Source organism: Lithobates pipiens, unplaced genomic scaffold (genome assembly GCF_037356315.1).
Source record: "Lithobates pipiens isolate NorthernLeopardFrog02 unplaced genomic scaffold, aLitPip1_a1.2 Scaffold_27, whole genome shotgun sequence".
Classification (NCBI taxonomy): domain Eukaryota; kingdom Metazoa; phylum Chordata; class Amphibia; order Anura; family Ranidae; genus Lithobates; species Lithobates pipiens.
The window spans coordinates 38861559-38933647 of NW_027507788.1; the positions used below are offsets into that span (position 1 = coordinate 38861559).

The 72089-nt window shown below is 44.5% G+C and overlaps 1 protein-coding gene across 1 annotated transcript; it reads left to right on the forward strand.

Annotated features, from left to right (window-relative positions):
- Positions 1-16009: 16009 nt before the first annotated feature.
- Positions 16010-59327, forward strand: REXO2 (RNA exonuclease 2). The gene is made up of 7 exons (XM_077456850.1): positions 16010-16297; positions 23560-23643; positions 26753-26830; positions 39137-39248; positions 39559-39667; positions 54922-54975; positions 58965-59327. The coding sequence occupies exons 1-7, from the start codon at positions 16157-16159 to the stop codon at positions 59074-59076; spliced, it is 690 nt and encodes a 229-aa protein (XP_077312976.1). The 5' UTR covers positions 16010-16156; the 3' UTR covers positions 59077-59327.
- Positions 59328-72089: the final 12762 nt, after the last annotated feature.

The following is a 72089-nucleotide window of genomic DNA, read 5'->3' on the forward strand; positions in this document are numbered from 1 at the left end:
CCAAGTAGCAATTTTCCCTCCCTGGTGTCATGTGACTCAGAAAGTCTCAGGTGTGAATGGGGAGCAGGTGTGTTAAATTTGGTGTTATTGCTCTCACTCTCTCATACTGGTCACCGGAAGTTCAACATGGCATCTCATGGCAAAGAACTGTCTGGGGATCTGAAAAAGCCCAGGGATATGCAATTAGTGGACCTCCAGCTGTTGCAGAACTACAAATCCCATGAGGCATAGCAAGACTCTGACAGCCAGGGGCAGAGGCATGATGGGACTTGTAGTTTTGAAACAACTGGAAGTCCGCTAATTGCATATCCCTGGCCTAGGCTATAAGAAGATTGCCAAGACCCTCAAACTGAGCTGCAGCGCGGTGGCCAAGACCATACAGCGGTTTAACAGAACAGGTTCCACTCAGAATAGGCCTCTCCATGGTCGACCAAAGAAGTTGAGTGCATATGCTCAGTGTCATATCCAGAGGTTGTCTTTGAGAGATAAATGTATGAGTGCTGCCAGCATTGCTGCAGAGGTTGAAGGGGTGGGGAGGTCAGCCTGTCAGTTCGCAGACCACTCACCACACACTGCATCAAATTAGTCTGCATGGCTGTCATCCCAGAAGGAAGCCTCTTCTGAAGATGATGCACAAGAAAGCCTGCAAACAGTTTGCTGAAGATTACTGAACCATGTCCTGTGGTCTGATGTGAGCAAGATAAACTTATTTGGTTCAGATGGTGTCAAGTGTGTGTGGCGGCAATCAGGTGAGGAGTACAAAGACAAGTGTGTCTTGCCTACAGTCAAGCATGGTGGTGGCAGTGTCATGGTCTGGGGCTGCATGAGTGCTGTCGGCACTGGGGAGCTACAGTTCATTGAGGGAACCATGAATGCCAACATGTACTGTGACATACTGAAGCCGAGCATGATCCCTCCCTTCAGAGACTGGGCCGCAGGGCAGTATTCCAACATAACGACCCCAAACACACCTCCAAGACTACCACTGCCTTGCTAAAGAAGCTGAGGGTAAAGGTGATGGACTGGCCAAGCATGTCTACAGACCTAAACCCTATTGAGCATCTGTGGGCCATTCTCAAACGTAAGGTGGAAGAGCACAAGCTCTCTAACATCCACCGGTTCCATGATGTCATCATGGAGGAGTAGAAGAAGACTCCAGTGGCAACCTGTGAAGCTCTGGTGAACTCCATGCCCAAGAGGGTTAAGGCAGTGCTGGAAAATAATGGTGGCCACATAAAATATTGACACTTTGAGCCCAATTTGGACATTATCACTTAGGGGGTGTACTCACTTTGGTTGCCAGCGGTTCAGACATTAATGGCTGTGTGTTGAGTTATTTTGAGGGGACAGCAAATTTACACTGTTATACAAGCTGCACACTCACTACTTTACATTGTAGACAAGTGTCATTTCTTCGGTGTTGTCACATGAAAATATATAATAAAATATTTACAAAAATGTGAGGGGTGTACTAATTTTTGTGAGATATTGTATGTTCTACATATGGGTTTTTGTAAATCAATTAAACAGTCCACTTGGAAGCTCAACATGTTTCAAACGTTTGTTGTCTTCTTCAGGAGCATGTGTGAGCACAATCTAGAAATATAATGTATAGTTATCGAACTGCCACAGATGTTAATCTGTAATCAGATTTCTATTTACAATACATACATATTACACTTATAGTTGAACAAACTCCTTTATGAACAATTCATATTGACATCCACTACAGAGTGTTGTCAATGTGAACCAATATTTCCATAAGGACAGAAGGGAAATCAAACATTCATAACACAAAGGATGCCAGAATAGCTTCCAAGCCACTAGTCTATGAAAAAAAATATTATTATACAATACTCTATCAGGAAAAAATATATTTACTGAAAAATATGTATATATAACTACCAATAGATATTAATCCATTAGATTAGAAGGACAAATAGGAAGCAACTAGTCTCTCTAATCAGTGTGTTCCTATATACAGTGAAACCTCGGATTGCGAGTAACATGGTTTATAAGCATTTTTCAATACAAGCAATTTTTTATTTAAATCCTGACTCGGATTGCAAGCATTGTCTTGCAAGAAGAGCAGGATTCAAGCCGCTGGGGTGTGCAGCACCACTTTGGCCAGAGGTGTGGGGGCGCCGGTAACGCTCAGAGACACTCGGAAACACTCCGTTCCCAGCGCCCCCACACCTCTGGCCACATGTGGTACTGCATACTATAGTGCTTCTGCACCTCTGGCCACATGCAGTACTGCATACATTAGTGCCTCTGCACCTCTGGCCACATGTGGTACTGCATACATTAGTGCCCCTGCACCTCTGGCCACATGCAGTACTGCATACATTGGTGCCCCTGCACCTCTGGCCAGATGTGGTACTGCATACATCGGCGCCCCTGCACCTCTGGCCACATGTGGTACTGCATACATTAGTGCCCCTGCACCTCTGGCCACATGCAGTACTGCATACATTGGCGTCCCAGCACCTCTGGCCACATGTGGTACTGCATACATTAGTGCCCCTGCACCTCTGGCCACATGCAGTACTGCATACATTGGCGTCCCAGCACCTCTGGCCACATGTGGTACTGCATACATTAGTGCCCCTGCACCTCTGGCCACATGCGGTACTGCATACATTGGCGCCCCCACACCTCTGGCCACAACCAGTACTGCATACACCAGCAGTCACAGTGGAACTAATTATCTAAGTTTCCATTGATTCCTATGGGGATATACGAGTGCTTTGGATTACAAGCATTCTTCTGGAACAGTTCTGCAGGAGAAGCCGCGCTTATGGATTGGTCCACGATCAGCAGGAATATATGTGTTTATTTATATACCCCCAGAAATTATTTTTCTCCTTGCTACTTTTTATTATTGTTTATTCAATTAGGTTATATCAATTCTAGGAATTTTTTATTTTTTATTTTTTAATTTTATAGTTGGTTTTAAGAGGTTGCTGCCTCCCTGGGGTACACGGGCTGTATTTGACAACCTGTGTTGAAAAATAGATAATTATTGTGGGCTACTGGCGCTACCTCAGACTAATACTGTTCACAATATTAAATTTAAACCTATTTCGATCACCGTTTACTGTCCCTAGGGACTATGTGTATTACAATCGTGTATAGTGTTACATCAACTACAGTGTTGTAACTAAAAAATTCCTCATACCTTTAACCAAAAAAGATAATGATTTCACACCACTTTGTAACAACTATCGTAAGCGAACTAATCCGTCAATCCGTCACTTGTTACAAAAAGCCAAATCAAACCCAAGTGACATAAAAATTAATCTGTGACACTAGATACTCCCATATGTGGGACATATGACAACTTACCCCTAATTTACATAAACAACCCTTGTGCTAATTATACAATAACCCCAAAACTTGAAAAAATGCAATTTTACACGTGTAAAAAACTATTTCACCCGTGTAAAAATTCTTTATACAAATTCATCCGATATTTAAGATATAAGCCAAAAAGATTATGAATGCCAGAGAAATATGCAAAAAAAAATGTGAAAAAAAAAAAAAAATTATTATGAAAACAATGATATGAAAAAAATATATGTGAGGTAACAGATTGGTGACAAATTATAAAATTATATAAAAAAATATAAATAAAGGCCAAAAATTTTTTTTTTAAGAGCAAAATATACGTATAGTCCACAATAATTCTTCTATCATATATCCACAAATATGCAATTGTTCTGTTCCAAAAACCGGAAGGTGACTTTCGTGATTATGACTGTTTATTGGTGACTTCCGTGCTCATTCCCCCTCAAGGGTCCCCACTCACCGAATCCACGCACCCCCTAGGGCAGGGGTGTCCAAACTTTTTTCAAAGAGGGCCGGATTTCATGAAGTGAACATGCATGAGGGCCGACCATTTTGCCTGACTTTTTTTGAACCGTTAAAATGAAATGCAAATTAAATTTTTAACCAAAGTTTATTGCAAACGGCATACTTTTCATTTCGTCACATGGATGACAAATCTACACAGGTGTTAAATCACTCTGCCTTTCATATATGACACCCCCAGATCCGTCCGCATATCGCAGTGCGATCTGCACACTCACACAGGAATCGGATCGCATGGTGTGAACACCCATGCGATCCGATTCTGCTGCGGACCAAAAAAAGGGTCCCGTGCGAGTTTGCTGCGGGAGCGATGCGAATTCAGCCATACTATCTGTATGGCTGAACTCGCATCGCTACGGAGATCGGATGTGATTTGCACTGCAGTGCGGTGCGAATCACATCCGGATCTCCCCCCGCAGCAGTGTGAACCCAGCCTTATTCTCTCTCTCTCTCTCTTTAATTCTCTCTCGCTTTAATTCTCTCTCTCTTTAATTCTCTCTCTCTTTAATTCTCTCTCTCTTTATTTCTCTCTCTCTTTATTTCTCTCTCTCTTTATTTCTCTCTCTCTTTATCTCTCTCTTTAATTCTCTTTATTTCTCTCTAATTCTCTTTAATTCTCTTTATTCCTCTCTCTCTTTAATATTCTCTCTCTTTAATATTCTCCCTCTTTAATATTCTCCCTCTTTAATATTCTCTCTGTTTAATATTCTCCCTCTTTAATTCTCTTTAATTCTCTTTATCGGTAATTATCTTTACCTTTTTTCTCCTCTGTTCTGGCTTTCAGGCAGCTGACAGCGCGCGGCGCCGCAAACAATCCGCGCCGCCAATCACAGGCACTGAGAGATCTGCAGCTGCTGCAGGGACAGCTCAGTGTCTGCTATTGGCGGCGTGTGCTGTCAGCTTCCCGGAGGCCTTGGACCGCCCCCAGCATCTGACCGTCAGTGGGAGGCGGGGATGAGAGGCGGGGTGAGAGGCACTAGCAGCCAATCACTGCCACCAATCCCCGCCGGAATCACAGGCTCCGGACCTGCCGCACACGCCTCAGCTTGTTAGAGAGGCGCTTGGGGTGTGCGGAGCCAGGCGGGCCATAATGCAGGAGAGGCTGGGGGCAAGGTGGGGGCCATACAAAACCGGACCGCGGGCCGCAAATGGCCCGCAGGCCGGACTTTGGACATGACTGCCCTAGGGGGTTACTCGCATGTAATCCGTATTCCACTCTATTGAGGCTTTCACCGTTCCACTGTATCTTCAAAGAAGGTTCTCCACAGAGTTTTTAGGAAGATGAAAAAGGCTCCTTATATCCGGTGGTAGTTCCTCAAAGGAAAAAGAACCCCCTCATGGTGTAGTATTTATGATTTGCTGAACACTTATAATTAGGGGAATGAGAACAAGCTGAAACTCTTCTAAAAAAGGATTTTTTTGTATATAGTGGGAGACTGATGACCACTTAAAAAACTTAAAAAAACTTTATTGCAAAAAATTATAAATTTTTTGTAAAAAACCTTTCGCGCACCAAAAGGTTTCTGCACAACCGTTATACAAAAAGACTTTTTTGCAACATTATAAATCTACAAAAACTTACAAAAAATGCACGAAAATTCCATATCACAGTTGTGCGATAAAAATAAAAACAAACAATACAATAAAAGTAAAAATAAAAATAAAAATGGTTTTCTATATGAGTGCAAAATACTGTAGTTTTAAGTCAGTCCGTGTAAGTCCTATTTCCCCAAACTCGCACCCCCTATCTGGGGTGAGGAGCTAAATCCACTCCTAAGGGGTACTTGCCTTCCCAGGGGAACCACTTCCCAGGCCTATTTAGGCGGCTTATACGCTGACAATCAAAGTATTTGCCTTGGTAAATCTTTGGCGTCCTTGCGCAGGAAACGCCAAACTAAAAAAGAAGTAACAAACACGCCGGTTCACCAGCGCAACAGTGCTATCCCCCTGAGCGAGCGGCGTGCGCTCCAGCTGCGCTCCAGCGGGTCAGGCGCACCGGAAGTGACGTAGTGTGCGTAATGACGCTCATTACGCACACTACGTCACTTCCGGTGCGCCTGACCCGCTGGAGCGCAGCTGGAGCGCACGCCGCTCGCTCAGGGGGATAGCACTGTTGCGCTGGTGAACCGGCGTGTTTGTTACTTCTTTTTTAGTTTGGCGTTTCCTGCGCAAGGACGCCAAAGATTTACCAAGGCAAATACTTTGATTGTCAGCGTATAAGCCGCCTAAATAGGCCTGGGAAGTGGTTCCCCTGGGAAGGCAAGTACCCCTTAGGAGTGGATTTAGCTCCTCACCCCAGATAGGGGGTGCGAGTTTGGGGAAATAGGACTTACACGGACTGACTTAAAACTACAGTATTTTGCACTCATATAGAAAACCTTTTTTATTTTTATTTTTATTTTTACTTTTATTGTATTGTTTATTTTTATTTTTATCGCACAACTGTGATATGGAATTTTCGTGCATTTTTTGTACGTTTTTGTAGATTTATAATGTTGCAAAAAAGTCTTTTTGTATAACGGTTGTGCAGAAACCTTTTGGTGCGCGAAAGGTTTTTTACAAAAAATTAATAATTTTTTGCAATAAAGTTTTTTTAAGTTTTTTAAGTGGTCATCAGTCTCCCACTATGTACAAAAAAATCTTTTTTAGAAGAGTTTCATCTTGTTCTCATTCCCCTAATTATAAGTGTTCAGCAAATCATAAATACTACACCATGAGGGGGTTCTTTTTCCTTTGAGGAACTACCACCGGATATAAGGAGCCTTTTTCATCTTCCTAAAAACTCTGTGGAGAACCTTCTTTGAAGATACAGTGGAACGGTGAAAGCCTCAATAGAGTGGAATACGGATTACATGCGAGTAACCCCCTAGGGGGTGCGTGGATTCGGTGAGTAGGGACCCTTGAGGGGGAATGAGCACGGAAGTCACCAATAAACAGTCATAATCACGAAAGTCACCTTCCGGTTTTTGGAACAGAACAATTGCATATTTGTGGATATATGATAGAAGAATTATTGTGGACTATACGTATATTTTGCTCTTAAAAAAAATTTTTTTGCCCTTTATTTATATTTCTTTATATAATTTTATAATTTGTCACCAATCTGTTTCCTCACATATATTTTTTTATATATATTTTTTTCATATCATTGTTTTCATAATAATTTTTTTTTTTTTTTTTCACATTTTTTTCACATTTTTTTTTGCATATTTCTCTGGCATTCATAATCTTTTTGGCTTATATCTTAAATATCGGATGAATTTGTATAAAGAATTTTTACACGGGTGAAATTGTTTTTTACACGTGTAAAATTGCATTTTTTCAAGTTTTGGGGTTATTGTATTATTAGCACAAGGGTTGTTTATGTAAATTAGGGGTAAGTTGTCATATGTCCCACATATGGGAGTATCTAGTGTCACAGATTAATTTTTATGTCACTTGGGTTTGATTTGGCTTTTTGTAACAAGTGACGGATTGACGGATTAGTTCGCTTACGATAGTTGTTACAAAGTGGTGTGAAATCATTATCTTTTTTGGTTAAAGGTATGAGGAATTTTTTAGTTACAACACTGTAGTTGATGTAACACTATACACGATTGTAATACACATAGTCCCTAGGGACAGTAAACGGTGATCGAAATAGGTTTAAATTTAATATTGTGAACAGTATTAGTCTGAGGTAGCGCCAGTAGCCCACAATAATTATCTATTCTTCTGGAACAGATTATGCTCGTAACCCAAGGTGCTACTGTATTACCAATGGCTTCCAAAGGTAAAGTCTAAATAGGACATATAATAGGGAGGGATCAAAGATGGAGGTCAGCTTAGGTCAATACATTTCCAATGCCAAAAAAGTCTGAAGAACTCACCAGCCATTATAAAACAGTCCTATGTCCCTATTGCTGCCATCAGTTTCAAAATGTCCTTAATTATTTCTTAAAATGGCACATGGGAGCGGGTACCTGTCAGAGCTACAGTAGGTACCAGCTCCCCCCTCACAAAAAATAACTAAAGCCAACACGTTTTTTTTTTTTTTGAAGATTAACAGGTATCAAAAAGTTGTAATTTGCATAGAAGAGGTGACTTAAGGGATTGATTGACCCCTGCAGCTGTGTGTCAGGAGCTGGGAAGAGGGGGCAGAGGCGTGGCTTGTCTGGTGCTTTGTACTTCAGTGGATGCACACAGTCCGGAGTGGGCATGGGCAAGCAGGAGCTTCTGCTTTGTAGTCTGCTATGCAAAGGATTCTAGCATTCTATTCCAAACACACGTGTTCCTGTAGAAGTGGCTGTGTATGTAAAGGGGTGCTGCAGTCATGGGCGTCCGCAGCAGGGGGCAAGGGGGGTCAAGTGCCCCCCCTGGAATCCCCAAGGTGTTGCCGCCGCCGCCATGCTGCTTTTTTGTTTCTGAGTCCGCTGGCGGCTGCATCCTCCGCTCTCTCCTCTGGATCACAGCGCTGCCTCTGTGTTCGGCGGCCTCTCTGTAACACAGTCCCGCCCCCCCAGACCAGCTCGTATGATAGTAGAGAGAATCACGTTCCGCCTATCACATGAGCCGGTCTGGAGGGGCGGGACTGTGTTACAGAGCGGCCGCCGAACACAGCCATCCAGCGCTGTGATCCAAAGGAGTAGATGCCCATCCGTGCCACAGTGCCTGGATAGGAGGATCGAGGGGGGGGGGGGTTGCAGTGCTCTCCTCCACCACTGCACTCTCCTGCCCCCCCCCCCCAGTGCTCTCCTCCACCACCGCACTCTCCTGCCCCCCCCAGTGCTCTCTTCCACCACCGCACTCTCCTGCCCCCCCAGTGCTCTCCTCCACCACCGCACTCTCCTGCCCCCCCCAGTGCTCTCTTCCACCACCGCACTCTCCTGCCCCCCCAGTGCTCTCCTCCACCACCGCACTCTCCTGCCCCCCCAGTGCTCTCCTCCACCACCGCACTCTCCTGCCCCCCCAGTGCTCTCCTCCACCACCGCACTCTCCTGCCCCCCCAGTGCTCTCCTCCACCACCGCACTCTCCTGCCCCCCCCAGTGCTCTCTTCCACCACCGCACTCTCCTGCCCCCCCAGTGCTCTCCTCCACCACCGCACTCTCCTGCCCCCCCAGTGCTCTCCTCCACCACCGCACTCTCCTGCCCCCCCAGTGCTCTCCTCCACCACCGCACTCTCCTGCCCCCCCCAGTGCTCTCCTCCACCACCGCACTCTCCTGCCCCCCCCCAGTGCTCTCCTCCACCACCGCACTCTCCTGCCCCCCCCCCAGTGCTCTCCTCCACCACCGCACTCTCCTGCCCCCCCCCCCAGTGCTCTCCTCCACCACCGCACTCTCCTGCCCCCCAGTGCTCTCCTCCACCACTGCGCTCTCCTGCCACCCCCCCAGTGGTCTCCTCCACCACCACACTCTCCTGCCACCCCCTCCAGTGCTCTCCTCCACCACCACACTCTCCTGTCCCCCCCAGTGCTCTCCTCCACCGCCGCACTCTCCTGCCCCCCCCAGTGGTCTCCTCCACCACCACACTCTCCTGGCACCCCCTCGAGTGCTCTCCTCCACCACCACACTCTCCTGCCCCCCCCCCACAGTGCTCTCCTCCACCACCACCACACTCTCCTGCCCCCCCCCCAGTTTTCTCCTCCCCTGTTCTTGCTGCTCCCCAGCTCTCCCCATCCTTCTCTAGCCATCATCCCAGTGCTCTCCCCCCCAGTGCTCTCCCCCCTGTTCCCCCTAGTGCTCTCCACTCCACCCAGTGCTCCCCCCCCACAGTGCTCTCCACTCCCCCCAGTCCTCTCCCCTCCGTGCTCTCCCCCCTGTTCCCCCCCCCCCCCAGTGCTCTCCTCTCTCCCCCTGTTCTTTCCCCCCCAGTGCTCTCCCCTCAGTGCTCTCCACTCGCCCCAGTGCTCTCCCCCCTGTTCTTTCTCCCCCCCAGTGCTCTTCAGCTCTCCCCATCACTCTCCAGCCCCCACCCCAGTGCTCTCCAGCCCCCCATTCTCCCCACCCCTGTTCTTTCTGCCCCCCTGGTGCTCTTCAGTCCCCCCAGTGCTCTCTACCCTCCATGCTCTCCACCCTTGTTCTTTTTGGCTCCCCCCAGCACTCTCCACTCCCCACCCCTGTACTCTCCACTCCCCCTGCATTTTGCCCCCACCCATGTGCTCTCCACCCCCCATAGTGCTCTCCAGTCCCCCGTGCTTTCCACCCCTGTTCTTTCTGGCCCCCACTGGTGCTCTCAAGCTCCCCCCATTGCTCTCCAGTCCCCCCTGCTCTTTGTACCTCCCCCAGTACTCTCCACCCCTGTTTTTCTACCCCCCAGTGCTCTTCACCACCCCACACTCTTAGCGCCCCCAGTGCTCTCAGCCTACCGTGCTCTCTACCCCTGTTCTTATTGGCCCCCCCAGCACTCTCCACTCCCCACCCCTGTGATCTCCACTCCCTATCGCTCTTTGCCCCCACCCATGTGTTCTCCAACCCTGCCAGTACTCTTTGCTCCCCCTTCTCTCCAACTCCCAGTCAGTGCTCTCCACTTCCCCAGGACCAGAGGGCAGGCTGACTGGGGCTGACTGACGGCTGAAGGTGCAGGTGGCCAGGGACCACTCCATCTCACAGCAGACAGATCCTCTGGAAGGAGCACCGCCCCCATCCAAAACGAGAACAGACCCTGCCTGCTGCTGGCCGTCATGGATATCCTGCTGGTATGCAAGGTACTGTACTGAGCATCAACAACACATCTTCCCACAGACAGGGACTGCAGACTGGGATATGGGGCACAGGAGGGGCTGCAATGATGGGCACAGTGAGACTGTATTCACGGCACAGTAAAGCTGCATTTGATGGGCACAGTGAGGCTGCATTTGATGGGCACAGTGAGGCTGAATTTGATGGGCACAGTGAGGCTGCATTTGGTGGGCACAGTGAGGCTCAATTTGATGGGCACTGGTGAGGCTGCATTGAGCTCTTTCATCAAGTCTGCAGTCTCTGTCCACCTCCTGTAGCATGTCTGCAGTCTCTGAGGGAGTCTGGAGAGGAGTCAAGAGTGGGAGCACCGCTGGGATGGGGGTCATGGGAGAAGTCAGACTTGTGTGGACAGGAGACTATAGGATAAAACCAGAGCCACCAAGCTGGAGCCGACTGACTGAGCCCTGCACAGTGCACCTGAGAGGAGGTCAGTGAAAGCACCATCAGGCCAGTCGGGGGGGGGGGGGTGTCACTGATGTAAGGGGGGAGTGAATACGATAATGTAAGGGGCACTGATATAAAGGGTCTCCTCCTTATATTAGTAACCCACCCCCCTTACCTTAGAGTATTCTTTCTGCAGAAGGTGGCTCCCCCCCACGTTCTGAGTTTCTGGGGTCCCCCTTGATGATTGATCACTTACCACTATTAACTGGGATTTGAATATATATATATATATATATATATATATATATATATATATATATATATATATATATATATATATATATATAAAGCCCTATGTGATTTCATATCTATATCTAATACTCTCTTCATCAAATGTGCTTTAAAATGTCTGGTTTTTCCCTTTCATGAACAAGAAAATAATGACGTTATGCTGTTGGGCTGGTATAATAATGCTGTGAGGCTGGTATGAATTTTTTTCCAGGGCTGGTATTTGAAAGCATGGGCGTCCGCAAAGTTACTCAGGTGGCTGCGTACCATGCCCATATAGCCTAGAGAATGTACATCTTTTTACATTGCAATACATCTGTTGTTGCCATATTTTTATCTTGATGAAAACAGTCTATACAGTGACAGTATGAGATCAAAATATGGCCACAACAGATGTATTGCCATGTAAAAAGATGTACATTCTCTAGGCTATATGGGCATGGAATACAGCCGCCAGAGTAACTTCCAATACAAAGTGAAGATGAATTATCTGTTATATAACACAAATGTATTACCAGTGGAAAGATTTTCATGAGATTGCCAAAAAGGGGCGGAGCATGAGTGGCCTTGAAATTATGCCCCCCCTTGGAAAAAGTTCTGCGGACGCCCATGGCTGCAGTGACTATTGGCTGGAACAGAAGACAATCACAGTGAATGTCACCGGCACACCAGAGATCTCCAAACCGGGTCCAGAGCTTTGATCAGCGATCAAATCGTTACCGAAGAAGTATTGATTCGGAACATCGCAGGACCCCTTTATAAATGTCTGATGAAGGGGTCCTAAGAGGCACTGAAATGTCACTTCTGTGGTAACAATGTGATCGATGATTAAAGCACTCTCTCTTTTTTTGTGTTTTTTTTTTTTATATCATTTAATAACTTCGGATATTTAACCACTTAAGGACCGCCGTATTGCCAATGTACGTCAACAGGGGGTCCGATCGGACCCCCTCCCGTTGGATACGATGGTCCGGTTCGCTCCAGGAGCGCTCCGTGATGAGGGGATGGCCGTTGGTTTTCGTCCACCCCCTCTGGATCGCTCCTGGCCAATGAGAAGCTTCCTCCCACTGTGTATTGTTTACACAGGAAGGAGGAAGTGATGTCATTCTCCTCGGGGCGGTCTTTTTGACCGGACTACGAGGAGAAGACTAATAGTAAGTGTGCACCAACACTACACTGACATGTAGGTACACACAGGCACACAAACCCCCCCCGATCCCCCCCCCCGATCGCCCCCCGATCCCCCCCCTCCCCCCCCAGTCACAGTGTCACTGATTGCATTGATCATTTCTTTACTGATCAATGCATTCAGTGTCAGTTGTGACAGTAAAAACTGTCAGGACAGTTAGTGTTAGGTCCAGGGTAGCCCCCTATCACCCCCCAATAAAGATTTAACCCCCTGATTGCCCCTAGAGTTAACCCTTTCACCCCCTTTTGCCAGTGTCACTAAGCGATCATTTTTCTGATCGCTGCATGTGTCGCTAGGTAGCTAGTTATTTTTTTAGGTTCACCGCCAGGTTTTTATATCGCTAGGTACCCCGATATACTACCCAATAATGGTTTTAACCCCCTGATTTCCGCTAGTTAACCCTTTCACCCCTTTTGCCAGTGTCACTAAGCGATCGTTTTTCTGATCGCTGCATTAGTGTCGCTACAGTCGCTAGGTAGCTAGTTATTTTTTTAGGTTCACCGCCAGGTTTTTATAGCGCTAGGTTCCCCCGATATACTACCCAATAATGGTTTTAACCCCCTGATTGCCGCTAGTTAACCCTTTCACCCCCTTTTGCCAGTGTCACTAAGCGATCATTTTTCTGATCGCTGCATCAGTGTCGCTAGTGTCGCTAGGTAGCTAGTTATTTTTTTAGGTTCACCGCCAGGTTTTTATAGCGCTAGGTACCCCGATATACTACCCAATAATGGTTTTAACCCCCTGATTGCTACTAGTTAATCCTTTCACCCCCTTTCACCAGCGATCACAGTATAAGTGTCACTGGTGACGCTGGTTAGCCAGTTAGTTATTTAGGTTCCCCGTCAGGTTTTTATATAGCGCCAGGGACCCCCATATACTACCTAATAAAAATTTGAACCCCCTGATTGCCCCTAGTTAACCCTTTCACCACTGATCACCGTATAAGTGTTACGGGTGACTCTGGTTAGTTTGTTTTTTATAGCATCAGGGCACCCACCATTTATTACCCAATAAACCCGGCGGGTGATATCAATTAGGTTTTAGGGTCAGGGTCTGCGTCGCCCCAGGCAGCGCTAGGTTAGTGCCAGTACCGCTAACACCCACACGCAAAGCATACACCTCCCGTAGTGGTATAGAATCTGAACAGATCAATATCTGATCTGATCAGATCTATACTAGCGTCCCCAGCAGTTTAGGGTTACAAAAAAACGCATTGTTAGCGGGATCAGCCCAGATACCTGCTAGCACCTGCGTTTTGCCCCTCTGCCCAGCCCACCCAAGTGCAGTATCGATCGATCACTGTCACTTACAAAACACTAAACACATAACTGCAGCGATCGCAGAGTCAGGCCTGATCCCTGCCATCGCTAACAGGTTTTTTGGTAGCATTTTATATTTAAATCCGGAAGGCAGTGCTTGGTTTTCGGGGTCCCGTACGTGGCTAGGCTCCCAAAAAGTCCCCCACATGTGGTATCCCCGTACTCAGGAGAAGCAGCAGAATTTATTTTGGGGTGTAATTTGACTTCTGCCCATAGCATGTGTGAGCAATATATAATTTAGTGACAACTTTGTGCAAAAAAAAAAAAAGTTTGTAATATTCCCGCAACTTTTGGCAAAATATAAAATATTCCATGGACTCAACATGCCTCTCAGTAAATAGCTTGGGGTGTCTACTTTACAAAATGGGGTCATTTGGGGGGGTTTTGTGCTATTTTGGCATTTTATGGCCTTCGAAACTGTGATAGGTAGTGAGGAGTTAAATCAAAAATTTGCACCCTTAGAAATCCTGAAGGTGGTGATTGGTTTTCGGGGTGCCGTGCGCGACTAGACTCCCAAAAAGTCCCACACATGTGGTATCCCCGTACTCAGGAGAAGCAGCAGAATGTATTTTGGGGTGTCATTTCACATATGCCCATAGCATGTGTGAGCAATATATCATTTAGTGACAACTTTGTGCAAAAAAAAAAAAAGTTTGTAATATTCCCGCAACTTGTGGCAAAATATAAAATATTCCATGGACTCAACATGCCTCTCAGTAAATAGCTTGGGGTGTCTTCTTTCCAAAATGGGGTCATTTTGGGGGGTTTTGTGCTATTTTGGCATTTTATGGCCTTCGAAACTGTGATAGGTAGTGAGGAGTTAAATCAAAAATTTGCACCCTTAGAAATCCTGAAGGTGGTGATTGGTTTTCGGGGTGCCGTGCGCGACTAGACTCCCAAAAAGTCCCACACATGTGGTATCCCCATACTCGGGAGAAGTAGCGGAATATATTTTGGGGTGAACTTCCACATATAACCATGGCATGTGTGAGCAATATATAATTTAGTGACAACTTTTTGTAAAAAAATTTTTTTTTTTTTTTTTGGTCATTATTCAATCCCTTAGGACAAAAAAAATAAATATTCAATGGGCTCAACATACCCATCAGCAATTTCCTTGGGGTGTCTACTTTCCAAAATTGGGTCATTTGGGGGGGATTTGTACTGCCCTGCCATTTTAGCACCTCAAGAAATGAGATCGGCAGTCATAAATTAAAAGCTGTGTAAATTCCAGAAAATGTACTCTAGTTTGTAGACGCTATAACTTTTGCGCAAACCAAAAAATATACGCTTATTGACATTTTTTTTACTAAAGACATGTGGCTGAATAAATTTTGCCCTCAATGTATGACTAAAATTTAGTTTATTCGATTTTTCTTATAACAAAAAGAAGAAAATATCTTTTTTTTTCAAAATTTTCGCTCTTTTTCCATTTATATCGCAAAAAAAAAAAATCGCAGAGGCAATCAAATACCATCAAAAGAAAGCTCTATTTGTGGGAAGAAAAGGACGCAAATTTCGTTTGGGTGCAATATTGCATGACCGCGCAATTACCAGTTAAAGCAGCGCAGTGCGAAATTGGAAAAAGACCTCTGGTCCTTAAGGTGTTTATTGGTCCGGAGCTGAAGTGGTTAATGAACTTATTTGATGTTATCTGTTTGTATGTATGAGTATAAAAATAAATATTTGATAAAAAAAAAATCTCTGGCCCCGGTTTGGAGATCGGCGGAGTGCTGGTGACAGTCCTTTCTTATGTAAAGAAGACCCCCAGCACCAGAGAGGTGGGGGAGGGGAGGGGGTCTCAGTGATTTTATAATAAAACAAATGCTGAATTTAACATAAGACATATCTTCATTGTCAGCAATTACTAATCCCACTGCACTGTACAGAGGACAATGGCTGCATATGTATTGGTGAAACGTTTTGTTATAAAGAAAGCGATGACGTTACACTGGGTGGGATATATATTGTATATAGTATTAGGAGACAAGATCACCATTCTCCCCTCCTCCATCACCCGCTCCCCTAAACCCGAGGAGAATCAGCACGGAGCGCGCCCTCTCCCGGTCACTCTATATACGACACACTGCGCGCACATCCATCTGTCCAACACAGCACTACACCTCCCTCCCAGCCACTGCCCGCATTCCAGTACTCCACCCTCCCACATCACGGCCACGCCCACCCAACCCTTGTCACGTGCCTGTTAGCCAGTCGGGTGTCTCCTCTAAGCGGAGGGGGCGTGGTGACGTGTGTGTGAGTTAGCGCTGCGTGGGTAAGGTGGGCCGGAGGAGACATTTCTAGTCCAGGGAAACGTGCGCATTGCCGGCTCCTGGGATGCTGGAGGCGGCAATGTGCTGAGAGGAGCGGCTTCCCGGGCTGGTGATGCTCGTGGCGCTCTGTGGTCGGAGGACGCTGGGCAGAGTTCATGGCTGGATGAGCGCGGCTTCCCATTACCAGGGTGTCAGAGTGCGCAGGACCGCGTCACACAGCATGGAGCAGCGCCTGGTGTGGGTGGACCTGGAGGTGAGCGGGGACCGCTGTCAGTCTGTGAGGAGTAAAGCTGAGCGCCGCCTCTGGGGGATCTCATATACTTCTATGGATCCAACCTGGACCGGGCTAGGTGTGTGTGAGCCGTGCTTGGGGGCGGCTATGAAAGAGGACAGCGGACTATATTAATCCCCCCCCAACTACTACACTGATCACCCCCCCCCCAACTACTACACTGATCATCCCCCCCCCACCTACTACACTGATCACCCCCCCCCCAACTACTACACTGATCACCCCCCCCCCAACTACTACACTGATCACACCCACCCCCCCAACTACTACACTGATCACCCCCCCCCCCAACTACTACACTGATCATCCCCCCCCCCCCCCACCTACTACACTGATCACCCCCCCCCCAACTACTACACTGATCATCCCCCCCCCCCACCTACTACACTGATCACACCCCCCAACTACTACACTGATCACACCCCCCAACTACTACACTGATCACACCCCCCAACTACTACACTGATCACACCCCCCAACTACTACACTGATCACACCCACCCCCCCAACTACTACACTGATCATCCCCCCCCCCACCTACTACACTGATCATCCCCCCCCCCACCTACTACACTGATCACACCCCCCAACTACTACACTGATCACACCCCCCCCAACTACTACACTGATCACACCCACCCCCCCAACTACTACACTGATCACCCCCCCCCCAACTACTACACTGATCATCCCCCCCCCCCCACCTACTACACTGATCACACCCCCCCCAACTACTACACTGATCACACCCCCCAACTACTACACTGATCACACCCACCCCCCCAACTACTACACTGATCACACCCACCCCCCAACTACTACACTGATCACACCCACCCCCCAACTACTACACTGATCACACCCACCCCCCAACTACTACACTGATCACACCCACCCCCCCAACTACTACACTGATCACACCCACCCCCCCCCCAACTACTACACTGATCACACCCCCCAACTACTACACTGATCACACCCCCCAACTACTACACTGATCACACCCCCCCCCAACTACTACACTGATCACCCCCCCCCCAACTACTACACTGATCACACCCACCCCCCCAACTACTACACTGATCACCCCCCCCCCCCCAACTACTACACTGATCACCCCCCCCCAACTACTACACTGATCACACCCACCCCCCCCCAACTACTACACTGATCATCCCCCCCCCCCAACTACTACACTGATCATCCCCCCCCCCCACCTACTACACTGATCATCCCCCCCCCCCACCTACTACACTGATCATCCCCCCCCCCACCTACTACACTGATCATCCCCCCCCCCCACCTACTACACTGATCATCCCCCCCCCCCCACCTACTACACTGATCATCCCCCCCCCCCCCACCTACTACACTGATCATCCCCCCCCCCCACCTACTACACTGATCATCCCCCCCCCCCCCACCTACTACACTGATCATCCCCCCCCCCCCCCCCCTACTACACTGATCATCCTGTTTACCATTATCATTGAAAGTAAAAGAAAAGCCAACGTTTTGTGTTGCCCCCAGAAAAGTAATAGAGAGGTAATCTTACAATGGGGACACGCCAGGATTTCCTTACTCTGGAGAGAATTCCTCTCACATACTATTGTAGCTCTAGGATAGAAAGTGAAGGCAAATCTCCCCAATGGGACACAGATGGCAACAAAAAACCTGACGGGTTATAACTGGGGATCAACCAATTATTGGAACGGCTGATATTGGCTTTTTTTTTTTTTTTTTAAGTATCGGTTACAAACCAAGAGCCCTTTCACACTGCCAGTGAGCTGCGTTGGCGGTAAACTGCTGCTAGTTTTAGTGGCGCTTTTCAGCCTCTAGTGGGTGTCTTTTAACCCCCACTAGTGGCCAAGGAAAGGGTTAAATGCACCAGAAAAACGCTGATGCTGAAGTGCTTTGCAGGCGCTTTGGCAACGGTGCCCATTCTTTTCAATGGGTGGGGCAGTGGAGGAGTGGTGTGTACTAAACCGCTCCAAAGATGCTGCTTACAGGACCTTTTCTAACGTCCTGCAAGGCACCTCTCCAGTGTGACCGCACTCCGGCTTTTACACTGAGGCTGCAGGGGAGGCGCTTTACAGGTGCTATTTTTAAGCCCTTTTAACGCCTGAAAAATGCCTTCAGTGTGAAAGGGGTCTTTACTGATGTCACCGATATTGCTCCAAGGAGTTGCCTTGCAGCTGCAGGCATCACCCTAGTACCATCCTTTAGAGTGGACGGTCGGCTTTTCTTGTAATAACAACTGATGCTCATCTGTCCGGGAGGGGACATCCCATTCCACCAGGAGGCCCGAGCGACCAGCCGACAAGTCCGCCGGCCCGGCCGAAGACCCCGAACAAAGCAGATCTGGTCTCGGATCTAGTACCCTGGAAGCAATGTCATGACATCATTTCCGGATTACTGGCCTCCTAAAGACGGCAGTTAAAAAAAAATATATATATATATTCAAAAATGCAGTTTTTTTTTTTTATAATACTTTTAAGTGCAGTGGAGGGGTCAAAGGACAGTGTAAAAATAAAGTTTAAAGCTACAGAATATGGGCACTTTATAACGGCCTGAAAGGCAGCTGAAAATAAGAATCGTAACGGCCATGAAAAAACTATATCGCGCTGAAGTTAAAACAGATTTCCCACTTTTTTTTTCTTGTTTCTTTTTTTTTTTTTTGACCACTGATCACTTAAACCCCCTTAACCGCTTAAGGACCGCCTCACGCCGATATGCGTCGGCAGAATGGCACAATCACGTACCTAATATGCTCCCTTTAAGTGCCCAGCCATGGGTCACGCGCGCGCCGGCGGCACACTCGCGACCCGGTCCTGAGCTCCGTAGCCGCGGGACCGGCAGACCCGATCGCCGCCAGTGTCCCGCAATCGGGTCACAGGGCTGAAGAACGAGAAGAGGCAAGTGTAAACAAATCTCTCCTCGAGCTTCCTACTGAGCCTGTCACTGATCGTCTGTTCCCTGTTATAGGGAAAGACGATAAGTGATGTCAGACGCCAAGCCACGCCGCCCCCCCCCAGTTAAAAAAAAAACAAACAAAAAAAACCACACACACTAAGGCTGCTTTCACACTGGGGCGGTATTCAGGCGTTACAGCGCTAAAAATAGCGCCTGTGTAACGCCTGAAAAAAACGGCCCCTTTAACTCCAGTGTGAAAGCCGGAGGGCTTTCACACTGGAGCGATGCGCAGGCAGGACGGTGAAAAAAGTCCTGCTAGCCGCATCTTTGCAGCGGTGAAGGAGCGGTGTATTCACCGCTCCTAAACCGCTCCTACCCATTGAAATCAATGGGACACCGCGGTAATACCGCCGGCAAAGCGCCGCTGCAGCGGCGCTTTGCGGGCGGGTTTAACCCCTTTTCAGCCGCTAGTGGGGGTTAAAACCACCCTGCTAGCGCTTGCACACCGCCGCTAAAACAACGGTAAAGCGCCGCTAAAAATAGCGGCACTTTACCGCCGACGCCGCTCCCGCTGCAGTGTGAAAGCAGCCTTAACCCCTACACTGCACACTAGTGGTTGACCCTTTCACTGCCAGTGACATTTTTACAGTAATCAGTGCATTTTTAATTGCACTGATTGCTGTATTAATGCCAATGGTCCCAAAAATGTGCCAAAATTGTCCGACGTGTCCGCCATAATGTTGCAGTCCCAATAAAAATTATATATATTTTCTTTTTTTTTATTACCAAAAATGTAGAAGAATATGTATCGGCCTAAACTGAGGAAAGAAAATTATTAAAAAATATTTATTCTAGCAAAAAGTAAAAAAATATAGAATTTTTTTTTAAAATTGTCACTCTATTTTTGTTTATAGTGCAAAAAAATAAAAACCACAGAGGTGATCAAATACCACCAAAAGAAAGCTCTATTTGTGGGGAAAAAAGGACATACATTTTGTTTGGGAGCCACCTCGCACGACCTCGCAATTGTCAGTTAAAGCGACGCAGTGCCGAATTGCAAAAAGGGGCATGGTCCTTTAGCTGGAAAATGGTCCAGGGCTTAAGTGGTTAATAACCAAACCAATTTTCAGTTTTCAGTTTCAGCTTTCGGTGCTCTCACGTTTTGAATGACAACTACTCAGTCACGCAACACTGTACCTATATGAAATTTTTGTACTTTTTTTCACACAAATAGAGCTTTCTTTTGGTGGTATTTAATCACTGCTGGGGTTTTTATTTTTTTGTGCTATAAAAGAAAAAAGACCGAAAATTCTGTTAAAAAAAAAAAGAATTTTTCTTCGTTTCAGTTATAAAATTTAGCAAATTAGTAATTTTTCTTCATAAATTTTGGCCAAAATTTATACTACTACATATCTTTGGTAAAAATAAGTACAAATTGGTGGATATTATTTGGTCTTTGTGAAAGTTATAGAGTCCACAAGCTATGGTGCCAATATCTGAAAATTGATCACACCTGAAGTACTGACGGCCTATCTCATTTCTTGAGACCCTAACAAGCCAGGAAAGTACAAATACCCCCCAAATGACCCCTTTTCGGAAAGAAGACATTCCAAGGTATTTAGCAAGATGGTGAGTTTTTTTGAAGTTGTCATATTTTTCCCACAATTCTTTGCAAAATCAAGATTTTTATTTTTTTTCCCTTTTTTTTTTTTTCCCCACAAACACACAGCATATGCATACCACAAATTACACCCCAAAACACATTCTGCTATTACTCCCGAGTACGGTGATACCACATGTGTGAGACTTTTACACAGCCTGGCCACATACAGAGGCCCAACATGCAGGGAGCGCCATCAGGCGTTCTGGAGCACCCAGGCCAATTCTGACATTTCTCTCCTACATGTAAAAATCATCATTTATTTGCTAGAAAATTACATAGAACCCCAAAACATTATTATGGTTTTTTTTTTATTTTTTTTTATTTTTTTTAGCAAAGACCCTAGAGAATACAATGGCGGTCATTGCAACTTTTTATCTCACATGGTATTTTTCAACCGTGTTTAGTGTGTGTGTGTTTTTTAACACAAAAAACGTCAAAAAAAAAAGTTAGCCCAATATTTTTGCATAATATGAAAGATGAAGTTACTCTGAGTAAATAGATACCTAACATGTCACCCTTCAAAATTGCGCACTCTCGTGGAATGGCGCCAAACTTTGCTACTTAAAAATCTCCATAGGCGACGCTTTAAATTTTTTTACTGGTTACATGTTTTGAGTTAGAGGAGGTCTAAGGCCAAAATTATTGCTCTCGCTCTAACGTTCACAGCGATACCTCACATGTTTGCTTTAAACATCGGTTTCATATGTGGGCGGGGCTTACGTATGCATTCGCTTCTGCATGTGAGCAAACACGGGGGCAGGGGGGCTTGAACAATAAAAAAATTATTTTACTTTGACACTTTTTTCCCCAAAAATAAATTTTTTGATCACTTTTATTCATATTACAAGGGATGTAAACATCCCTTGTAATAGGAATGTGGCATGACAGGTCCTCTTTACAGTCAATAAGATCTCACCTCTAGACTGGGAAGCCTAAAATAAAAAAAAATAAAAAAAAACTATTCTGGCTTCGATCATAGTGGTGAGTCGGTAGAAGCACCGGAGGGGGGGAGAATGTCCCCTCTTGCCTCCCGTAAGAGCGTTCAAGCAGCGGGAACAGCCGCTATGATCATTCTTATGGTGTAGGGAATCGCCGGCTGAAAAAGCTGATACCTGAATGATGCCTGTAGCTGCACCAATCATTCAGATATCCCCACACAAAGTCAAGGATGTCATATGGCGGGCGGGAAGTGGTTACACAGTTGTCCATTAATACAATATTTCTAACACATAGCATGTACATACCAAAAACAAGACCCAAAATAGATTCTCTTACTGAGTACGGCGATACCACATGTGTGAGACTTCCACAGCCTGGCCACATACAGAGGCCGGGTATCACCGAGTACTGCTGGGTATTGCGGGGTTCATTGTCAGTGAATAGCACTGTGGGCACTACAGACCTAGCCCACAGCGCTACTGCCGCCGATCTCTCCCCTCTCACTGTACTGGTCGGTACAGAGAGGGGAGGGAGGAACCGAGGTCATGTCATGACACCGGTTTGTTTACAAGTGATCGCTCTGTCATTTGACGGAGCGATCACGTGGTAAACGGCCACAATGAGTGGCCGTTTACTGTGATGCACAGGACCCGGCGGTCACGGATGTTCTCGAGTGCATGCCCCAGGGGGCGCGAGAGCGGAATTCTGGGAGGACGTCATAGTACGTCCTGCCAGATTTAAGCAAACGCCCTATAGCAGTCATTCAGCTATGGGCCCAGTTAAGTGGTTAAATGACCCCCCGTGGTGATCGTACCTAATGCCATTCATAATGGAATGTGTATGAAATGTAGCTATTATAAATCATCATCTTTTGAAATAAACTCAATTTGTAGTCCCCAGCAAGTGTGCTGCCATCCTAAGTGTGGGCATCTGAAGCCCACTTGTTCCTTCTTCCTGGATATGATGCTGCTGGCCCCCCAGCATACGACTCCCGTTCTTGCGCATATAGTTCAAAGCGCAGCGCAATGCTACGAGCAGCGTCATGATTTGAGTGTCAAGTACACCGGAAACGAAGGATTAAAGCGGAGTTCCACCTGGGGAAAAAAAAAAAATTAAGTCAGCAGCTACAAATACTGTAGCTGTTGACTTTTAATATATGGACACTTGCCTGTCCAGGGAGCTCGCAATGTCGGCACCCAAAGCTGATCTGCGGATCAACTCACGGGTGCTGCTGCCATTCCTGGTGAGCGAACCAGGCAGCGAAGACCTTTGGCTTTGCTCTTGGTTCCCTACTGCATGAGTCGCGCTGCGCGCTCTGAATGGTCCCTGCTGTCTTCTAGGACAATGTTTATGGTGTATGGCTAGTCAAGGCCTCCTCAGTGCAATATTGGTTTGTTACCTTTAGTTAGCCATTTATATGTGCTTGTTTTGGCTTTGAGAAGCAAGGTTAAACTACCATACATTTTCCTTTTATCGGGTGATTGCAAGATGGTCGACTACTACTTTTCAAGTATGGATTTGGAGAGGTGTCAAAACACTAATAAAGCAAAATCTTCTTTCTTGTTGTTGTTGTTGTTATTATTATTATATAGCATATTGCACCAACAATTTGATTAAAAGGACAACATTAATATGCTGTGTGTATGTATGTGTATATAATATATACCTACCCCCAATAGTTTTCTAACACATTTTACTTGTACTACAGATGACTGGATTGGATATCACAAAGGACCAAATAATTGAGATGGCTTGTATAATTACAGATTCTGAGCTCAATATCCTTGCTGAGGTATGTATTGGTGACCGCCAAAGTTGGCCTGGATTACAAAGGGGGGTGTAACCCTGACTTTATATTTTCTTTATATATGACGTTGGTGATTTTTGCAATTAATGACATGATCTATGAAAAAACGTTTTCTTATAGCTCCATAAAATCATAGACTTGTATGTACTGTCTGAATGCAGAGGATGACCTGCTCTTGGTAATACGTTTTCTGCAAAAAAAAAAAAATATAGCAACATAGTCATAGCTACTTGCCTTAGTCCCCTTTTTTTTTTCAGGCACTCTGTTGATGGATGAAAAATGGAAATCCATGCATCCATTTACAACCCCTTCTGTCACCATCCGTTAGTTTTTTTGTTTTTTTGGAATGGATCAAAGCCCTATTTTTTTTTTTTTTTTTTTTTTTTTTTCTTTCGTTTAAAAAAAAAAAAAAAAAAAACAGAACGGGTGAGAAACTGATGTAAACAAACTGTCCATTTTGCATTGGTACTGGATTAAAAAAATGTTTTTTACAGCTAATCTGTTTTTTTTTCTTTGTAAAAATCTGACTGAACTGATAAACCCACAACGCTCTTGTGAAAGGCCCCTTATACTTTTAATGTTCGTCAAGATCCCGTAGTTCAGTTCAACCCATACTCTTCTACACCGCATTGCCATTTTAAAATTTACATCATCAGGCCGGCCCAGTGTTGACATCTGCATCAGATCTTGCACATTCAGTTTAGGAGTTATGTTGGAACAGGAAGGGGCCGTCCCCAAACTGTTCCTACAAAGTTGTGAGCATGAAATTGTCCAAAATGTCTTGGTATGCTGACGCCTTAAGAGTTCCCTTCACTGGAACTAACTTTCCAACCCCTGAAAAACAATGCCACAGAAGTATTCATACTCATTTTGAAGAATTTCCACATTTTGTTATGTTACAACCAAAAAGTTTATATTTATTTTATTGGGATAGCAAAACGCTGTGTGGCAGAAAACGCCATCTCCACTGTGAAACAAGGTGGTGGCAGCATGTAGGGATGCTTTTCTTCAGGTACAGGGAAGCTGGTCACTCCATGGGCAAAATTGATGGAGCCAAATTTTAGAAGAAAACCTGTCAGACCACTTTCACACTTATGTGCTTTTTAGGCACTTTCACGCTAAAAACAGCGCCTAAAAAGCTCACGAAAACGTATTCCCATTAAAATCAATGAATGATTTCACACTGGGGCAATGTGCTGGCAGGGCGGTGCAAAACTCCCCTCTCCATTCAAATTAATGGAAAGCTCAAAAGCGCCTGAAAAGCTCTTCAAAAGCGCTCAGTGTTTTTACTGGCGGTTTAGAAGAGCCTCGGTGTGAAAGTGGGGGAAAGACTGGGGTGGAAGTTCACCTTCCAGCAGGAAAATGACCATAAACGTACAACCAGAGCTACAATGGAATGGTTTAGATCAAAGCATATTCATGTGTTAGAATGGACAAGTCAAAGTCCAGACCTAAATACAATTGAGAATCTGTGGAAAGACTTGAAAATTGCTGTTCAGTTGCCCTCCATCCAATCTGACAAAGATTAAGCTTTTTTTTTTTTTTTGCTATCTGAGCAATATTGAGCCATCTGAGTCAATACTTTGTAGAACCACCTTTTGCTGCAATTACAACTGCAAGTCTTTTTGGGGATGTCTCTTCTGAGACATCCCCCAAAAAAGACTTGAAGCTGTAATTGCAGAGAAAGGTGCTTCTACAAAGTATAGACTCAGGAGGGCTGAATACAAATGCACGTCACACTTTTCAGATATTAATTTGTAAAACATTTTGAAAACCGTTTATCATTTTCCTTCCACTTCACAATTATGCAAAAGAATATGTGTGGGAGGCAATTGTTTTACAATTTTGTGTGCCACATCCAAAGTTAAAGACCAAAATCTTGGAATATCCCTAGTGGTGGACTTTTAAGGCACGTACAGTAATATCAAAATTTAAAGATACAAAATTTTTTTTATTTAAAAAATTAAGAAAATGCATAAATACTGTTAATCTGTAATAATATATGTACATATTAGTGTATTAATGTATTCCTTGTGTTATGTATTAATTTTTTCAATAATAACTTTTTTTGTATCTTAAAATTTTTATATTACTGTACGTGCCTTAAAAGTCCACCACTAGGGGTATTCCAAGATTTTGGACTTCAGAATTATGTGGCACTTTGTGTTGGTCTATCACATAAAATCCCAATAAAATACATTTTACGTTTTTGGTTGTACCATGACAAAATGTGGAAAATTTCAAGGGGTATGAATACTTTTTCAAGGCACTGTAGCGTATGTGGCATTGCTGTGATCGTTGGGAGCAGCAGAATTTATTTTGGTAGGTTATGGACGTAACAAAAAATACACAGCTACATTTAAACAAATATAGGAAAAAAACATATATTTTGGGCCAGTTTTCCTTTTTTTTTTTAAAATAAAAAATCAGGTGGCCATTGCCATCTACCACCAAATGATAGCCCAATATGTCCTGGGAAAAAAAAAAAAGTATCAAACTGGATACACAAAGTAGTTGTGGTGATGTTTACGGTTTTACTAACACGTCAAAATTGAAAAAATTGTGCTTGGGTATTAACATTTGTTTTACCCTTAGGCGGGAAGGGGTTAAGTTACCTTTCTAAATGGGGGGGGGGGGGGGGGGGGAATCACATGTTAGTGGCGTTTGTTTAAAGTAAGGTCAGTCACTAACATATCATCTAAGCCTAAATGTGTTCATAAATGTAATTTTTAAATATTTTTAGTTCTACAACATTCATTGGGAAATAATGCCTGCTGATTCTGCAATGGCACTTCTTGCTTTTTGTTTTGACACATTTTGTTCCAATGGTGACTGAGTGGCCATGCCAACACACAGACTCTGTCGGCAATTGTCACCAATGTAGTCATTGCATGACAAAGTGGCTGCAAAGTGCTTGCAGTAGAGTCTTAAGCGCTGGAATGTAATAATAAAGTATCAAAGATTTAAACCATTTTATCATTTTAAAAAGGGCAATCATTTATAACATAAAGTGCTTTAGGAAACCTAGGTCATTCATTAGACTTTGCATTTGACATAGTACTTTAAATAAACATTGCCTTTCTGTTAATTACAGGGTCCTAACTTGATCATAAAGCAACCTGATGAGATGCTGGATGGCATGTCTGAATGGTGCAAAGAACATCATGGAAAGGTAAGATTCATATGTTGTCTCGGAGGCACAAAATAATTACAGAACACAATTCTAGGGGAGTACCTTGGCCTATGAAGTCCAAACAGGACTCAGGGTTATAACTAAAGGGTGCATAATTATGTACCATAATTTGAATATTTAAAAGAAAATAACTTCACCTACATACACCATGTTCTAGGTACCGGCGGGGGAAGAGGGTAATACCATTGAGTGACTGCTCCAAGATGGTGGGGCACAGCAGCAGTCTCAAAGCTTTTGGATGCCTACACAAGGTGTTTCTACAAGTGTATTTTTTTTTTTTTTTTATAATCGCCTTTTATTTATCTTCTTTAAGGAGGAAGTAAACCCTGATGAGTTTACTTCCTCTTTCATTCCCTGCAAAGGTAAAGCATAATGGACTACTATGCATCGCATAGTAGCCCATTATGTGTAACTTACCTGACACAGGAGCCAGCGAAGTCGCCGCTGTCCCCTGTAGTCCAGCGCATCCATCTTCTTGGTGGGGTCTCGCAGCTCTGCCGCTGTCATTCGGCGAAGCCGTGATGACGTCACTCCCACGCATGCGCACGGGAGCCGACGCGCGCGGCAGCTCTATTGTTGGAAATGCCGCGCTCAGTGCGCCTGCTCGCCGCTGTCTACGGTGCATGCGCCGTAGACAGCGGTGCCTGTCTTCAGGCAAATATCTCCTAAACCGTGTAGGTTTAGGAAATATTTCTTGGACCTACAGGTAAGCCTTAATCTAGGCTTACCTGTAGGTCAAAGTGGTTTGTAAGGGTTTACAACCACTTTAATCATATCAGTTAATTACAATAATCAGTCAATACAATATACATTCTTTCCATTTTCTTTATCCCTTTACCCATGTACATCCCAGAAGGGAAACCCCCCCCACATTTTAATTATAACAATTCTCTCTTCCCCTCTCCCTCCCTCCACTCCCTATTTTATCTCTGAGTACTCTTTCCAACCTTCCCAAATATCATTAAAATCATCTTGTTTATTTCTGATCATATGTAACCATTTCTCAGCTTCCATTATTCTATCTACTTCCTTTTTCCATTCTACTAATGTGGGGCATTTAGTCTGTTTCCATAACCTAGGTATCATTACCTTAGCTGCGTTCAATAGATGCGGTGTGATGCTTCTTTTATAGACTTTACTTGCTAATGGCATCCTGTGGAACAGAAAGTGATCAATCGAAAATTCTATAGGCTTCAGAGTCAGCCTCTTGATCCACGGGGCCACTGCCTCCCAAAATTTTTTAATCTTAGGGCACGTCCACCAAATATGGAGATATGTGTCTTTCTGCACACATCCCCTCCAGCATCTTGCATCTGCTTTCGGAAACATCTGTATTAAACATGCTGGGGTACGATACCATCTAATTAAAAATTTATATGCCATCTCCTGGGTTTGGGAGCTAATAGAGGAGCCATGTGTTACTCTTATCATCCTTTGTATTTGTACTGTCGTAAACTTCTGCCCAATTTCTCTCTCCCATTCTCTTGTATAATAAGGTATTGCCATGTTCATCGTCTTTAATATCAGTTTATACATCCTAGATAATACATGTTTAGCCTCAGGATTATTTATACACCATGATTCAAACGTGGTAAGAGTCCAGTGGCCTCATCATGTTTTTCCTTTTATTAAAAAAATCCGTTATTTGGGGATGCTTCCACAAGTTAAAGGATAAGTTCAGCTTTGGGAACATGTTACGTGCTCCACCCAATTTTTAGGGTGGAACATGTAACATGTTCCCACTGCTGCAGCTGCCACATTGTATGAGGAAGCAGAAAAGCTGACACATCCGCAGGAGACCTGTATGGCACCAGCGATCAGTAGATGCTTTTATAGGCTCTGCAACAAAAAATAATAAATGCACTTTTTTGCAGGTAAAAAAAAAAAAATGTTTTTAAAAAAGTCAACTTATCCTTTAATATGTATGAAATATGCTAAACACGCATAATGTGGAGTCGTGTGTTTTTTTTTTTTTTTTTTTTTTTTTTTTTTTTTCTTAATCAGTGGCTTGGGTCCAAGTTCTGCCTATTTTCTTAGAAGCAGCAAAGAGGGTTTTAAGTAGCAATATAGGACAGTCCGTCAGCTCCAGCAGTGCTGGTCCCTGACTGGTTTCACCAATGTCACTCAATGGAGCATACTTATTGGGATGCTCCAGCCCTGGATCGGCCTCCCTGACACTTCCCCCTCTATCCTTCCTGACTGTCTACTCTTTGCAAGTGCCTGCACCTCTTTGTCTCCACCCGCCTAAGTGCTGGCCCCATCTGGCGCCTGCCGTGTACGTTTCTGGCTCTCCTTTAGTATGGAGGGACTTCTTAATGCTGACAGTTGCTTCCCCAGATTCAGAACCTGGGCTTCCAGGAAAACAATGCGCTTACATTTTGCACAGCAGTATTCAGCCTCGATCGGCTGATCAAGGAACGCATAGATGCCGCAAGATGTACAACAATTGGGGATTTATACCCTGTCCAAATTACCTAACAACTAGCTTCCTGATGCTAATACTCAACAAGGCAATACGCAGGTACTCGCAGACCTACGTACACTCACAATACACAAGTACTAACAGTCCACACACACTACTCAGACAACACTCGGGTACTCACACTACACAGGTACTATGACCTTCTGGTTTTTAACTCGCCTCTTAGACCAGTTCCAGCAAACACAACGATGAGCAGGCTCACAATGAGTTCTGCACAAGGTTATATAGGCCTTACACACCTGTCGCCAATTAACCACTCCACTTAATTAGTAGGCTGAAGGAAGCGGCATAGTTAAAAAAAATAAAAAAATAAGTGGTTTAAAAGGTGTTAAGCTACAAGGAAAAGCCCCAAAAAGAACCTAAGAATGCAACCCAGCAGTCAAAAAGCAAGACTTGTTCACCCTCCACTCAAGGTCCGCACTGTTTAGCTTCCAGCCAGCAATCTGGCAATTTATACTAAAGTCTTTTTTATTTAACAAAAAAAAAACCTGTCATACCTACCTTCTATGTGCAGTAATTTTGCACAGAGCAGCCCTGATCCTCCTTCGCTTTTAGGGTCCCTCTTCAGCACTCCTGGCCCCCACAGCAAGCCGCTTGCTATGGGGGCACCCGAGTTGAGTCAAAGCTCTGTGTGCATATAGACACAAAGGCCTAGGCCTAGCCCCATCCCACCCCCTTTCTCTCCTCATTGGCTCACTGACTTTGACAACGGCAGGAGCCAATGGTGCCACGCTGCTGCCTCAGCCAATGAGAAGGGGAGTCCTGGACAGCTGAGTCTTGTGCAACATTGCTGGATCTAGATGGACCTCATGTAAGTAGGTATGTGTGCTGCTACACAAAAAATGCCTCCTGCATTTACAACCACTCTAACCACTTGCTTAATCGGCACTTAAACCCCCCTCCTGTCCAGACCAATTTTCAGCTTTCAGTGCTGATGCGCTTTGACAATTGCGCGGTCATGCTACACTGTACCCAAATGAAATGATTATAATTTTTTTTCTACAAATGGAGGTTTCTTTTGGTGGTATTTGATCACCTCTGTGGTTTTTATTTTTTTTGTTATTAACCACTTCAGCCCGGACCAATTAACAGCCTAAGGACCAGAGGTCTTTTTACAATTTCGCACTGCACTGCTTTAACTGGTAATTGCGCGGTCATGCAATGTTGTACCCAAACGAAATTTGCGTCCTTTTCTTCCCAAAAATAGAGCTTTCTTTTGATGGTATTTGATAGGGATGCACCGAAATTTCGGCCGCCGAAACATATCGGCCGAAAATGCCCTTTTCGGCAATTTGCCGAAAGAGAAAAACGGCCGATAATGGAGCCGAAAATGGGGCGGGGCCAGGGTAGGGGGCGGGGCTCCGCCCCCCGCCCCTGGTGCGCCCATCATGAAGAGCTATATCACGCTATAGTGCAGGCAAGCCGTCTCCGCCGCCTGTTTGATCACAGCGCGGGAACATCACAGCTTTCAGTTCAATAGCTGTGTGTTCCCGGCCGCGCGCCATCATGTACAGCCCCTCCCCCTTGTCAGGGCACTTTGATAGACAGATCACCCGTAGGATTGGACGGATGATCTGTCTATCAAAGTGCCCTGACAAGGGGGAGGGGCTGTACGTGACGGCGCGCGGCCGGGAACACACAGCTATTGAACTGAAAGCTGTGATGTACCCCTGCTGTGATCAAACAGGCGACGGAGGCGACTCTCCTCTTCTCTCTTCACAGGTTGGCTGCGATGAGGGGACACACACACACACTGGCTGCTATGAGGGGACACACACACACACTGGCTGCTATGAGGGGACACACACACACACACACACACACACACACACACACACACACACACTGGCTGCTATGAGGGGACACACACACACACTGGCTGCTATGAGGGGACACACACACACTGGCTGCTATGAGGGGACACACACACACTGGCTGCTATGAGGGGACACACACACACTGGCTGCTATGAGGGGACACACACACACTGGCTGCTATGAGGGGACACACACACACTGGCTGCTATGAGGGGACACACACACACTGGCTGCTATGAGGGGACACACACACACTGGCTGCTATGAGGGGACACACACACACTGGCTGCTATGAGGGGACACACACACACTGGCTGCTATGAGGGGACACACACACACTGGCTGCTATGAGGGGACACACACACACTGGCTGCTATGAGGGGACACACACACACTGGCTGCTATGAGGGGACACACACACACTGGCTGCTATGAGGGGACACACACACACTGGCTGCTATGAGGGGACACACACACACTGGCTGCTATGAGGGGACACACACACACTGGCTGCTATGAGGGGACACACACACACACTGGCTGCTATGAGGGGACACACACACACACTGGCTGCTATGAGGGGACACACACACACACTGGCTGCTATGAGGGGACACACACACACACTGGCTGCTATGAGGGGAGACACACACACACTGGCTGCTATGAGGGGAGACACACACACACTGGCTGCTATGAGGGGAGACACACACACACTGGCTGCTATGAGGGGAGACACACACACACTGGCTGCTATGAGGGGAGACACACACACACTGGCTGCTATGAGGGGAGACACACACACACTGGCTGCTATGAGGGGAGACACACACACACTGGCTGCTATGAGGGGAGACACACACACACTGGCTGCTATGAGGGGAGACACACACACACTGGCTGCTATGAGGGGAGACACACACACACTGGCTGCTATGAGGGGAGACACACACACACTGGCTGCTATGAGGGGAGACACACACACACTGGCTGCTATGAGGGGAGACACACACACACTGGCTGCTATGAGGGGAGACACACACACACTGGCTGCTATGAGGGGAGACACACACACACTGGCTGCTATGAGGGGAGACACACACACACTGGCTGCTATGAGGGGAGACACACACACACTGGCTGCTATGAGGGGAGACACACACACACTGGCTGCTATGAGGGGAGACACACACACACTGGCTGCTATGAGGGGAGACACACACACTGGCTGCTATGAGGGGAGACACACACACTGGCTGCTATGAGGGGAGACACACACACTGGCTGCTATGAGGGGAGACACACACACTGGCTGCTATGAGGGGAGACACACACACTGACTGCTATGAGGGGAGACACACACTGACTGCTATGAGGGGAGACACACACTGGCTGCATTGTATCATGTGTGCAATTTCTGACCCTCTCCTGTACCACGTCCGCAGTCTCTGACCATCTCCTGTACCACGTCCGCAGTCTCTGACCATCTCCTGTACCACGTCCGCAGTCTCTGACCATCTCCTGTACCACGTCCGCAGTCTCTGACCATCTCCTGCACCATGTCCCCAGTCTCTGACCATCTCCTGCACCATGTCCCCAGTCTCTGACCATCTCCTGCACCATGTCCCCAGTCTCTGACCATCTCCTGCACCATGTCCCCAGTCTCTGACCATCTCCTGCACCATGTCCCCAGTCTCTGACCATCTCCTGCACCATGTCCCCAGTCTCTGACCATCTCCTGCACCATGTCCCCAGTCTCTGACCATCTCCTGCACCATGTCCCCAGTCTCTGACCATCTCCTGCACCATGTCCCCAGTCTCTGACCATCTCCTGCACCATGTCCCCAGTCTCTGACCATCTCCTGCACCATGTCCCCAGTCTCTGACCATCTCCTGCACCATGTCCCCAGTCTCTGACCATCTCCTGCACCATGTCCCCAGTCTCTGACCATCTCCTGCACCATGTCCCCAGTCTCTGACCATCTCCTGCACCATGTCCCCAGTCTCTGACCATCTCCTGCACCATGTCCCCAGTCTCTGACCATCTCCTGCACCATGTCCCCAGTCTCTGACCATCTCCTGCACCATGTCCCCAGTCTCTGACCATCTCCTGCACCATGTCCCCAGTCTCTGACCATCTCCTGCACCATGTCCCCAGTCTGACCACCTCCTGTATAAATTTTTTTTTTAAAAAACAGTCATTTTCGGTATCGGTGCTGTTTCGGTATCGGTTTCGGTTTTCGGCCTAGTGTATTTTTCATTTTCGGTATCGGTTTCGGCACCAAAAAACCCATTCGGTGCATCCCTAGTATTTGATTGCCTCTGCGATTTTTATTTTTTGCGATATAAATGGAAAAAGACCGAAAATTTTGAGGAAAAAATATTTTCTACTTTTTGTTATAAGAAAAATCGAATAAACTCAATTTTAGTCATACATTTAGGGCAAAATTTATTCAGCCACATGTCGCATGTCTTTAGTAAAAAAAAATGTCAATAAGCGTATATTTATTGGTTTGCGCAAAAGTTATAGCGTCTACAAACTAGAGTACATTTTCTGGAATTTACACAGCTTTTAATTTACGACTGCCTATCTCATTTCTTGAGGTGCTAAAATGGCAGGGCAGTACAAACCCCCCCCAAATGACCCCATTTTGGAAAGTAGACACCCCAAGGAAGTTGTGGAGAGGCATGTTGAGCCCATTGAATATTTTTTTTTTTTTTTTTGTCCCAAGTGATTGAATAATGACACAAAAAAAAAAATTTACAAAAAGTTGTCACTAAATGATATATTGCTCACACATGCCATAGTTATATGTGGGATTGCACACCAAAATATATTCTGCTGCTTCTCCTGAGTACAGGGATACCACATATGTGGGACTTTTTGGGAGCCTAACCACGTACGGCACCCCGAAAACCAATCACTGCCTTCAGGATTTCTAAGGGTGCAAATTTTTGATTTCACTCCTCACTACCTATCACAGTTTCGAAGGCCATAAAATGCCAAAATAGCACAAAACCCCCCCCCCAAATGACCCCATTTTGGAAAGTAGACACCCCAAGCTATTTACTGAGAGGCATGTTGAGTCCATGAAATATTTTATATTTTGCCACAAGTTGCAGGAATTTTACAATTTTTATTTATTTTTGCACAAAGTTGTCACTAAATGATATATTGCTCACACATGCGATAGGCATAAGTCAAATTACACCCCAAAATAAACTCTGCTGCTTCTCCCGAGTATGGGGATACCACATGTGGGGGACTTTTTTTTTTTTTTTTTTTAATTAATGTTTATTAAAGAAGAGAGGCGTGTACAGAGCATAACAATCAGTATAGAAACCAATAGCAAGATCTACAACATTATAACGTTAGTTACATGGGCACATAAATATACACCCACCTCTTCTATCATAAAAGAGGAAATATAGTAGACAGAATTAGAAGGGGAGTAAAGGAAAAGGAAAATAAACAGAAAGAGAGAGAGAAAGGAAAAAAAAAGGGAGAGGGGGGGGGGGAGGTGGCGGGGAGGGGGCAGACCACCGTCAGACAACCTATTGCAAAATAACAGTAGATGTAGTAAAAACAAGCGTCATGTTCACTTCACTCTGGTTGAGACATTATGGCTGCATAACTCGAGGAATATTTGAAGGCAACCCAACAGGCCCAGATCTTTGTTGACAACTCAGATTTACCCCGGAGGGAAAGGGTCATATCCTCCATGTAATATGTGGTATCCACAGTGAGCAACCAACGCCGGAGGGTGGGGATCGTCTTCAGCTTCCAAAACTGAGGAATGAGGGTTTTAGCAGCGTTTAAGAGATGTGGTGTAATCGACCTCTTGTAGGAGCCTGTCGGCCTTCCCGTGCAATGGAACAGGACATACCACGGGTCATTAGGTACCTCCCATCCCTGGATTTCTTTAATTGTGTATATGATCGCCAGCCAGAATGGGCGGATCCTCGGGCAGTACCACCATATATGGGCATGAGTGGCTACCTCCCCGCACTCCCGCCAACAGAGTGGGGAGGACTGGGGAGAGAACCTATGTAAGACAACCGGTGTGTAGTGCCATCTGGTCAAAAGTTTATACGCCATTTCTGATGTCTTAGAGGATCCCGAGGAGGCATGGGCTAGTGTTAGAATTTGTGACTGCTGGGGCGGAGACAGCTCCATTTGTAGTTCCCTTTCCCAGTACCGTAGAAAGGAGGGGGTACCCGTAGAGGTGAGGGACAGCAAGGCCTGATAGAAGTACGAAACTGGCCGCTCAATCGGGTCAGGTTCAGCAAATGCGGTTTCCACAGGTGTAAGCTCCGCCAGGGTGCGCAGGGGTTTTGGGAGCATGCGAACAAAGTTCAACAGTTGATGATGTTTCCAGCGGTCCATGTAGGAAATGGAGGAGTCACCCATGATGGAAGCAAGAGGTAGCACCCCGGATGGGCCGGTGAACTGATGGAGATAGGTGTTAGTGCCCAGCCGCCACGGGTGAATCTGAGGGTCCATGTTACCCGGTGGGAAAAAGTTGTGACCCACCAAGGGCATCAGGGGGGAGTTATGCAGCCAGCCATTTCTCTTACAGATAGAGTCCCATACCATCAAGGAGGAGTGTGTAAGTGGGGACGTGGTAGGCAAAAGGGTTCGGTGGGGGACTTTTTTGGAGCCTAGCCACGTACGGGACCCTGAAAACCAAGCGCCGCCTTCAGGATTTAAATATAAAATGCTACCAAAAAAAACTGTTAGCGATCGCAGGGATCAGGCCTGACTCTGCGATCGCTGCAGTTATGTGTTTAGTGTTTTGTAAGTGACAGTGATCGATCAATACTGCACTTGGGTGGGCTGGGCAGAGGGGCAAAACGCAGGTGCCAGCAGGTATCTGGGCGTTTTTTTGGAACCCTAAACTGCTGGGGTTGCTAGTATAGATCAGATCAGATATTGATCTGTTCAGATTCTATACCACTACGGGAGGTTTATGCTTTGCGTGTGGGTGTTAGCGGTACTGGCACTAACCTAGCGCTGCCTGGGGTGACGCAGACCCTGACCCTAAAACCTAATTGATATCACCCGCCGGGTGATCGGGGGGTTAAACCTTTATTGGGTAATAAATGGTGGGTGCCCTGATGCTATAAAAAGCAAACTAACTAACCATAGTCACCTGTAACACTTATACGGTGATCACTGGTGAAAGGGTTAACTAGGGGCAATCAAGGGGTTCAAATTTTTATTAGGTAGTATATGGGGGGTCCCTGGCGCTATATAAAAACCTGACGGGGAACCTAAATAACTAACTGGCTAACCAGCGTCACCAGTGACACTTATACTGTGATCGCTGGTGAAAGGGTTAACTAGGGGCAATCAGGGGGTTAAAACCATTATTGGGTAGTATTTCGGGGTACCTAGCGCTATAAAAACCTGGCGGTGAACCTAAAAAAATAACTAGCGACACTAATGCAGCGATCAGAAAAATGATCGCTTAGTGACACTGGCAAAAGGGGGTGAAAGGGTTAACTAGGGGCAATCAGGGGGTTAAACCTTTATTGGGGGGTGGTAGGGGGCTACCCTGGACCTAACACTAACTGCCCTGACAGTTTTTACTTTTACAACTGACACTGAATGTAGTGATCAGTAAATAAATGATCACTGCAATCAGTGACACTGTGACTGGGGGGGGAGGGGGGGGGGCGATCGGGGGGGTTTGTGTGCCTGTGTGTGCCTACATGTCAGTGTAGTGTTGGTGCACACTTACTTTCTGTCTTCTCCTCGTAGTTCGGTCAAAAAGACCGCCCTGAGGAGAATGACATCACTTCCTGCCTGTGTATACAATACACAGTGGGAGGAAGCTTCTCATTCGCCAGGAGCGATTGAGAGGGGATGGCCAGAAACCAATGGCCATCCCCTCATCCCGTATCGCTCCTGAAGCGAACCGGACTGCCGCATCCAGCTTGTGCCTGTACATGCCATTGTGATGACGTACAATGGCATGCGGCGGTCCTTAAGTGGTTAAAAAATGTGGTCTTTTTAAATTTTGCAATTACTCCTTCATTGATGTACGCTGATGAGGTGGCAGCGATGGGCACTGATCGGTTACACTGATAGGCAGCACTGCTAGGTGGCACTGACAGGCACCACTGGTGGGCATTGATAGGTGGCACTGGCAGGGGGGTACTGGTGGGCACAGATGAGGCATAATTGCCTCTTCCTCTTTGGGACCGATGTCCTTTGCAGATAAGCCAGTGATCGGCTTATTTTTGACAATGTGATCATCTGAGTCTTGGTCACTTGATGATCACAGCGCGCACGCTCTGCAGGGAGCGTGCAAAGGGGAGGCCATCATATAACGGCCTCCCAGAAATTCAGGTCTGCGCTGTGGCTGTCATTCGGCTATAGCGTGGAGGGCAAGTGGTTAATGGAGTCCTTTTTCCTCTGTGCCTTACTCCTAAGCATCCAAATAGGTTGCCAGATTGTCTAGATTTTGTCAGAACTATCAGTTTATCTAAAAGCCGCAACTTCTATTAGACGTTCTCTCTATTCTGTTAAAGCCCAAAAGTGGAACTTCCACTTATCTGATTCTTCCCTCCTCCGGTGCCACATTTGGCACCTTGAGGGGGGAGTGGGTACTTCTGGGAGACCAGGCCGCCGCAAAGTACGTCAGCAGCTTGGCCCCCCTCCTCCGCTGCCATGCCAGTGAGCGAGCGCAGTGCGCAATAGGTGCTCAGCTGTGAAGCCTAAAGTCTACACTGCCGGGTTCCCTTACCGGCTATGTGCAGACATTGCTGGACTCCACGACAGGTAAGTGTCCTAATGTTAAAAGTCAGCAGCTACAGTATGTGTATCTGCTGATTTTTAAATTTTAAGGAATGGGCGGAACTGCCCCCGCAAAGGACATCCTGCTTCAATATCCATGATTACCAGGTAGATAAGACCGCTCATCTCAAGAGCTTATACTGTAAAGAATAGGACACCTCCAGCACTGTTGCGTGTTCACACCAACAGATCGATTGAAATTTCCTAGGTATTCTGACACCAGGCCTCTGTTTGTAAGGCTGCCGCCTGGTCTTCAGTTGGAACCTTCTCCACCTTCTACCACGTGGATGATTGAGCTTCTGCGGATTCAGCTTTCAGCCGCAAAGCTCTTGCAGCAGTACTCTGAATTCAGGCCATTGACCCTTGTTTGTTGGGCTAGTTGGCATGGTTCTGTTTGTCTTGTTATTCAATCTTCATATTTATTGCATAGGGACGTCTCAGGGTTTGTGAATACCCATCCTGTGTCTTGTACTGTACAATTGGATAAGAGGAATTTTGTGTTGCACTCCATTGCTTGCTAATAAATAACTGAGATCTCATGGAGTGGGGTAGGGTTATGCCCAGGGGTTGTCCAGCAAAGCTTTGCCAGTGTCCAATCCTCTGAATGTACCAACATATAACTCAAGGTCTATGAATATCCAGCCTGTCATGTACTGTACCCCAAGATATGAAAACTAAAGGTTGAATTAAAATTCAAGTCAAAAATCTTCTTGTACTCACCTGTAAAAGTATTTTGCAGAAGTTCATTGAGGGACACAGGTCTCCACCCTTTTGTGTTAATGATTGTGCTCTTGGCACTGCTTTGCTACAGAATTGAGGCATGCTGATAGTAGAAGGGGTTATCCTAGACTTTTTTTTTTTTTTCCGTGTCCAATCTACCCTGTAGGTGGCAGTATAACCTGAAGAAAAAGGGTGTACAGTGATTACAGGAATCATGTTTCTGAGCATATACTGTGTGCTTGCATATAAACTTTGTGGGATGATGTTGGCCATACTGGTGATAAACCACCTCATACTTATGAGAGCGATTTGATGAATATGGAGAATATGTAATTGTTTTAAAACAGTGCTTTTAACATTGTTACAATGTTCTGCAGGGATTCATAGTATTTTAAATGTTTTAACCTGATTGAGTCGCAGTTTTTTAAATCAATGATCATGTTTTTTCTTTCTTCTCGTTACAGTCTGGCCTTACTCAGGCAGTGCGGGACAGTAAGATATCTTTACCACAAGCAGAGTACGAGTTTCTCTCCTTTATTAGACAGCACACACCTCCTGGTGTCTGCCCTCTAGCTGGTAGGTGCTTTATTTTTATTTATTTTTATTTATTTTTTTTGGGGGGGGGGGCGCGCGCGCGCGCATTTTGTTATGTTAAAGTAAACGTGACAAATATTTGAACTGGGACAGTACAGTAAAACCAAGATAAAAGTGGCAGTTACTTTTTGTTGAGTCTTATGGTATTTAAAAATTACAAATGAAGATAATTAACCTTGTGTTAAAGCTTTGTGAATTTACCCTGATATTTGAGTAAACAGTATTATGTCACCTAAAAGGCTCTCTACACTTACCCAATTATTTCAATTGTTTTTTAATACTCTCTCATCAGGGAATTCCGTGCACGTGGATAAAGTATTTCTGAACAAATATATGCCTCAGTTTATGAGACATTTGCATTACAGGATCGTCGATGTGAGCACTGTAAAGGAACTATGCAGGTAAAATCTAGAGGAATCCTTTGATTAGTTTTTTTTATTTATTTATTTATATAATCTTTATTTATTTTCATAATTTTTCCATTCACAAACTTTATACAGTTAAACACTCCGTTTTCCACATTAACATTTCTCTCCCCCCCCCCCCCCCCCCTTCACGTACATAACAGGAAGAAGCAGTGGGCCCCTCATACACAAACTATGACCGTGTTACTCTCTATACCTCTAACTTCTTATCACCTATACCACATATTCTCTCTCTCCTTCCTCCCTCCAGTCGCCATTCTCTCCAAATCTTTATACTGTGTAGCCCAACTTATCTTTTTTTTTTTTTTTTTATTCTTTATTTAAATTTTTCATTTAAGTTGCGTACAAAACATAATCAAGTATTATAAAAGAAAACCATAGGACCAAAATACATTCATGCCCTTAAATTTTTCACATTATCCTGGTTTTCTTTCTTTACTTCTCGAGTTCTTCTAAAATATCTCCCTCCCACCCCTCTCCCCACCCCTACCGACCCATTACCTCGTTAAAAATCATAGATTGTCTAAAGATTTTCCAGTATTTCCATTTCACATGGAATCTCTTTCTTTCTCTTTCTTCCTCCATTCCCAGCCCTTCAATACTATACATTTCCTCAACTTTTCCTAGCCATTCCTTTACTTTGGGTGCTTCTATTTCTTTCCATTTTTTCGGAATCAGGCTTTTTGCCACGTTTATTAATGAGCTTGTGAGGGAATTCCTATACTCCTTAATTGGGGTATCTACTGCATGGAATAGGCATAACCATGGGTTCTCAGGTAACTGTATTTTAGCTATTACTTCTATATATCTTATTATTTCTCTCCAATATTCTTTAATCTTGGGACAATCCCACCATATATGGGCCAAACTTCCCGTTTGTCCACAATTCCTCCAACATTTCCCAGATTGTCCCTCCTGGTACTTTGCCATTATATCTGGGGTCCTATACCATCTTACTAAAATTTTATAATTTGTTTCTATCATCTTACTATTTTCCGTGGATCTGTGCACCATCTTCAATATTTTTTCTATATTTTGGTTTTCACCCCGTGCTCCTATCTCTTCTTCCCATTTTTGAATGAAAGTTGGTACCTCCGCTTCACATTCCCGTCTCAAGACCTTATAAAGCTGGGCAATACCTGCCCTTGGGGATTTCCCCTCACATATCCACTCCAAGGCAGTCAAATTTTCTCCATCTCTAAGCGGTTGTGGTAGTCTTGAGACGAAATGTCTAAGCTGCAGGTATCGCCACTCATTCAAATCCATCCAATCATTTTCTTTCTGTAATATTGCTAGTGTTTTCAATTTCCCCTCTTTAATTATGTGTCGTAATTGCATATTATCTTGTTTTATCCATTTCCCTCCTATTGTACTTTTACCAGGTGCAAAAAAATCATTATCTTTTAAATAAATTAAAGGGGAATTATATTTCCACTTATTATGTTTGTGTATTCCCTCCCATACTCTAAACACATTTTTTGTGACCAAAGGTGTTGTCTTCCCTAGTGATCTATATTTTAAAGGAATCCAGATTTCTCTACCTAAATTTGTGCCTGATAAACTGTGTTCTATTTTTCCCCATCTTTTTTTTACTTTCTAATTTTGCCCATTCCACCACCCGTGTTAACACTGCTGCTTCGTAATATTTTCTAAAGTCTGGGACATTCAGACCCCCCTCGTCTTTTCCCTTTTGCAAAGTCTTCAGTGGGATTCTAGGTTTCTTGTTGTTCCAGATAAATTTAGAAATTAAAGAATTTATCATTTTAAAATATAGGGGGGGGATATATATTGGTAATAGCTGAAATTTATAAAGGATTTTAGGTTGAATAATCATTTTTAAGGCATTAATTCTTCCTAACCATGACAGGGGCTTTGTTCTCATTCTCCTTATTTCTTCTCTCAATTCTTCTAGAAGGGGGATATAGTTTATTAGGTACATTTTTTCTATTGATGCAGTCAGTTTAATCCCTAAATATTTAATTTCCTTTTGCCATAGAAATGGGAATTCTCTCTTAATGTCAAGTTCTTCTCTCGGATTTATATTTACGTTTAAGATTTCTGACTTGCTTGGGTTGATTTTAAAGTTAGATAATTCTCCGTATTCCTGTAAAGCCTTTAACAAGTTTGGCATGGAGATTCGTGGGCTGGATACATAAAACAGAATATCATCCGCGAATGCGGCTGTCTTATGTATTTCCCCCTCTATCTCAACCCCCTTTATATCTGGGTTTCTCCTTATCGTCTCCAGGAGTGGCTCCAATGCCAGAACGAACAATAGGGGGGACAGCGGACACCCCTGTCTAGTCCCATTGTTCATTCTGAAGGCTGTTGATAGTACCCCATTAACTCTTACCACTGCCTTGGGGCTGTTATATAGTGCCTTTATCCACTTCAAAATTTTGGGACCAAACCCCATTCCCCTTAGGGTACCCATCATGAATCCCCAGTCTACTCGGTCAAAAGCTTTCTCAGCATCTATTGATAGGAGTAGACTGGGGATTCTACTCTCCTTCATCCTCTGAAGCAGTAATAATGACCTTACTCCATTATCTTTTCCTTCTCGCCCCTCAATGAATCCCACCTGATCTGCATGGACTAAGCTAGGCATTAACTTCTTTATTCTAGCGGCCAATATTTTTGCGAACAATTTAATGTCCGTATTGAGTAGTGAGATCGGTCTATAGTTTGAGCATATTGTATTCTCTTTTCCCTCTTTCAATATCGTGGAGATTGTCGCAGTGGAGGCCTCCTCGCTCAGTCCATATTTTGTACCTAGTCCATTATAATATGCACATAAAATTGGGGCTAGTATGTCTCCAAACTTTTTTAGATATTCTATTGTATAGCCATCAGGCCCTGGACTCTTTCCTCCTTTGGTCTCTTTTATTGCCTGTATTACTTCTTGGACTGAGATTGGATTCTCCAATTCCTGCGCCAATTCCCCCGGTATTTTAGGGATATTTGCTTGAAATATATAGTCTTTGATTTTTCCCCTTCTCTTCATCTCTTGCTTTTCTGTCTCTTTTTTTTCTCACGGAATATAACTGCCCATAATATTCTCTAAAAACTTCTGCTATTTACTTAGTTTTATAGACCGACTCTCCCTCTTTATTTAATATTTTCTCTATATAATTCTTCGATCTTTTTTTCCTCAATATCTTTGCTAAGATCTTACTATTTTTAATGCCGCTATAATATCTCTCTTTATTAATCCTATTATATATCGTCCTCATTTCCTGTTCCATTAATTCCCCGAGTTCCTCTCTTTTCATAGCCAGTTTATGTAATAGGTCCACTACCTGTCCACTTTCCCTGCCATTTGCCTTTTTATGTTCTTGCTCTAATCCATGGATTTCCTCCCTCAACTCTCTACTCTTTTTAATACCTTCTCTCTTCCTATTTGTACCTAGTGAAATATATATCCCTCTTATATAAGCTTTATGTGTCTCCCGAATAATATTTTCCATATTCTCTTCATTTAAATTAGTGGTAAAAAAAAACTCCAATTCCTTTCTAATTATTTCCTCTCCCTTCTCGTCCAACAGTTCCCTATTCAATTTCCAGGAAAAAGGAGATTTCTGAAATCCTGGGATTTTGATCTTCAGGCATATTGGAGAATGATCAGACAATGTTCTAATTCCTATATCTGTGGATATCACCTCGTCCAGAACCCTATGTTCCACTAACCAGTAGTCGATCCTTGTGTACGTCCCGTGTACCGGGGAATAGAACGAGTAGTCTCGTATCCTTGGGTGCATAGTTCTCCACACATCCATAAGCTGGTACTGATATAGCCTGTGTTTTATTATTCTCCTCTGCTCCTTCCCAATCCCCTGCACACGGGACGAACTATCCATTTGCGGATTCATACAAAAGTTCATATCTCCAGCTATAATTACTCTTCCTCTTTTAAAATCCCATAATTTCTCCAATATTCCTTTCAGAAAAACCGTTGGACTTCTATTTGGGCAGTATATGTTAGCGAGGGTATAGTCTACTCCCCATAGTTTCCCCTTCAGAAAGAGGAATCTACCCTCCGGGTCGACTAATCTTTCTTCTATTTTATAGTATACCTCCCGTCCTATACCGATAGCTACCCCTTTTGAGTTCCTTGAGTAAGAATCTCCATAAAACCACACCGGGAACCTAGGGGAGTATATTCTAATCTTGCTTTCGTATGATAGATGGGTTTCCTGTAAGAACACTATACCCGCTTCATATTGTTCTATTTCTTTCAGAATTTTAAACCGCTTTGCTGATTCATTTAGCCCCCTAACGTTATATGACAAACAATTAACTATAGACATAGCTTTTAGTCAGGCTGGTTTCTCCTCTTTTCTCACTTAACGAGGTTCTCTGCTGTCGGGTCTTCTTTCTCCCCCCACCCCTCCCACCCCCCCTCCCAACCTCCTCCCAACCCTCCCAGACCCCTCTTTGGTCCTTGTACCTATATCCAGAATATATCCCCATCCTGGAATATGTACCTCACCCCTTGGGGTGAAGCTCCAAGCCCGGCATTCCGTGTCCCTCCACTCCCCCCCGGCCTTGAAGGCCCGGTAGACATAGGGGGGGAGAGGAGGGAGCAGATAGTCCAGGGAGGCTCTTCCCGTTTTCACCCATACCCACATTAACTTTTATTTACTTTACCTCTCCCATCTTGTTTCTTTTGTAATAAATTACACCAGCCCCCCCTCCCCCCCTCTCCCCCTACCAGGGGGGAGGATGTGATGTGGGAAAGCTGGGGGAGGAGCCCGAGGCGGTGTCTGTGAGGACGGAAGGGGAGGCAGGAGATCCATGGCAGCAAGTCTGATGCAGATGCTGGTGAAGTGGGATAGAACACCGTGTTAGAGGACAGCACATGGTGACCCCGCAGATGCCTATTCCCCATGATATTGGATCAGGAGACCAAGGAGGAGCGACTGATAGATCGGGGTGGACAGCAGTAAAGGATGCAGGAAACTGAACAGGGGTAAGTGAGAGATATCCCTGGTTCAATCAAAAAAATGGCTGCAAGAGAAAACACCTGATCCTGAGACCCCACGAGTGACTGTTGGTTGCTGGCCTCCCCTCTGTCTCCTCCATACGCCCCCCCTCTTATCTCTGCCTTTGTGTCCTCTGTATATTATGCTCTGCATACTACCCTCCAGAGCCCCTAGGTTATCCAGCGCTGTTGCATCGTGAACTGTGTTTGAACTGTGTTTGCTGTGGAAGCTAAAGAGATTTGATGACTAACTGAGGGAGAGATGCAGCAGCTGGGACTGGCTAAAATTTAACTGACTGGAGACATAAGAGAGGTCTTGATGGAGCAATGATTCTTTTTGAAACCTATGAATCTATGAGAGCTACGGAATTGAAATGTTTGTAAGAACGTACCAATGAGAGGACTTGTTTAAATGTCAATGATTGCCTAATAACCCTAGGAGTGGCTCAATTGATTAAATGCTGGAATTACTGGAAACTGCTAAACTGATAGTTGAAACTAGTACTGAGTTTTAAGCTCACTTAAGGACTAAGTATTGATACAGCTTAGTACTGACTGAAAAGGTTATGAACTATGCTATGAACTAAGCTGCAAATTAAGTGATGAACTCTGCGATTTAACTATGCGATAAGTTCGGAGCGATACCTACTGGAGAGTAACTTTCCATTATATCTACTGGAGAGTAACTTTCCTTCCTGTGGTGGATAGCAGCTGATTAGATAATTGGGTTAAGCTAATATAGAGCTGAAAAAGCATAAGGACATTCCTTTTTTTTCTTCCCTCCGAATCCTCCCCCCCCCCCCTCTGCGTTTTTTTTTTTTTTCCTTCGTATCTTCCCGCCTCTCTTACGTTATACAGAGACCGGGAAAGAGGGATGAATGGTACGTTTTTCATAGGTTCTTTATAGGATTTTCATAGGTGCCCCAGCAAAATAAAATACAAAAAAAAAAAATCCACCAAGTTGCAGAATTTTCAATTCCATCTAAACTAGGGGGCCTGAAAGGGTTAAGTGACTGGAGACATAAGAGAGGTCTTGATGGAGCAATGATTTTGTCTGAAAACTATGAATCCAGGAGTGGCTCAATTGATTAAATGCTGGAAGTACTGGAAACTACTAAACTGATAGTTGAAACTAGTACTGAGTTTTAAGCTCACTTAAGGACTAAGTATTGATACAGCTTAGTACTGACTGAAAAGGTTATGAACTATGTTATGAACTAAGCTGCAAATTAAATGATGAACTCTGCGATTTAACTATGCGATAAGCTTGGAGCGATATTTTCTGGAGAGTAACTTTCCATTATGTGGTGGATAGCAGCTGATTAGACAATTGGATCAAGTAGAAATAGAGCTGCAAAAGTATAAGGACATTCCCCTTTTTTTTTTTTTTTTTTTTTTTTTTTTGTTCCTTATGCGTTTTCTTTTTTTTTTCCTCTCTCTCTACGTGTGCTCCCGCCCCTCTTACGCTATATAGAGATCGGAAAAAAGGGACGAAGGGTACGTTTTTTTTATTTTTTATTGTTCCTTTACAGGATCTTTACAGGTGCCCTAATAAAAAAAAAAAAAAGTAAAAAAAAAATCCATCAAGTCGCAGAATTTTCCATTCTTAAAGCAAAAGTGAAGAGAAGTATTCCATCTAAACTAGGGTGCCTGAGAGGTGAAACGGCAGGATATTCTTCTCTCCCCTTGCCCCTCCATTCAAATCCAATAAAAGCAAAGATTGGAACCGAGAGGTACTCCCCTCTATACAGGACAACTATTTTGTCAAACAAGACAAGTGAACAAGATACATGATGAGGGGAAGATCACATAAAACAACAGAATCTAAAACCCCGAGGGAGAGTTTAAATACTAGTGTAACCGCTAGTTCAATACAAAAATACTTGACAACTAAAGAGGGTAACCAAAAAAGCCCAGACGTAGAAAAAAAAACATCCTTGCCAACCAAAAACGCAAAAAAGGAAATGGCTAAGTTAAAAGGAGCCCAAGGAGATAAAACAAGAGAAGAAACACAAACAGAGAGAGAGATGGAAACTTACGAGGGGGACGGGGAAGAACAGCGAAGTATAGCTCAAATGCCCACGAAGATCGAGATGATGGCAATGTTTGAAAGGATGGAAAGTTTAATTAAGAGTGAGATTACAAATGTCCGGATGGATCTGGGCCATTTGCTGCGGAGAGTAGAAGAGGCTGAGGAGAGAACTGAGAAACAAACACAAGAAATCGCAGAATTAAAATCGCAAGTGAAAGCACTGCAAATAAACCAAAGAAATACCTTCTATAAAATGGAAGCACAGGAAAATCAAAATAGACGCCAAAATCTAAGGATAAGAGCCCTCCCAGAGCAAAATGGAGAGAAACTGGAAGAAAAAATAAGGAAAATATTTAACCCCCTACTAGGACGAGAAGAGGACGAGGAGTTAAAGATCGATAGAGTACATAGAATTAGAAAGCCTCTAGGAATGAAGGAGGAGACCCCACGAGATGTCATTGTTAAATTCCATCGGTATACAGATAAGGAGAAAATATGGAGGAACCTCAGAGAGAGACACCCGTTGCAATACGAGCAAACAACTTTGCAAGTATTTGCGGACTTGTCAAGTGAAACATTATCCAGAAGAAGACAATTAAAACCATTACTAGAACATTTAAGACAAGCTAATATTAAATATAGTTGGGGGTTTCCTGCAGCATTGATAGTACATAGGGACGGAAAGACGGTTAGATTGAAATTTCCGGAAGAAGTACAGGACTTTTGTACAGAGTTACAGATTCCAACCATTAGTATACCTAAGCGATCGGAAAGAGAAGAAAGACTAATTGAAGAGGGAATAGGGCAGAGAGCTTAAAATAGCCCAACTTATCTAACCATGGTTTCCACATTTTATTAAATTCCCTAAAATTCCCTCTCCTTACATATACTACTTTTTCCTTCCAGATCGTCTCTGTTATTAGTTGTCTCCACTCCGCTACCGATGGGGGGGTTTTTTGCCTGCCACCTTTGCGCTATTAACTTCCTTGCCTGGAACATACATCTCATTACTGCTTTATTTATACAGGCCGGCCCTCCTATTCCTTCATTCAGGCCCAATAAGCACATTCTGGGGTTCCCATCAACCGACACTCCAAATGTTTCAAATCAGCAATAACTTCTGACCAGTAACGGAACAGTTTAGGGCACCTCCAGAACATGTGCATCAGATCCCCTGTCGCCTGACATCTCGGGCATCCATCATCTTCCCTTCGCCTAAACCTGTATAGCCTCTTCGGTGTATAATAGGCTCTATGTAGCAGCATTAGGTGTGACACCCTCTGGGCTGGCGAGACAGATATCAAATGTCCCCCCTCCAGTATCCTCATCCACTGCTGATCTGAGAATGTTCCTACTTCCTCCTCCCATTTTATTTTACTTTTAAGTTTTATCTGGGGTTTCTATGCTCCCTTCACAAATATATGGATATATTTCTGCTGTAAACCCTTTTGCACTATCTTCAGATTTCAATCTATTTATAGATGGGGGGATTTACTCCACACTGGCCCCGATGTACCAAATTGTTTCGATAATGCATGTCTGATTTGTAAATATTTATAAAACGAGTGTTTTGGTAGATCATATTCCATTCTCAGTGAATTAAATGTTTTTATTATATTTCCTTCATACAACTGGGCCAGTCTGTCAATCCCCCTACTTTCCCAATCTTTGTGCCTCTCTATCATTCCCATTTCCTGAAGGTTCAGGTTGTTCCATAATGGGGTTTCTTTGGTCATCCCTTCCAGACCCTTTATCGCTTTTACTGCCTTCCATACTTTTAGAGCAAGTTTTATTGTGGGGGTTCTATAGGGGAATGAGTTTGCCTCCAAGGCCTCTACTATGGTTTTATGAGGTGTCCCAGTAATCATTAACTTCCTATTTATATCTCCACTAAGCTCATTGCTCGTCCCCAGATGTTGCAATTGTGCGGCTAAGAAGTAGCTTCTTGGGTGAGGTACTGCCATTCCTCCTTTCCTTGTCGGTAATTGCAGAATTTGTAGGCCTATTCTTGAGGTACCTCCGCTCCATATGAGTTCTCTAAATAGTGTTTCTATTTTTTTAAACCACTTTATATCTATCCATAATGGCAAATTATGCAACAGATACAATAACTGTGGCATCCATAGCATTTTAATAAGATTACATCTCCCTGCAACCGACAAAGGGAGTTTCTTCCAGATTTCTATTTTATTTTTAAATTTAACTAATAAGGGGGCGATATTATCACTTATATACCTTTTTACATCACTTTGTATGTATATTCCTAAATATTTTATTTTCTCCACCACTTCTAACTGCGGGATTGTCAATATAGTTTGACTCTCCAGTGTGTCTACAGGCATCAGAGATGATTTTTCCCAATTTATTGTTAATCCCGAGAAGCTGCTAAAATCCCCGAGGACTTTCATCCCCTGCCTGGTTGACTTCTCAACGTCCCCCAGATAGAGGAGAATATCATCGGCGTATAGCGCGATCTTTTCTTCCCTCGCTTTTCTTTTAAAGCCTTCCATATCAGCATTAGATCTTATTGCAATGGCTAATGGTTCCATTGCAAGGGCGAAGATCAGGGGTGACAAAGGGCACCCCTGTCTTGTACCTCTTTCTAATAATATCTTATCTGAATACTCGTTATTTACCCTAATTCTAGCACTAGGGCCATTGTACAAAATTTTTATCCATTCAATGAATGAGGAGCCAAAGCCAAATTCTCTTAGAACTCGCCAGATGTATCTCCATTCAAGACTATCAAAGGCTTTGACTACATCCCAAAGCCATAATTGCCCTTTTCCCTATGTTTTCCGTTGGTATCTGTAGGTTAAGGTATAGTCTTCTAATATTCATGCTAGTTGATCTACCAGGAATGAATCCTGTTTGATCAGGGTGTATTAATCTGGAAATAATTTTATTCAGTCTGGCCGCCAGTACCTTAGCTAGTATTTTTGCGTCCGTGCACAGAAGTGAGATAGGTCGGTAAGATTTAGTTTCCAACGGATCCTTCCCCTCCTTGTGCAGAACGATTATCGTTGTCTCCGTCATCGAGGTAGGCAATCTCCCTTCCTCCTTTACCCTATTTAATACTCTGAGAAACTCTGGAAGCAGTACTTTCCCATAGTATTTATAGGTTTCCAATGGAAGACCGTCTGGTCCTGGTGACTTCTGGTTAGCCATTGCTGTCACTGCAGATTGAATTTCTTCTAATGTTAATGGGGCTTCCATTGTCTCTCTCTCCTCCTCGGTGAGGGAAGGGACTTTAATATTTCCAAAAAACGTGTCCATCTCCTCGTCTCCCCTCATCCCCTGCGATCTGTACAATTTTGCATAGTATGATCTAAAAGTATCTATAATCACTGAATTCTGAGTTGAGATTTCTCCCTTCTCTGTCCTGATGGCGGGGACGGTGGATGGCGTGGAGTTGGTCTTCACTAGGTGTGCCAGCATCTTCCCGACACTTTCCCCCTCCCCGAACGCCACTTGTTTCTGAAATAGTCTTTTGTTCTCAGCTTTCCTAATAATCATTGCTTTATACTTCTGCTGTGTATCTAACCATACCTTTCGTTTCTCTGGGGAGGGATTTACTATATATTCTCTTTCTGCTCCTACTAACTCCCTTTTAACGGTATTCTCCCATTCTCTAGATATTTTCTTAATTTTCGCTACCTGTTGAATAAGGATACCCCTGAGGTAGGCCTTTAATGCGTCCCATATCACTCCACTTGCAGCGGTATCCTTATTGAGCTCTATGAACTCTTCTAGCTGGGATAATACTTTGCATCTCCGATAATCTCAAGCCATACTGGGTTCAGTTTCCATACTTTCGAGGGACTCCTCCCCTCTAAGTTAATCGATACCGTCACCAATGAGTGATCCGACACCCCCCTGGGTTGGTATACTATTTCCCTTACCACTTGGTTAGCTTCTTCGTTCCCCAACACTAAATCTATTCTTGAGAGTGAGGAGTAGGAGCTTGAAAAACACGAATATTGTAGGAGGTCTGGATTCCGAACTCTCCACAAATCAGTCCCCCTTCTTGCATAAACCTGGATAACCGGCTCTCACCCTCTCTCTGCAAATTTGTCCCTGATGGGAACCTATCCTGATTTTTATTTATAACCTCGTTAAAATCTCCCACTGCTACTACTGGGATCCCAGATTTACCTACTATAAATTCCATTAGATTATATAAAACATCCAGTTTAAACGGGGGTGGAATATAAATATTTGCAATGACATACTCCAGATTTTCAATTACACAATGCAAAAATACATATCTCCCTTCTTTATCGATGCTGGTCTGCCGACAGTTAAACGCTACTTCTTTTCTTATCAACACAGCCACACCTCTTGAATAAGAGGTGTGGACTGAGTGAAACTGAGTGGGAAATTTCCTGCTGTAGTTCTCCAACTTGGAGTCCTCAGTTAGATGCGTTTCCTGTAAGCAGACCAACCCGATATCACATTTTTCGAGGGCATCAAACACCACTGCTTTTTTAACTGCTGTACCCATCCCTCTAACGTTCCAGGAGCCAATATTCATAACTCTATCCTGCATACCTTTCCAGAAAACAGTAAATAAAAACAGGAAAAAGGGATTGTCTCAATATTATAATTGATCTCATAGGGATGTTCTCTATACCCCCCTCTGAAAAAAAGTTGCGAGATGTGAGGGAACAAAAGGAGAGGGAAAAACCTACTCAAACTAGAGTTCCTAGTATCCTTGTGTGTCCTTTTGAATATTGTAATACCATTCTGTCCCAAACTTCCCCTTTGTGAAAGAGAAAAGATAAACTTTTCATATATTCCCAACGTTATTTTTAATTTATCCTCTATTACTGTGCAATCTTCACCCTTTTCCTGTCCAATATTTCCCCTTTTATTCCTTGTTCCTACTCCCCACCCCTCCCCATACCCTTCTGGGTTACCCCTAGGGGCTTTTCCTGTGACCATTACAACCTCACCCATACCTTCAAACTCCCTTCTCTTCCCCACCCATTCAGATACTACCTCATCCCCCCCCTCCCCCCCTCCCTAACCCAACTTCCCTTAAACCCAACCTGTGCCTCATTTTTTACCCTTCCTAATTTCATTCAATTATTCCTTTATACTGTGAGTGTCCCACCTCCCACCGTTGCATGTGTATATACATTGTGCCCGTGATTCAAGTGCATTGTACCCACTATATCTCCCAGTCCGAACCCCCCCCCCCCCCCAACAACATAGGTCAGGGGTAAGGGGGGAGAGAGAGCAGAAGGGAGCAAGGAGAGTAAAGGGAGGGAGAAACGAAAAAAAACGGACTAAACAAAAAAAAAAGAGAGAAGAAAAAAAAAAAAAAAACAGATAAGGGGGGGAAGAGGCTTTCCTTCCTCCCCCCTAACCCTTCACCTCCTCATCAACCGATCCCCCTTTTCCTCCACCCTAGCTGACACACCAGCAGGAGAATCAAAAAATAAAGTCTCTCCCAAGGCTGCAACTCGTAACCGGGCTGGGTACAGCAGAGCATATGTAACATCTAATTTCTGAAGTCTGCGCTTGGTTTCAGCGAACTCTGCTCTGCGCTTCTGTAAGTCCGGAGAAAAATCAGAATAAAATGAAACTTTGGCCCCTTTATAAGTGATACTACCCATTTCTCTGGCCTTTCGGAGCACAGCCGCTTTATCTTTGTAATTCAAAAATTTCAGTAAAATGGATCTAGGTTGGCCCCCTCGGTTTAGGGTTCTAGCCGGGACTCTATGCGCCCTTTCGATTGCGAACTGTTGGGAAAAAGTCTCTCTTCCAAAGGTTTCAACAAGCCAATTTTCCAGAAATATAATTGGATCAGGGCCTTCACATTTTTCCGGGAGTCCTACCAGCCTCACATTGTCCCTCCGGAGCCTGTTCTCCATTTCATCCAATTTCCCTGCGAATTTCCCCATCTGTATTTTTAGGTCTTTGACCTCTTGATTCAATGGGTATACCTCATCTTCGATCTGAGATATTCTCCCCTCTGCTGCTGTTATCCTATCAGCCGTGTTTTGAAGTTCTTGCCGCATCAAAGCTAGCTCCTCCTTAATGCCTCTTGTTTGTTCACATAGCTCTACTAGAGATTGTTTACACACATTAACCGCCCCCAACACCTCCTTTAATGTGGGTTCTCCTTCTCCATTAATCAAATGGTCCTGCATAGACACTGTTTCGGATCTCCCTACAGTACCCGCCGTTTAACTGCGTTCTTTCCTCCTACCAGTCCTGATTGCCCTTGGCTCTTTCTATCTGTTGAGGTTTTTACTTGTTTTCCCTTAGTTGGCGTATGTTCAGAAGTATGCGCATACTTTTCTAGTTTTGCTGCTGCTGATGCCCCCGTTGCCATGGCCTGGGAGCTCTTTTCCTTGTCTTTATCCTTAGCTGACCTTAAAGAGGAAGTAAACCCCTTCAAACCACTTTGACCTACAGGTAAGCCTAGATTAAGGCTTACCTGTAGGTCCAAGCAATATCTCCTAAACCTATATGGTTTAGGAGATATTTGCCCGAAAATGGGCACCGCTGTCTACGGCGCATGCGCCGTAGACAGCGGCGCGCAGGCGCACTAAATGCGGCAAATCCAAGAATGTATTTGCCTAATTTGTCGACTCCCGTGCGCATGCGCGGGAGTGAAGTCATCGCGGCTTCGCCGAATGGCAGAGGCGGAGCTGCGAGACGCGACTCCCGTGCGCATGCGCGGGAGTGACGTCATCGCGGCTTCGCCGCTGTCATTGGTCGGAGCTGCGAGACGCCACAAGCAAGATGGATGCGGCGGACTACAGGGATCAGCGGCGACTTCGCTGGCTCCTGTGTCAGGTAAGTGACACATAATGAGCTACTATGCGATGCATAGTAGTCCATTATGCTTTACCTTTGCAGGGAAAAAAAGAGGAAGTAAACCCATTAGGGTTTACTTCCTCTTTAAAGATTGCGTTCCAACATTCTCTTGACCTGCCAGCTCTTCCCCCCTCTCCTCCTTGCTGCCATAATTGATTCAGTATATAACCAAAAAACAAAAAAAGAGGGATACCTCTCTTCTCCTCCAGGGAAAGAGGGAGGGAGGGGGTACTCACGACGCAGCCTCCGCAATACCGTGGGGGTCCACTTTAGTTATATGGCCTCCAAAAGCTCCGACAATTCCCACTGTCCAGCTAGGATCCCCCTCTCTTAATAACAAGAGCAATAAAAACAGGTGCGGCAGTTTTTTTTTTTTTTTTTTTTTTTTTTTTTCCAAGCTTGGTCAGATCTTACACATTTGTTGGCAAGTTAATACGTGAAAGTTCACACAATATAAGTTCCACTCCTCCACACTTTCTATTTTCCCTTTGGAGCACTATAGGCAGCTGGCAGACATATTATACTAAGTGAAGAGGAATGTCTCTCAAATACTTTCCGCATACTGATATATAACCTCTGATACATACAGGAGATACCAGACAATATTGCAGATGGCCACCAGAGGTCTCCCTTCGCTGCTTATTCCACTGCTTAGCTGCTTAGCTTAGGATTCTTTACCTGGTATGCCGAGACTGGCTTCGCTGTATTTGTCAAGCTGTCGCCTCGTCTCCCGAACACTCACCAGGATTTCACAAGACCACGCAGGCAGTCCCCCCCTGCAGCGCCTCCACAGCCCCGGATCGACCAGCAGCTCCTCCGCTCCAGTACACAAGGAGAATCCCCACGGGCAAAACACCAGGTATTTAGGGCATGTGAGAACAGCCTATGGGAGCGAGTTGGCTAGGGAAGTGTGTGCTTGCATCCGTCCTCCTCTCTCCTATCCTCTTGTGGGCATCGCGGCTTAAAGCGCTGTTAACCGGGCACAGGCATCAGCTGTCAGCGTTGCGGTGAGAGCACACACCACTCTCACCTCTCTCACTCCTCGCACGCCGCCGCCGCCATCATCCCTTTGATTAGTTAGTATAATGTAAATGGGCCCAAAAAAAAAAAAACCCTGAGTATATCCAGTTAAAATGCACCTGCTTGTAATGAGTAGTGATAATGACAGCCCTGACAAGGGAAAAAGCTTAGAAACTTCTTTTTGTCCCAGGGAGCCTCACCCTCTTTCTTGTCCTGGTGTCTTGGGAGTAAAAAAAAAACAAGGAAATCACCCAGTGGTATCGTAGATGGCAAAAATAACACGGCAGAAGTTCTAATTCATTCTTCTCTGTGCAAAGAAGAAGAAAAATCTATATAATTTTATTTTGTCTATTTTTACTTTTTTAGACGCTGGTATCCTGTGGAGTACGAACATGCATTCAAGAAAGCATCTTCACATAGGTAAGTATTAATAAAAAATAAAATTGAAAACACATTTTTGGAGCTATGTATTTAGTTATGCTTTCCATATAAATATAAAATCTCCTTTTGCTCGATGTGTAACTGATATCCACTTGCCCTTGATGCATAAATCCATAGGATAAAAGTTGTACTGACAAATCTATAATGGAATTTGTATGTGTGTGTGTGTGTGTATATGTATGTGTGTATATATAATGTGTGTATATGTTTGATTCATCTGATGAGGGATGTCTACAGTCAGAAGCGTCAGTCAAAGCCAGCCATAGGCATGCTGCTGCTGTGCTTTAGTATTGTTGTGGGAATTATTTGTCATGCAGTGTATAGATTTAGCATAAAATTAAGTAAACTTCAAAGGGGTGCCCTTAGACTCTATATTGCTCTATTAAAGCAAAAATACAACATAAGTGAAATGCCCTTAGGATTTATGTAAACTCCAAGAAAGGTTACATAGTCGGTGAGGTTGAAAAAAGACACAGGTTCATCAGGTCAAACCTTTTGTGTGTGTGTGTGTGTTTTTTAATGTTACTAGTACATTATATATCGCTGTATGTTGTGGTTGTTTAGATGCCCATCTAATAACTTAAGAAAAAAAAAAAAAACGATGCTCCACCGCTGAAAACACTGCTCGTGGAAAAGGGTTACATATCCTTGCCGCGCTTATAGCAAAGAACCCTCTACGTTTTAAGGTTAAACCGCTTCTCTTCTAATTTTAGTGACTGGCCGCGTGTTTTATTAAATTCACTTGTGTGAAAAAGTTTTATCCCTATTGTGGGGTCACCAGTATGGTATTTGTACATTGAAATCGTATCCCCTCTCAAATGTCGTCTCTTCAGAGAGAATAAGTTCAATGCTTGCAGTCTTTCCCCATGGCTGAGGTCCTCCAGTTCCTTTTTATTAGCTTTGTAGCCCTTCTCTCGACCCTCTCCAGATCTAGCACATCCTTCCTGAGGACTGGTGCCCAGAACTGGACAGCATACTCCAGGTGTGGCCGGACCAGTGTCTTGTAGAGTGGGAGAATTCTCGTTTATCTTGAGTTAATCCCCCTTTCAACCTGTTAAGGACCGGCCACTGCAGTTATCTTGTGGCAAATTGGCTCCCCTGAGCGAATCGGCGCAGCTGAACATCATCTGCTTTAAGAGCTATAGGGGGAGTGTGACTGCAACACCGGATCCAATGCACGTGGCGTGATCTCCATTCTGTCAGGGGAGGAGAGATGGATCTCCGGATCCTACTGTTTAGGAACAGAGATCAGTCTCCTTCCCCAGGCAGTAATTCATGGCTATTTTTAGCTCTGATCGCTGTATAAAGATCGATGGTCCCAAAAAAAGTGTCAAGTGTCTTATCTGTCTGCCGCAATGTCGCAGTCCCGCTAAAAAATCGCAGATCACCACCATTACTAGTAAAAAAAATAAAAATTTTTTTAAATGCCATAAATCTATTCCCAATTTTGTAGACGCTATAACTTTTGAGCAAACCAATCAATATACGCTTATTATGGTATTTTTTGGGAGGGGGCAAGTAGAATATATATCGGCCTAAACTGAGGAAGAAATGTGTTTTTTTTTTTTTTTTTTTTTCTTTTTTTTTTTTTCACGCTTTTTGTTTTATAGCGCCAAAAAAACGCAGAGTTGATCAAATACCACCAAAAGAAAGCTCTATTTGTGGGAAGAAAAGGACCTCAATTTTGTTTGGGTGCAATGTTTCACGACTGCGCAATTGTCAGTTAAAGCGACGCAGTGCCGTATTGCAAAAAATGGCCTGTCATTAAGGGCGAAAATCCTTCCGGTCCTTAAGTGGTCAATGCATGCCAATATTCTGTTGGCTTTGCTTGCAGCAGCTTGGCATTGCATGCTATTGCTGAGCCTATCATCTACTAGGACCCCCAGGTCCTTTTCCTTTCTAGATTCCGCCAGAGGTTCTCCCCCCAGTGAGTAGATTGCTTTTGTATTTTTAGCACCCAATTGCATTATTTTAAGATTATCAACATTAAGCGTCATTTGCCATGTAGTTGCCCACCCCATTAATTTGTTTACATCTTCTTGCAAGGTTTCCACATCCTGCGTAGAAATTTTTGCCCTGCTTAGCTTAGTATCATCCACAAATATGGAGATTGAGCAGTTTATCCCATCCTCCAGATCATTTATGAATACATTAAATAGGATTGGTCAGGTTATTTGCAGTATAATGGTACCGTATTCCCATGAGGCAGGAATTGTGCTTCACTGATATTACAAGAAAGCACAAGCCAGCTGACCCATTTTTAAACTGATCTGAGGTCAGCAGGGTTGGGAGATCTGCTTGCATGTACTGCAAAGCAGAAGTGAACAGCTAAAGGGGTCCTTAAGAAATAATGCATTAAACCCATGTAACACAATGCCTTACAGGAGTGTTGCATAGTTGAATTGCAGAAGCCTTTACTTGGAATTAGTCTAATGATATGCTGGTGCAAATAACATTTCACTAACATTAAATGGAATGCAGATGAGTGAACAGACCCAGGAAAAGGTTTGGAAATACTGGTATTGCTAAGCTGAGCTGCAGGATGACAAACCACCTTTGAATACATCTAAAGACTGTATTTAGTTTACCACAAAGTACATGCAATTGTGGTAGAAGTAGAGTTTTGAACTTGTATAAATAAAATCTTGAACACAGACTACATTTTTTGATCTCTGTGCCATTGCTGTGGTGGTCAGTGCCAGAAGGGACAGACAAGCTTCAACACTACCAAAAAGTGCTAGAGTAACTTGGTCTTGATTTGTACTTGTTTGTGTGATCTATTTTCCATAGGTTTAGTACGGCAACCCATCGATTGCTGGCAGGTGATGGGTAGAATTGCATATTTGCCTTGCCCTCCTTCTGAAGTTCTCCTCCCCCCACTTGCAGAGCGGCACAAGGGAGCGACCTAAGTGTATTGTGCAGCTTCGGCTAGCCTTCCTCTACCACCTCTACCACCCATTGCAGCCACTTGTATTTGACCTCATCTGGGGCAAGTGAGTGAGGAAGGCTGGCGGGGATAAGCACACAAGAAGAGCTCTGCATATGGGAGAAATCTCTGCTGAATCCTGTAATCTGCTCTACATACTACTAACTAGGTACTAATGACCCTTGTACGCTGCCCTAGATACTAATGACCCTTGTACGCTGCCCTAGATACTAATGACCCTTGTACGCTGACCTACATATTTACTTACACTTACACCAGAACTTAACTCGGACAGTTGGGCCTAAACTCTGGGCAGGCAGATAGTCAAGTAAGTCGGTGTGTAGTACTAGTTATAACTTGATGATGAACCCTGACTATTAGATGTGTGGGGGTGACCAATCGCGCTCCAGACATAAAAAAAAAAAAATGTAAATGAAATGCACGCCAATTTTTTTCACTAAAATTTAACTTTTATTTATTTATTTATTTTTTTAACCACTTCTGCATCGGAAGATTTGGCTGCTTTAATGACCAGGCCATTTCGCGATATGGCACTGCTTTGCTTTAACTGACATTTATGAGTTCGTGCGATGACATACCCAAACAAATTTGATGTGTTTCCCCCCCACGTGTCTCCAAACACTCTAAACCATGTGTCCTTCAGCAATGTGTGAGTGGCATTAAGAATTAATGGCTACCCCACCCATTTGCAAAAGAGTAGTGTGTTTTTTGCCTGCGGCTAGGGGCAGCATGCGATTAGCACAGATTCTCCCCCAACCCACGTGTGTGTGAATCCTAGCCTTGCACAGAACAGGTGACTGGAGGGAATAAAAAAAAAATGGGTAAATGTACAGTTTTTATACAGGTTACGGAAGAAATAATTTTTAAAAATGTAGGTATTCGTATTGCCTTATTTCCTGGTATGATGGCACACACCCTGGTGATCTTTTAAGTTTTTGTTTAGATAGATCTCCACCTCTCAGTGGTTGGCTGTCCTTGCTCTACATTGAATGATTTTGTTTTGTTGTGTTTTACTTTTCAGAGCTCTGGATGATATCATAGAGAGCATCAAGGAACTGCAGTTTTACAGAGAGAACATTTTCAAGAAGAATGAAAGAAACCACATAGGCAATGGAAGAAATCTTCAGAGCTAATTTTACAATTGTAGTATCAGCAGTGAATATTGCCCCTGTGTTTGGTCATCAGAAATGCTATTGTATGAGCAGCTGGAAGGGTTGATGATATGATATAGCAGTAATGGGGGAAAATTGGGATATGTTTTTTTTTTTTTTGCTATCAATAAAATATCAATTTGAACTTGTAAAATGTAAGTTAAATATTTGAACATCGATGCTTCTTGTGTTGTGTTGCCATATTTACCTAAATAAGGAGAAATTAATTTCTAGTCAGTGTTTTTTCTTTGATCTTATCTGTTCTTTTTCTTGTGGAATAAGAGTTCTAAACCCACTTCTTTGCACCTCCACGGATAAACTTTCTAATTATCAAGACCATGTATGAGACGAGGAGTGCCAAAATATACCCACCCGCCCCTTCTATTCCCTGTTCTCTTGAAGCTTAAAGTGATTGTAAACGATCACATTTTAAAACAACCCATCTTGTTTTAAAATTGAAATGAAAGGCAAAACATTTATATGTATGTGTGTGTGTATGTATATATATATATATATATATATATATATATATATATATATATATATATATATATATATATATATATATATATATATATATATATATATATATATATATATATACATATATATATATATACATACTCAGTGCTGTTCTTAAATGTGCAAGTAAATTCATGAACAATAATATTTAAAGTGTCTGTGCAATCAAAAATAGGATAAAGTCCTATGGTGCAAAGTAGGGATGAGCCGAACACCCCCGGTTCGGTTCGCACCAGAACCTGCGAACAGACTGAAAATTCGTACTAACTTTAGAACCCTATTAAAGTCTATGGGACTCAAACGTTCAAAATCAAAAGTGCTCATTTTAAAGGCTAATATGCAAGTTATTGTCCTAAATAGGGTTTGGGGACCCGGCTTCCGCCCCAGGGGACATGTATCAATGCAAAATTTTTTTTTAAAAACTGCCGTTTTGTCGGGAGCACTGATTTTAATGATGCTTAAAGTGAAAAAAAAAAAAAAGACCAGTCCCTGCACAAAATGACATTTCTAATGGGAAAAAGTTGTTTAAAACTGCTTGCAGTTTTAATGTAATGTCTGGTTCTGGCAATATGGATGAAAATCATTGAGAAAAATGGCATGGGTAGCCCCCCCGCCCATTACCAGCCCCCTTTGGGTCTTGTACGGATAGTAAGGGGAACCCCGTACCGAAATAAAAAAAAGAAAGGCTTGGGACCCCCAGGCCCTATATACTCAGAACAGCAGTATACTGGCAGTGCAAACAAGATGGGGACTGTGTAGGTTTGTTAAGTAGAATCTGTTTGTAATTTTGAACTGGTACATTTTTAAAGTGTAGCTCCAGTCAAAAAAAATCTATTTTTAATCTTTTTGGAAAACATAGGAAAGGGTTATTACCCCTGTATAATTTTTCCATCTGTGCACCTCTTCGAAGATTTCACCTCACTTTCTGTCCCAATGACCAATGTTTTTTGAAAATTTGGGGTTTTTAGTAAAACAAGGATTGGGATAAAGCATCAGTGGAGAGAGGAGACACTGTTTTTTTTTTTTTTTTATTTCCCTCTTCTTCTCCCCATATCAACTTACAGGAGAGAATTTCCCTTCCTAGGGGTAGATTTCATCTCCCTTCCTGTAGTCTCCTTCTGTTTGCAAGTAGGAGAAGTTTGTAAGTAGAATGCTTCAAAGTAGGGGCCTGCCCTATATGCTTTGCAGAAATTTGGGCCTAAGATGTTGGTGTTGCCACAAGTTAACACTGTAAGCCCTCAAAGTGACTCTTGGTGGGAGCTGGAGCACCCTGCTGTGAACTATTATATCAAGAATTGTAATTACATGCCATTGTTGGAACAGTGGTAGAAAAATTGGGCCTTTGGTGGTGCTGTTGCCACAACATTAAGTCCTCACAGTTACTCTATGTGGGCGCTGGAACGGGCCCTGCTGTGAAATATATCAAGAATGGACCTGTTAAATGCACCTGTTAAATGGGCTGAAAAATTGTGGCCTAGGCACTGGTGCTGCAACACTTCACATAACTCTAGTTCCAAGCTATCAGCGGGATCATTGAGGAGGTAGAGGATAGTCAGGCAGCATAACAGGATAGTCACTCAGCATAGGCAGTCTTTAAGGGATGTGACATTTCAAAAAAAAATATTCGGTTACATCTGCTTCAGGTGCTTGGTAGCTGGTGGTGATCCAAGACTGATTCATTTTTATGAAGGTCAGTCGATCACCCTGTGCTTGGTTACAAAGCCTCCAGCAGCACTGAATGCCTTCTGAAAGAATGCTGGATGCAGGACAGGCCAGTAGCTCAATTGCATACTGTGCAAACTCTGGCCAGTGTTCCATCCTCAAGACCCAGTAATCCAGAGGATTTTTGGTGGGAAAGGTGTCCAAGTCTGATCTTGCCCCTAGGTATTCCTGCACCATGTAAATCGGACACTAGAGATGGTAGCTGGAACCGACCATACCTTGGGGCCGCAGACTAAAAAAAATTGTCTGAAGCCTCAGCAACACGTTTTCCATGACCAGGAATTTGTAACCTCCCAGTCTCTGGGAACGTGTTGTACAGACCTTTCTGCAAGGCCTCCCGAAGATGTCTCATCCTCTGCGATGGCAAGAATAAGGGCCGCAACCTTACCCTTGTACCGTGGATCGAGGAGAAGGGCCAGCCAGAAATGATCCCTCTTCTTGATCTGCTGAATATGAGGAGCCTTCCGCAGGCTTTACAGGATCAGGGAGGCCATGCAGTGTAGGTTAGCTGAGGCATTCGGTCCGGAGTCCTCTGGCTCACTAAGGATGACATGATCCGCAGCCACCTCCTCCCAGCCACATACAAGTCCACGGGTTTCTTGGGACTTTAAATCATCCCTAAAAGACTGATGCTGAGTGCCAGGCTCCACCTCTATTCTGACACCATCATCCTCTTCCTGTGTGATCGGCGGGCCAGCAGGAACACTGTCTGGATAAAGGGGGCCTCCTCTTCCTGCCTCTGTTCTGCCTTAAGTGCCCTGTACATTATTCCACGCAGCGTGTGATACAAGAGGTACAGTGTCACTGCTCACCATCCTCGTGGCCTCCTCAAATGGTGACAGGACAGTGCATGCATACCTGATCATGGCCCACTGGCGTGGGGGAAAAACTGAGCTCCCCTAACCCTGTCCTGGTGTCGTAGTTACACAGGTACTCATTGATGGCCCTTTGCTGCAAGTGCAGCCGCTGCAGCCTGGCCAACGTTGAGTTCCACCTGGTGGGCATGTCACAGATAAGGCGGTTCTTGGGCAGGTTCAATTCCTGCACACAGACTTTCCTGGCCTGCCTCAGGACAGTCTCTAAGCCCGGGTACCTGCCCAAGATCTGCTGCACCACCAAGTTAAGGACGTGAGCCACACAGGGCTCATGGGTCAGTTGTCTCTGTCGGAGGGCGGAGAGGAGGTTGGTGCCATTGTCGCAAACCACCATTCCTGGCTTAAGCTGGCGTGTCATCAACCACCTCTCAGCCTGCCCCTGCAGAGCTGACAGAATATCTGCCCTAGTGTGGCTCCTGTCCCTCAAGCCCACCAGCGCAAGCATGGCATGGTATATTTTTGCCTGCATATTGTGTAGCCCCCTTGAACGCCTATGGAGCACCGCTGGTTCCGAGGACAAAGCACAGGAAGAGGCCATGGAGGAAGAAGAGGAGAGAGGTGTGTCACAATCACCAGTAATAGCATTTTGGAGGCGTGGTGGCGGAACAACCGCCAACACTACTGCACCTTGTCCTGCATCCTTCCCAGCTGCCAAAAGAGTCACCCAATGTGCAGTGAATGATAGGTAATGTCCCTGTCCATGCCTGCTGGACCATGAGTCAACGGTAATATGCACCTTACCACTGACCGCCCTGTCCAACTAGACATGGACATTGCCTTTCATATGCCAGTAGAGAGCCGCAATCGCCTTCTGTGAGAAAAAATGGCGTTTAGGAACCTGCCACTGAGGAACCGCACATTGCACAAACTCACGGAAGGGGGCCGAGTCTACCAACTGAAAAGGCAGCAGTTGAAGTGCTAGCAATTTAGCCAAGCTTGCATTCAACTGCTGGGCATGTGGATGGCTGGGAGTGAACTTCTTTCGACAGTCCAGCAGCTGGGGCAGGGAAATTTGCCTGGTACAATCGGACGTTGGTGTGCTGCTAGCAGATTGCCCGCAAGTACTTGGCTGTGACACACCAAATTCTACACCTTCATTCCTCTCAGTGCAGGTTTCAGAGAGGACTGAAGGTATAGTGGGATTCCAGATGATGAGGAGCAAGGAGAGGTCCGGTTTGTTCTTTGGTGTGGGTCTTTAAGGCATGTTTGCCAATGAACTGCATGGCAGGTCAACATATGTCTGGTCAAGCATGTGGTGCCCAAGCGGCTGATGTTTTGGCCACGCGAGATACGCTTGAGACATATGTTGCAAATAGCAGCGGTGCGATCTGATGCACTAGTCTCAAAAAAGGCCCACACCAAAAAACTTTTGGAATAATGCGCAGAGGCAGCACCCTACACAGACGGAGCTCTGCGGTGTGATTCAGTCGGTGTGCTGCCCTTAAGCTGGCCCCTGGAGGGCATCCTGCTTCATTGTAGATGTGCCTCCTCTCTCCTATCAGGCACCTACGTGGAGTCAGTGGCCTCATCACCCCCTCCCTCCTCATCACTGGAGCAAACCTGGCAGTATGCTGCAGCTTGTGGAACATGACTGCCAGATTGCTGTCCTTCTTGGGCATCCCCTCTCTCTGGGCTCACGCTACTGCCTTCCTCTAGCTGGGTATCATCATAAGAGCCTTCAAAACGCTGGGCATCCTCCAGGAGCATGTACCCAACACTGTGCTCAAACAGTTCGGGGGACTCCTCAGGAGGACGTGGGTCTAGGGAAGGAGTGACTGGTGCCATTGAGACAAGGGAAGAGGCCGCATTGGCAGCTGCTTTGCCAGTACCCTGAGCCTGGGTGAGAGAGGATGAGGAGGGCTTGGTCATCCACTCTACCAAGTCTTCGGCATGTTGCGGCTCAACACATCCAGCTGCCGAGCGTGTCCCATGGCCACGTGATGATGATGATGCACCGCGTCCACGACCAGCCCTGTTGCCTCTAGACACAGAGCCTGCTTGCCCTCTTTTATTGGCTTGTGACTGTCTGCCTCTCCTTGTTGGCCTTCCAGACATACTAATGGCCTGCAGGGAGATGAGAACACCAGCAATTGGGGTAGCTTTAGGTGCACACTGAGCAGATGACACAGTACACCTACTGTAATTACTGCAGCTGCCTGCCTGTGGTATAGGATCTGAAGAACACAAGCAATTGGGGTAGCTTCAGGTGTACACTGTGCAGATGGCACAATACACAGACTTTAACTGCTACAGCTGCCTGTGGTATAGGACCAGAACAACACCAGCAATTGGGGTAGCTTCAGGTGTACACTGTGCAGGTGGCACAATACACCGACTGTAATTACTGCAGCTGCCTGTGGTATAGGACCAGAACAACACCAGCAATTGGGGTAGCTTTAGCTGTACACTGTGCAGGTGGCACAATACACCGATTGTAATTACTGCAGCTGCCTGTGGTATAGGACCAGAACAAAACTAGCAATTGGGGTAGCTTCAGGTGTACACTGTTCAGGGGGCACAATACACTGACTTTAACTGCTGCAGCTGCCTGTGGTATAGGACCAGAACAACACCAGCAATTGGGGTAGCTTCAGGTGTACACTGTGCAGGTGGCACAATACACCGACTGTAACTGCTGCAGCTGCCTGTGGGACCAGAACAACACCAGCAATTGAGGTAGCTTCAGGTGTACACTGTGCAGGGGGCACAATACACTGACAGTAACTGCTGCAGCTGCCTGTGGTATAGGACCAGAACAACACCAGCAATTGGGGTAGCTTCAGGTGTACACTGTGCAGGTGGCACAATACACCGACTGTAACTGCTACAGCTGCCTGTGGGACCAGAACAACACCAGCAATTGGGGTAGCTTCAGGTGTACACTGTGCGGGTGGCACAATACACCGACTGTAACTGCTGCAGCTGCCTGTGGGACCAGAACAATGCCAGCAATTGGGGTAGCTTCAGGTGTACACTGTGCAGGGGGCACAATACATGGACTGTAATTGCAATAGCTTCAAAGGAAATGAAGACACTGTCTCTGCATCTATCTGTCTCTATGATCCGCAACACACTACGCAAGGCCGCCACACAAGTGGCCTTATATAGCGTGGGGTGTGTACTAAACCCCCTGAGCCATAATTGGCATCCTGCCTGTGGCAATTATGGCTCTCTTCGCTGACGGCGCTGTGATTGGCCAAGCATGGTGGTCATAGTGCATGCTTGGCCAATCATCAGCCAGCACTGCACTGCAATGCCGCAGTGCATTATGGGCAGTGAGCGCACTCGAATTTGGAGCGAATGGCCCATAATGTTCTGGTTTTGCTGAATGGGCGAACAGCCGGTGTTCGAGTTGAACATGCGCTCGATTCGAACACCCAGCTCATCCCTAGTGCAAAGTAACATGTTCACTTCTGTGTGCGAGGATAAGTGTGACTGCGTGCTGGATCCCCACTCACCAGAAATAATCTTTAACGACTTCTGCCTCGGAGGATTTGGCTGCTCAATGACGGGAGGACTTTTTACAATTTGGCACTGCACTGCTTTAACTGGTAATTGCGTGATCATGCACTGCCCAAACAAAATTTGCGTCCCTTTTTTCCCACAAATAGAGCTTTCTTTTGATGATAATTGCCTCTGCGATTTTTTTTTTCTAAATAAACAGAAAAAGACCAAACATTTTGAAAAGAAAATGATATATTCTACTTTTTTTGTTATACATTTTTTTAAATAAACTCCATTTTAGTCATACATTTGGGCCAAAATGTATTGAGCCACATGTCTTTGGTAAAAAAACAGTCAATATGCTTATATTTACTGGTTTGTGCAAAAGTTATAGCGTCTACAAACTAGGGTACATTTTCTGGAATTTACACAGCTTTTAGTTTATGACTATCCATCTCATTTCTCGAGGTGCTAAAATGGCAGGGCAGTACAACCCCCCCCCCCCAATGACCCCCTTTTGGAAAGTAGACACCCCAAGGAAATTGCTGGGAGGCATGTTGAGCCCATTGAATATTTTGTTTTTTTGTCACAAGTGATTGAAAAATGACAAAAAAAAAAGTTGTCACTAAATGATATATTGCTCACGCATGCCATGGTAATATGTGGAATTACACCCCAAATTACATTCTGCTGCATCTCCTGAGTATGGGGATACCTCACGTGTGAGACTTCTTTTGGGAGCCTAGTCTCATACATGACTCTGCATACCAAGCAGTGCCTTCAGGATTTCTAAGGGTGTAACTCACTACCTATCAGTTATGAAGGCCATAAAATGCCAAGATAGCATGACCCCATTTGCAGATCTCACTTTTTGTCACAAAGTTTTGAACAAAGAAAAAAATGTATTTATTTATTAATTTTTTTCTTAATTTTCAAAAATAAATGATCTTCAAAATATGCACCATGCCTCTTACCAAATACCTTGGGGTGTCTACTTTCCAAAATGGGGTCATTTGGGGGGGGGGGGGGGGGTTGTGCTATCTGGGCATTTCAGGGCCTCCGTAACTGTGATGAGTAGTGCGGAGTAAAATCACAATTTTACGCCTTTAGAAAGCCTGAAGGCGGTGCTTGGGTTTGGGGTCCTGTACATGGCTAGGCACCCAAAAAGTCTCACACATGTGGTATCAGCAGAATATATTTTGGGGTGTAATTCCACATATAACCATGTCATGTTTGAACAATATATCATTTATTGACAACTTTGTACAAAAAAAAAAAAAAATAACGTTTTAATTTTCCCGTAACTTGTGGCAAAATAAAAAATATTCCATGGACTCAACATGCCTCTCATCAAATAGCTTGGGGTGTCTACTTTCCAAATTTCACTTGAAGACAAAGCCCTTTTTGACACTTTTTGTTTACCTGCAAAGCAAATACAATAAAACATAGTAAAAATAAAACAGAGAGAGAACAATAGATATAGAACAAAAGTGAGCGAAAATAAGAGATTGAACAATAGAGAAAAGAAAACCACAACTATAGCTCTCTCCCCCAGCCTAAGACGGGAATCTACAAGCCGCTGGGAAAATCCCAGACGATTAGATCGCACGGTGCCACATGCACCAATTTGGTGATCAAACAAGTGACTAAAAAGTGGCATGCTTGTGTAATAATTGTCCAAATACAAGTGGTACCCCTTTCCGAATAAGGGTGACACCAAGTACCACACAATCTTACGAGCGCTCCCTTTGTAGTCTGAGCAGTTTTCCGGCTCTACATAACTAACTCTTCCCTAGTAAACCATAAAACTATATAGCCTGTGGCCCTGTCACAGAGCTTATACATCTTGACCCCATAGCTGGCACGCTTGCTGGGAAGATACTGTTTAGCCCCATACACACTATTAGATTTTCTGCTGATTTTTGTCTTCAGATTTACCAAAACCATATAATATGAGGTCAAAACTTAGGAGTTTCAATTTGTATGCAGTCAGACAGGCCCTTGCACTACATGGTTTTGGTAAATCTGAAGACAAAAATCAGCAGAAAATCTGATAGTGTGTATAGGGCTTTAAAATGACAATCGGCCAAAAAATGTAATCAGGGACTCATCAACGCAGACAATTTTATGGGGAGTAAACAAGGCTGCAAGTTTTGTAGAGCCGATCATATCCAGGGTCATCCCAAGGAAGACAGAGTTCATTATCGCTGAAGTGCATGAACCGCAAGATCTGCTTGTATCGTGTCCTGGCCATGGAGGCAGAGAACATGGGCATATGTTGAATTGGGTCAATGGACCAATATAGCCACAACTCACTTAACCTACCTGCATGTCTTTGGATTGTGGGAGGAAACCCACGCAGGCACAGGGAGAACATGCAAACTCCAGACAGGTGGTGTTGTGGTTGGGATTTGAACCAGCGACCTTTCTTACTTCTAAGTGAGAGTGCTACCCACTATACCACTGTGCCACCCTCATGTGCCTGTGCCTCATCTATAGAGCCCCCATGTGCCTGTGCCTCATCTATAGAGATCTTTGGTGAAAAACAGCAGATAAAAATCAAGTGACGTAAAATCAACTGTTTTCACCTGAGTTCCGGGTTGGCCAGTGAATGGGGGAAGTACAAGTGCTGCAGAAGTGGTGGGCTCCCAAATAAAATTGGCAAATGCAGCAGGAAGGGCACTATGGGCTCGATGGGCCTGTCTTTGTCTTCTTCTTGGTGGCAGCTGGACTCTACTCGTGCTAGCCACCTCGCCAGCTTGAACTGCACTTATGGGACTTGCCACATCACCACGTGATACTGCAGTGCTGGATGTACGACCAGGATGTACTAGGCTGCTTGTGCTTGCCAGTTCACCAGAAGGATGAGTGGCACTAGTACATGCTCTCTGCAGAGCCCAGCAGTTATTGCACCTCAATGACAGCAGAAGAACGGGGTCTGGTATGCCTGACCTTGGCAGGGACCACAAGTCTGTTGTCAAAGCTATCTGTCAGGGTGCCGCTACTGTCTACAGGTTCGTATTCTGAGCCTGAATCTGACAGATGAGTGACTTCCTCTTCACTCTCATCTGTCATGCTCAGAAATGTGTAGACCTCTTCACTAGTGTACCGATTTCACATTTTAGTCTCTAAATTTACTGGTAGACTAGTGAGACTCACAACAAAAAAACACCTGAATGTAAGCGACTGATTCATACGCTACCAAAAAAAATATTAGCATTCACAGGGATCAGGCCTGACTCTGCAAATGCAGCAGTTATGTGTGATGTTTTTTTAAGTGACAGTGATCGATTGATACTGCACTTGGGTGGGCTGGGCTGGGCGGAGGGGCTAAATGCAGGTGCTAGCAGGTATCTGGCTGATCCCGCTAACACTGCGCTTTTGGGAGTCCTAAACTGCTGGGGACGCTAATATAGTTCTGGTCGATCAGATATCGATCCATTCAGACACTATACTACTAAGGGAGGCGTATGGTGCGTGCGTCGATATTAGTTTTACTGGCACTAATCTGACGCTGCCTGGGGCAATGTAGACCCTATCTGACGCTAAAACCTAACTTTGATAACCCGCCGGGTGATCAGGGAGTTAAACCATTATTTAGGTAAAATATTTTGGGTGCCCTGATCCTATAAAAAAATAACCCAGCTAACCTGTGTCATCTGTGACACTTATACAGTGATCACTGGTGACAGCGGGTAATCAAGGGGTTAAACCTTTATTAGGGGGGTCCCTAGACCTATCTGGGCCTAATACTAATTACCCTAATACTGATTTTTGTCACTAATGACACCAGTACAGCAATCAAAAAAAAAATCGAAATGCTGTACTGGGTGACACAGTGACAGGGGGTGAAGGGGATAACTGGGAGGGGGGTTGATCGGGGGGGGGGGGGGGTGAAATGTGTGCCTACGTAAACTTCTGTCAGTGTAGTGTTGGTGTACTTACTATGAGATGTTCTCTCTCCTCGGTCTGGAATGGGAAAGACCGACACGAGGAGAGATGACATCACTTCCCCTGTCATTGTTTACAGTTACACAACAGGGGAAGGATCTCATTCGCCAGAACCGATCACCAGGTTCAGGCTAAATTTCATTGGCCTGGGCCTGGAGATTGATCGGTTCTTGATCAAATCCGATGCGTGCCTGATGTAATATGACGGCGATTCGCCTACCCGTGCCATTCTGCCATAGTACAACTGCAGCGGCTGGTCAAGAACAGGTTACATAATCAAGGTCTTTATCCTGCGCCTCCTAGTTGAGATGTCTCCCACCAGCCATAAACTTTAAGGGATTCCAAAATCTTAAATCCACATCACTGGTGATGACTCCAATATGATGATATAAGTATATTGTATGCCAATGAAGAGAGAGATACTTATAGTGTAATATTGCTAAAATGTATTGTTTAAAAACACAAAGAAATGCACTTACATCAAAAGAAAGGCATACAGGTATCAAATCCCAGGGAATAGCTGTGTAGTGTAGCGAGATTGTATCAGGACAGACAAGTCTGATCATTGGAGAGCAGGCTGAGTTCCCAGCATATCTAGATAACTGATCTGCTTAGTGTGGTCAGTTTTTAATAGTATAGCAAGGGATTTCACATAAAGGAAGCAATACAAAGAGAACAGGATATGTTCTCGCACACAGAGATGGTAAAGTAGGCACATGTCAGGAATATGAAGTGTTAAGGTGAAAAATGCTTAACCACTTGCCGAGCCACCGTCATTAAACATTGGCTGCTTGAAGATGACTATCGTTGTTATGGGGCAGCTAGCTACTGTAACCCCGGTAGCCGGGGGTGAGCTGTCAGATTAAAAGTGATCTCTGTGGCAGATTCACCACGAGATCACTTTTAACGGTGGCAGGAGAGGGTCACCCCTCCGCAGCTTACCGGAGCTGCCAGCGGAGGCGTTCACGTCTGTTCCCATGTGTGGTATGGAGCTGAGAGGCGAAGATGACCCCCACCCAGCTTCATACCATTGCAGGGCAGAAGTGACGTCTAAAACGTCACTTCCGTCCATAGCTCTTAAAGGGACTTTTTTTAATTGTATTTTTGTGTAAATATGAGATCTGAGGTCCTTTTGACCCCAGATCTCGTATTTAAGAGGTCCTGTCATGCTTTTTTTTCTATTACAAGAGATGTTTACATTCCTTGTAATAGAAATAAAAGTGACACAATTTTTGTTTAAAAGAACAGTATAAAAAGCAAAATATATAAGGGGAAAAAAAAATGTAATGCACCCCGTCCCGACGAGCTCGCACACAGAAGCGAATGCATACGTGAGTAGCACCCGCATATGTAGACAGCGTTCAAACCACACATGAGGTATCGTCGTAATCGTTGGAGCAAGTGCAATAATTCTAGCCCTGGACCTCCTCCCTAACTCAAAACATGCAACCTGTAGATTTTTTTTAAACATCGCCTATAGAGGTTTTTAAGAGTAAAAGTTTGTCGCCATTCCAAGAGCGAGCGCAATTTTGAAGCGTGACATGTTGGGTATCAATTTACTGAGTGTAACATCTTTCACATTTCACATTGTCTTATTTTTTTTTATTAAAAAAAGTGTATTTTTTCCCCAAAAAAGTGCTCTTGTAAGACCGCTGCGCAAATACGGTGTGACAAAGTATTACAACGACCACCATTTTATTCTCTAGGGTGTTAGAAAAAATATATATAATGTTTGGGGGTTCAGAGTAATTTTCTAGCAAAAAAAATAAACACCAAATCTCAAAACGAGGTTCTGTCCTTAAGTGGTTAAAATGTGCAGCATTACTTGAGCGGGTTATTTAGATCTAGATAGAATTTGTTTCTTGACAAAGAAACACACAGGCAAAATTGTGCAGATTGATGACGTGGCATTGTATCTGCAGTGAATGAGTTATCCATCCTTGTACTGCCAACCTGCATACCCTTGTGTTGATTTTCTTTCACCACTGTATGCCTAGTATTGTTCTGGATGCTAGAATTTAAAGCTGTATTCCAGGGAAACAACTAAAAGTGAATGTTGCTATCCTCATGTTATCCCATTCAACAGTACCTATGCATAGAGGTGACTGTTTTAATTCCTCTCTCATGTTATGGCTTTTTAGAAAATATGAAGACTCTGTGTAAAAATACACATTAGTTTAAAAAGTCTGATGGTCATGAAGTGGTGCAGTCAGCCAAAAGAAAAAAATATCCTCCGCTAACCACAAAAGTGATAATGTCATTGTGTCTAGTGCAACATCAAGGGCATTACACTTCTGAAGAGTCAGTTTTTTACACCAAGGTTTCACAGCTGCTTTCTTGGGATTTCTAGAGGACTTGAGAGAGAAAGCAATAAAGAGCTTACAATGTGGCTCTATGCATAGATACTGTTGGGGATAGCCTAGGGAACAGCCAGGGGCGTAACTATAGGGGGTGCAGCAGTCGCGACCGCAACTGGGCCCT

Excerpts from the sequence above, each read along its gene's own strand:
- REXO2 (XM_077456850.1), top strand. The coding sequence starts at position 16,157 with ATGCTCGTGGCGCTCTGTGGTCGGAGGACGCTGGGCAGAGTTCATGGC. Across the intron at positions 26,831-39,136 it reads GCAAAGAACATCATGGAAAG|TCTGGCCTTACTCAGGCAGT; the intron begins GTAAGATTCATA and ends TTCTCGTTACAG. Across the intron at positions 39,668-54,921 it reads ACTGTAAAGGAACTATGCAG|ACGCTGGTATCCTGTGGAGT; the intron begins GTAAAATCTAGA and ends TTACTTTTTTAG.